Source organism: Canis aureus, chromosome 20, assembly GCF_053574225.1.
Source record: "Canis aureus isolate CA01 chromosome 20, VMU_Caureus_v.1.0, whole genome shotgun sequence".
NCBI classification, from domain to species: Eukaryota; Metazoa; Chordata; class Mammalia; order Carnivora; family Canidae; genus Canis; species Canis aureus.
In genome coordinates, this window is record NC_135630.1 from 37,521,569 (window position 1) to 37,593,657 (window position 72,089).

Below are 72,089 nucleotides of genomic sequence, written 5' to 3' on the forward strand. Positions count from 1 at the left end.
TGTCAGTTGTCCAAGATCACACATCTAGAGGGGGACTGCCAGGACTCCGACTAGGCTCTGCAGCTCTTGGAATCTGCCCTCTTTCCCCTACTCCTCAGAGCCTCTCAAGTGCTTACTGCATGCCTCTGGGTCTACAGGGGGTGGGGGGTAGGGGGGAAATGAAGCAGGACCCCCACTGAGAAGATAAGGGCAAGACGGGGTGTAGAGGGGGAGATGGCCCAGGCATGCTAGGCGGGAGCCCTTTCACAGGTTGGGGAAGGCTAGCAGGTTTCCCATGCGTGCAGCCAGGTGAGCTCAAGGGCAGATGCCACTCCAGGTGCTTGCTTCCCAAAGTCAGGACCCGTGCTGCACTGCGTTTAAACAGGGGGATCCCCGGAGATGCCGCCGAGAAGGAGGCTCATGGTGAGTTCCAGGCATGGTGGCAGACTCTGCTGCTCCTGGAGCTTCCTCTGTGGGGTCGTCTGACTTACACCTCCCCCCACTGGCTGACATGAAAGACCAGCCTGCGGGTGCCTGAGGGAGGCCTCGCCGCCTCTCTGTTATAGGAACTGCCTGCCCCTGCATTTTAGTCAAACCGCCTGTAGGGCCACCTGCTTTCTAGTTCAATGAGGCCCCCCGGGGAAGAAACTTTAAAAAGATTTCAAATCATAACAATGCTCTCCTCTGCTCAAATCGACAAATGTTTTCCTCCCCTCCATCACAGCAAGGGCACACACAGAGAAGGATAACATTGAGAAAATGCTTTTTCTGGCGGTTGGACCAAGCAGGGACAATTAACCCTTACTTAGTCCATTTCTTCCTGTCGCAGGAGGGGTCCCCTGATAAGTGTGCAGGGGATGATTTCCAATTCCTCTTCCCCAGAAATACCATGTTCACCATCACAGGGGCCTATTTATTTTCTGTCCATCACGTCGATGACCTTGGCTGCTCCTCATCCTCCCTGCTGGATTTCTGCAGTGGCCTGGAAATGGGATTTCCCTTCCTACCCTATGCTTCCATCCTGTGCCACTCTGCCTCAGAGTGATCTTCCTGAAGCTCAGGGTCATGCAGGGTGTAGTTTGCCTTAACTGGGCACCCTTTCCCACCCACCAAGTAGGGCTGTTCATCACGGAGCCCTCCCTCAGGGCAGGCACTAGGGCTCATGCAATCACAGCACCTCCTTGGGGCCCTGGTGCCAGGCCCAAGGAGCAGGTTGGCCACAGCCTTCCCTTGGAATCGAAGCTGTGTGCAGGGGGATGGGATCTTCTAAGGAGGAAGGTGCTACTGGCATCTGTTTTTCTAGGGGGCTGTGGCAGTGCTCTGGCCTCTGGGCCCAGTACCACGTGAGCTGAGTGACAGGCAAACAGACATTAAGAGTGTGTCCCCAGAACAGTCTTGTGGAACGGCCGGGTGTTTGTCCTGACCCCTCTTTTCTTGCCTGAATAGCCTCCCAGTTCCATTCTGAGACTGTTGAAGATGCTGAGAGCTACCTGATGTATTTTTTTTGAAGATTTTATTTATTTATTTATTTATTTGAGAGAGCATGAGCCGGGAGGAGGGGGGGCACAGAGAGCGGGGTGGGGGGGGGGGAGAAGCAGACTCCCCGCTGAGCAGGGAGCCCAGTGTGGGGCTTGATTCCAGGACCCTATGATCATGACCTGAGCCAAAGGCAGATGCTTAACCGACTGAGTCACCCAAGTGCTCCTACATTTTGCGAACTCCTTTCTACTAAACCAGCTGGAGGGGATTCTGTGGATTACCACTTAGAATCCCGACCAGCACAGAAGGTGACAAAGACAAACCCCCTGGTAGCGCGGGAGCTTCTGGATGCAGCTGGGTTTGACACCAGATGGCCCCCAATCCTTCCCAGCTATGTGAGCCAGTCACTTCCTCCACTTTCTTATGTGACAGACTGAGGTGTGTTTCTGAAACTCATAACCAAATGAGTTAATACTCATTAATACTGTCGCATCCCTGCTTGAGGATGGGACTCCCACAGCGCCAAGGTCAATGGCCACTAACTGTCCACTCTGAGTCCTCGCCAGCTCCCATGATACTCTCTTCTCCGGGGTGCTCTCCTCACCTATCCCCAAACCCCCCTTTTATTCCCTCCTCTTGCCCCTGCTTGTGGGGCGCCCTCTGCTGGAAGGCATTCACTCCTGGCTTTTGCCCCAAAGCAGGCCCCTGTGTTCTGACCCCCTGCAGGAAGATCTCTGCTTTCTGTAACTCTAAAGTCTGTGCAACATGAGCTTGCTCATTCATTCCCTTGCAAGGGTTCAGGGTGGTATCCTGGATGTGGGGGCATGACAGGGTGTCAGCAAGCAGGTGAAAGGTCTTTGGGTCCTTACATGGCAGCTGAGTGCTTTGTGCATGCCTTCTTGCTCAATTCTTACAACTCACAAGGAAGAAGTTAATACCTCTTCTTGTTATTTGTGACTGTGGACGTGAGGTTCTGGGAAGTTAGGAAACTTCCCCAAGGTCACTGAGCTCTTGGGGCTTCCTCCCTGGATGGCTCTGTCCCCCAAGCTGTGGCCCTTGTTCTTAAAGGGACAGTGTTCATGGCTGAGACCCAGAGTACTTTCTTAAAGGGGAAAAGGGCTGCTGTACCTAACTTAGCAAACATCACTGACTGGGTGTCTGCCAAGTGCACCTGTTATGCTGTTTCTGCAGGGGCAAGAGAACTGAAATAAGGTTTAATCCTGACCAATAACATGAAGACTTAGGGTGGTGACATGACTTTCTGGGCTCCTTGGCTTCTCATATGCAGGCCTGAGCGCCCCACACTCTCTCTCCAGATCAGGCTCTCTGGCCTCAGCAGTCAGGCTTTGTCTGAGCCAAGAAGATTCTGTTGAGGTCAGTGGCCTGGTGACAGGGAACATGCCTTGCTGACCCTTTCCCAGAGAAGGTCCTCAGCCCGGTGGCCTGGCAGCCTTGATGTGGGCTGGCTGTGACTTTGCTGGTGTCATCCCTCCAGAAACTCAAGCCTTGAGTCAGATGTCTGAGGCCAGTGTTCCTGGGGTACAGATATGTGTGGCAGGAGGCCTGGTGTGGGCGATGGGGAAGGCCAAGGGGACAGTAGTCCTTTGTCCCTCCCCTGGATGTGTGTCTGAGTCCTGCAAACAGAATGGCATGGTTGGGGATGGGGGCAGTATCTCCACACTAGGGTCATACGGAGGTGGGGGCGATGTGAACAGCATTCTTCTCAAATCAGAAGGGTCATTTCACCCTGGGGTACACACCCTGGTGTCCAGCGTAAGGGGCAGGAAGCAAGAGCAACAGTTAAAGAGACATCACTTTCATTTGGACCCCTGTCCAAAGGAAGCCAGACGGGAAAGGAGACAAATGATGGGCAGCACAGGGAAGCTAAGAGAACTTGATGTGGGAACACTCTTGGGGACCCTCTGGTGACTTCCATCAGAAATCCTTAGGGAGACTGGAGGGGTAGATCGGAGGTCTTGGAGTAGTGGCTACTATCCATTCGGGAAAACCTAATCACAAAGTCTGCATGGCATGATGCTGGGCACATGGTAAGTCCCTAACAGAATTTTCTGGTTAATGTGTTAAGTGAGGCTCTCTCATTAGCTGGGATGCACGTGCTGACTGTTCTCTGCATCCCCGTCAGATGGAAACCTGCGCGGAATGGCAATCCAGGCTTCTGAGGAGGTGATGTTGGTGGCTGTGCCTCTGAGCCTCTTGGAGGAGCTGCCGTGCCTACTTCCTGGGCTACCTGGGGTGGAAGCTGCCCTCTCCACTCAAAGCACACTTGCCCCTGGTTTTCTGTGCATCGGGGCGGCTCAGCTCCAGTGAGGCACCCTCGGACCCCCAGCAAGAGCACTTGGTGCCCAGAGGAGAGACCAAGGCTAGGCAGTGTCTGGGGGCTCTTTTCGATGAATCTCTTATTTCCTCTCCCTGAACAAAAACTTAGAGCAAATCCTAGCCTGGCCTCTCCTCACAGATGGGGGGCAGAGGCGCACGGGAGAGGACACAGGGACAGAGAGGAGCCGTGGGTGGTGACGGGTAAGCAGGTCCTATCCCCTTGGCTCGGCAGGACTGCCTTTTCCATCCACTCATTTCCAGTGCATTTGATTCAGAGCCACAAGTGGCTTGTTCCTCTCCAAAGAAGCATTTGAATTTTAAAAGAGAACCCCAGAGAGGAAACACTTAACCCAAAGGAATGAATATTTAATGCTGGCATTTCAGGTTTTGTCGAGGAGAGGTCTTAGAGGGGCTGTTCCCAGCGTTCCTCCCCAAAGCCTCCAGCTGCCTGCCTGTCCTGCGCAGGTAGAAGGCCCACCTGCCAGGAGACCCTCCGGAGAGGCTGGGGAGAGAAGAAGGCACTGGGCTGGTCTCAGCTCCCGGCTAAGTCTGTGTGTCTCTGAGCTGGCTGTGGCCGTGATCACAGGGGGGGCTCTCAAAAGGTTGGCCCTTGGGTAACATCAGGCCTGTGGTTTTTTTTTTTTTTTAATGGGGCCTCGGGGGTGCTTTTAGTGGGGCCTGTGCTCTCCATCTCAGCACAGTCCCCACCACTTCTCTGGTCATGTACCCAAACCCGCCTGACTCATTTACTTTGCTTCCTGGCCTCTGGGTGTATTAGAGTTTGAGATCCCTGCATTCATAAGTTTGTCATGGGGACCTGGGGCAAGAGGTCAGGTGCTTCAAAAACTGCACGAGGCATGGGTGAGAGAGATGCACGGGATAGCAACTTTGTTTTATTTTCCGTCTCCTGATAGGATCTCTTAGGAGACCTTAGGTCTCCTCTTAGGAGACCGGGCCAGCCACCTGACATAGACCATCTCACTTCATTTATCCACAGCTAAGAGGATCCACAGTCCTCATATGAGGTTGGAACCAGGGCCCAAACGTCACCCCCAAGCCCACACACTTCCTCTTCACATGCAGCTGAGGCACCTTCCCTAAGACAATGACTCGGGCCTCCTGGTGAGTTGTCTGACATGGGGGCTGGGGGGTGGTGTTCCTGGGTGATGCTGCTGTGTGGGGAACGCCATCGGATGTGCAGCATAGCTGGACATGCTCTTCCCATGGAATGGAGAAGGGCAAGAGGGGGCCTCGATTTTTTTTAGTCTTCAATATGGAATTCCAAGTTCAGGGAAGGAATGCTCCAAGGGCTTCCGGAGAGTGGGGCTACCATTCATTGTGCTCCTGGGGTCCTTCCTGATGGGGGGTTGGGAGGAGAATTTGGGGTCATTTATGACTTACTGTAAAGGACCCCTTTACAAGTGGCCAGCTTGCCCCAATGTCACAGCAATGGCTGCAATCCCCTCAGGGTCCCTTGGTTTGCAGGACTGCCTCTTTGGGTAGAAGTCCCTGACCCCACCCCCTCGACTCCGAGGAAGTGGCAACTGTAAGAGCAGTGGGCTATGACTCAATGCAATCTCTTCCTTCTCGCTGTCTGGCCTTGGTCCCCATTTTCCCCCTGGTAGGGGGGGGGTTCTGGCTCTGCCCCTCAAGCCCCATCCCCTCATCCCCCACCCCCAGACCCTGATGCCCACAACTCCATCTACTCTACAGATGGCCTAATCAGATGGAGCTCACAGCCAGCCTGGACTTTGTAGTCAGACACAGGTAGGTTGAATTCTGGTTCTCTGCTTTGCATTGTGAAATCAAGCAAATGACTTCATCTCTCTGAGATGTCATTTTCTTTTCTTCTTCTAAAAAAAGGATTTTATTTATTTATTTCAGAGAGAGAATGAGAGCAGGGACAGGGACAGAGAGAGAGGGAAACAGAGAACCTCAAGCAGACTCCCCACTGGGCACGGAGCAGAATGAGGGGCTCGATCTCCTCACCCTGAGATGACCTGAGCCGAAATGAAGAGTCAGACACTCAGTCAACTGAGCCACCCAGGTGCCCTGAGATGTTGTTTTCTTATCTGCAAAATGGGATAAATGTCTCATGATGTGTTTAGGTAGAATGATATTTTAATATATCATATGTATCTATATATAAATATATTTTAATATATTACACATATAAAAATCATAAGATATGTAATATACATGTAGAGTCACTCTACAACCAGTGATTGTTCTATACCTTGGACCATTCCATATTAGTCCATAAAAAGCCTCATTAATATTTTTATGTTTGCCTGGTATTCCTTTGTAAGGATAGACCATAATTTATTTAACAGTTCTCTTCTGATGGACATTTAGGTTGTTTGCAATATTTTTCTATTATAAATAAGGTTGGGATAACAGTTTGTATATTCATCATTTTGCACGTATGCCTCTGTGGTTATGAATAGGCTGTTCCTTTTCTTAAGCATTTTCTCTCCTTGTCCTATCTCCCTGGTCAGGGCATTGCACTTGTCCTTCTGGGGCCAGCACCAATGCTGCCTCCCCAGGAAGCCCTCCCCGACTTTCACCAGTGCCTGGCTGTCCTCTTTCACATCTCTGTGACAGATTCCTGTTCCCTACATTTTAATCATTTATTTGGATGTCTGTTTCCCCAAACTGTGAACCTGTCGATGACAAGGACTGTTTCCCTTTGAGAGCAGAGGCTGCAGATGTACCCTAGTGCCCAGCCCAGTGTTTTGCACACAGTAGGAGCCTGATGATTTTGTGCTGCATAAATGAATAAATGAACCACTGTCTCTGCCCTCAGGGAACTTACGGTCCAATAAAGGAGATAAAGTCATGCACAAAGATAATTACAATTACAATGCAAGGCAGAAAGCATTAAACGCCACCAGAGGTACAGATTAGCTATTCTATTCAGTGGTCTTCAGCAATGACTACAAATGAGAATCATCTGGAGCTTTTTAAAAATACTATGCCTGGGCCCTATCCTCAGAGAGTCTGGTTTATTTAGTCTCATGTCAAGCCCTGCAACTGGCAATTTAGAGAACTCACCAAGTGATTCTACTGGTAGCCAGCGTGAGGACTACCGCGATACTGCTATAGTCAGTGAATCTCCTGGGAATCCTGCTAACATGCAAATTATGATTCAGTAGATTTGGGTGGGGCCTGAGGCTCTACATTTTTAACAAGAGCCCAGATGATGCTCAGGCTTCTGGTCCTAGAACCATACTTTGAGTAACAGTGGGCATTGGCATGCCTATTCCCCGGCTGGTCTCCAGACCACTTAAGTCAGTGTCTCAGTGAACTCAGGTTCTGTAACAGAATCCTAAGACTGAGGGGCTTAGCTTAAACAACAGACACTTATTTGTCACAGCTCTGGAGGCTGGAAGTTCAAGCTCAGGGTGCCAACATGGTTGAGTTCTTGGTGAGGGAACTCATCCTGGTTATATTCTAACATGGCTTTTCTTGATGCATATTTGTAGAAAGAACTGAGACAAAGAGAGAGACAGAGACAGAAAGGGAGGGAAAGAGAGTTCTAGTGTCCCTTCTTTCCAGGGCACCAATCCCCCCATCAGGGCTCCATCCTTATGACCTCATCTAAACTTAATTATCTGTCAAAGGCCCCACTTCTAAATACCATCATATTGGGGATTAAGGCTTCAATATATGAATTTGGGAGGATAATAACATTCAGTCCACAGTAGTCAGAATATCTGGGATTTGGAACCTAGGCATTAGTATTTTTTTAAAGCTTCCAGGTGGTTCCAATGTGGCTAACACAATTCTTTCTAGCTATATGGAAAGACACATTTCCTGGAAGAGATGTCACTTGTGGGAGTAGAGAAGAAGGCATTTCAGGGGAGGGAACCTGCTGAAATGACCTCTAATTGTTCTTCTAGTTTGAATAGCCTATGAAAATCATGGTTAGAGTGGAGGACAGGAGTCCTGGGATCCACTTCCGGTTCTGACAGGAATCGTGTACTTGGCCTCAGGCAATTCATTTATTCCTTCATGCACTCACACAAATATTTGTTGAATGCCAAATAGTGTACTAGGTTCTGGGGAAATAGCAATGAACTGGGCAGGACCACTCCCTACTCTCACGGAGCTCAATGGATAGCAGTGAATTCAAATAATTAAACTAGTAATCATCAAAGAGCATGATTAACGTTATGATAGGGAAAGTACAGGACAATGCTCCAGGCTCCTAGCTGGTCAGAAATTTGGAGATAATGAGGCCTTCCATTTCTACTGCATGGGGTGTAATGAGTGTCAAATGGGACAATGGTTTGGGAAAGTTGTGCAAAATTGTATAAGGTTTGGAGGAATATGACACATGGGAGCTCAGAGTGTGTGTCAATGGGACAGGACTGATCCACTTGACAGGCAAACATACCAACAAGGCCTCAGCCACCAGCATATGTTTTTCTGGATTGCTTTGGGTTTTTGTCAGGCAACCTGGCTTTAACCCCAGTACTTTCCACGGCCACCAACACCCACACAGGCACTTAGTGGAGTGTGGTTTTCAATGGGGTTGATGTTATATAGAATCTACATTTATCACAGCCCTTGAGATGACACAGCTCTTCTGGAAAGGGTGTGCAGAGTGACCCTGGAAAAGCAGCAGAGAGAGATATGGGCCACCCACCAACTGCTGGGATCCTTTACCCATCTTCAGCACTGTCTCTGAGTCAGCTGTAGCTGTAGTCAGCTGGTGCTACAGCTGAAATCCCAGGTGGTCCTAGGCCCAAGATGCTATGTGAAATGGCATGCAGATGACAGCCTTAATGTGCAGGTGAAAGGGTGAGCTCTTTCATTTCTCTTTATCTTTCAAAGCATCTGACATCCCTCACAGCTAGAATGCTCCACTGGAGATCATGAAGTGCTGTGTGAAATTGAATGAGAAAAATGTAGCCTTCCTTGGGGGGACTTTTGGCTGCTGTTCTTTGTTATTCTCAATTTGAACAACTTAACTAGATTATGGCATTGGTCTGCCCACTGTTGATGTACCTCATCTCTTTTCCACTGCCACCTTCTGAACCTAGAACCTCATCCTCTCAGCTCTGACCCCTACAAAGAGCCTTCTGACTTGTATACCTGCCTCAAGGATCAGCCCTCCCCTTGACCTTACATGCTACTGATGGAATATTTCTAAAGCACATACTCTAATTCCATGCATCATGGTAGTTCCCTATTTCCTACCATGTCAAGCCCAAACTTCCCTGCCTGCTTCTGAAACACTCATCATCTCTTCTCCCTTAAATCTTAGCTCTGAATGACAAAATACATCCCTGTTTTAGACCATCAGTACCTTCATTTTTCCCTTTCACTCTCTCTACCTTCAGCAACCCATACCCACATGTCCTTGCACACGCAGAAACACAAACAAAATTTTGCACACAATCACACTTGCCAACCCTATACCTGGATGTGGAGAATGCTATTTCCTTACTCAAAATGTTTTACTTTCTCATCTCCTTTTTTTTTTTTAAGATTTTATTTATTCATGAGAGAGACACACACACACACAGAAGGGGGCGGGCAGAGACACAGGCAGAGGGAGGAGCAGGCTCCATGCAGGGAGCCCAACGTGGAACTCGATCCCGGATCTCCAGGATCACGCTCCAGGCTGAAGGCAGCGCCAAACCGCTGAGCCACCCGGGCTGCCCACTTTCCCATCTCCTTATCTAAATTATATTCATTCTTCAAGGATCACATTCCTTTCACCATACACACATTTACTGTGCTCATATTGCCTACATAAAGTATGATATCACTTGTTTGTAATCTGTGTCACATGGCACCTAATTAGTTCTTCCCACCAGACTGTGCATGCTTTGAGTGCAGGAAGCATGCTAGTTGTATTTGGGTCTGCTTCCATTTAGCATAGCGCTGGGCATATAGGAAGCTCAATGAATTGACTGATTAGTAAATCCCTATTAACAGATCAATGAAATCAGCCAAAGGGGCCAGTAAATGACAAGCAGCAATGATAAAAACCAAGATGGGAAAAGAGGACACCTATAGGAGTCAAGCAATAGCAGGACGAGACAAGTTTCTATCATGTTATTAAAGTGAAAAGAAGAATTAGTCCACTTAGCAGGTGTTTAATGGGCACCTACTACATAGCCAGCATAAATTAGAGCTAACCCCTGCTCCAAGAGAGCTCAAGGCTTAGCTAGAGAGGAAACTCACATGCAGCCAAGTGTAACACACTGTGATACCCTCATAATATGACCTAGGGCTTAGGAGGATCAAATGGGAACCACAATAAACAATCCTCACATGGCTGGCCTTGGTTGTTGATTAGGCCAAACATCTCACTAGCAGGAGCAGGGGGCTTATTTCAGAAATTAGGGAATTGAAAGTAGGATGAGGACACAAGGGACAACATGACATTATAAGAGATGACACAGTGTCACAGAAAGAGCATGGAAATCAGCAAGACTTGGGTTTAACTCCAGCTCCAACTCAGCAAGCATCATTTTCTCATATATACAAGGGAGATAGCATCTACTTTACAGGTAGTAAAGAAAGGTGAGATGATGTAGGCAATGCACTTAGCACAGTCCTTGATGTAGGCAATGCACTTAGCACAGTCCTTGATATATAGAGAAAGCTCTTGGATTTGAGATGCCATTTCCAAAGACAAAGTCTAAAGACTGGGGCTGGAAGGCTTGAGTCCATGTTTTCAGCACCGGGGACAGCACCAGGGAAGCAGTCACCTATTGGTTAAATTTGGCTCTGGTTCAGAAAAATAGTAGTAGCTAAAAATTATGTGGCATTTTTGTGCAGAAAACATACACATATTGATTTAATTAATATTCACAATGAATATAGATAAAAATGTTTCTTTTGTCCTCATTGTAACACATGAAGAACCCAAGGCACAGTAGTTAGTCAATTGTCCAAAGTCACACAGGTAGCAAATGGTGGAGGCAAGACTTGACTTCAGACAGATTGGCTCCATAGCTCATACTCTCTGCTACTAGGCTGTGCTGTGTTAGGCCTTCAAGATGATGTGCTCTGAGATGGGCTGGGTGAGAGTGGAGGGCTTTCATCACCTCACAGCTTATTCTCCAGAGCTGCTCTTTGTTTGGTTTGATCCTAGAGGCAGAAGCTCAGCCCAATAGTATTCTGTTTCTGTCACTACCAACTCAGACTATCTGCACATAGTTCTCCCCCTACGGTTAGAAGAGGTAGGAAAGAGGGATGGGGGAGAGGGAGAGAAGAAAGAGAGGCAGAGAAATAGAAAGAGAGACATAGAGACTGAGGAAAAGTGAGTAAGACGGTGAGGGTTCTAGTGATAGGAAAACAGTATGCTAGGGGAAAGAGTAGGGGAGAGAATGGGTGGGAATGACAAGGGAGAGATGAATTGGAAGGAAGCAAACATAGAAGGTGGAAGGAAAAAGGAGGTGAGAGATCAGTGGAAAGAAATAAATGGAGAGAATATAAAAACTCTGAAGGAGACACACGGTGACATAGAGAAAGGGTGTATGAGGAAGAGAAACTGGGAATCCAGGCAGGAAAACAAGGTCCAAGTTTCTTGAAGCATCAAGCTGACAACATTTTTCTCCCCAGATGAAGCTGAAATATTGCCCTTATCTTGCTCTGTCCTTTCCTCAGGTCTTGAGGTCCAGCAAGGTCGGGGGGAAGAGTGGGAAACAGCCTACTACAAGTTACGAATTCCTTCAAGTTCAAAGAAGCCCCCAGTCCTCCTTTCTGTGGTTAGGTACATTCTTCTCTGCTCAGCCATACCCACTCCTTTTCACCCTTCATTTGGTCAGCTGATGACTCACTCCACAGGACTGCCTTGTGGAGGAGGGAAATGTAAAACATTGATGCCACTTTATCTGAAGTTTGTCTTCATGGTTCATGAGGTGAGAGGAGCATGCATGGCATCATCCAAGTCCCCATTTCTTTTCAACTAGCTGCAACAAATTCTGTCACTATCAAGGATCAGGGAGCATTTATGGAACATTATATGTGCTTGACATTGTGCCAAGTGCTTTTACATGCAGTGTCTTGTGTAATCCTTATAAAGACCCTGAGAAGTAGGCATTATTAATCCCAACTTTGCAGATAAGAAGCTGTGGCTGGGAGAGGTTAAATAACTTATGCAAGACCATGCAGCTAGTAAGTGATAGAACAGGGAACCTATTTATTCAGTCTCCAAGGCCTGTATCCTTTCTATAATGAGGTAAAATCATGTTATAATATTGTTTTCAAAAGGGAGGATACCTTTTGCCATGAAATTGGAAGCTCAAATGTAAAGTGGCTGAGATTAGAAAGGCCTTGCCTATAAGAAATGCCTCATTGCTTTAATGGAGACAGAAATATCCCTGAGCCTGGTTTCTTGTGTGACACTCTAGGGCCCTGGACAAGTGCCTCTGTTTTGTGCCTTTGTCCTTCCCTTCCCCCACCTCACTCCAATAAACAATGTTCGACAGGTTTATAGAACATAGGGCTCAGTGAGGGTTCAAGTTTCCCAGACTAAATATTCAGATTTGCCCCTACCTTCATGTTCTCTTTCCATAATTCACTCTTTGGGGACCCTCTCTAAGTACCCTAGAATAATAATTTAAGTTTGGCAATGTACATGCACCATACATTCATAACTTAAAAATGACAATGATCTGTCACCAAGAGAAAAAGTCAAAGTGAAGTGCACTTTGATAGACCCCCGCCTTGGGCAAAGCATAACAGTCAAGAATGGTCGCTCTTTGAGGGCTACTAATTACTCTTATGCAGGTTATAAACTACATGAAATTATCAGATCCAAAAGGGCTGAGTGGGTTTTGAGACCCAGCCTGGGCTCTCTTCTCCAGTCCATGTATACTGGCATGGGGTGTCAGCCCTGAGGGAGAGGAATCTATTGTTAATTGCTCTGCCCAGAGGAGGATCCCTTTTGTATTCCACCATGCAGGAGAGAAAATTTTTCTATTTTTCACAAAGGCCCCCAACAATGTTTTAACTCTAGTCCTGTCTTTCTCTCTTCCTCTTCATTTTCAAAGTTCATTTCACAGACTTTAATTTCCAGAAATAGTTCTAGCCATGACAAAGCAACTGGCTCTGGATTTACCTTACCACAAAAAGCAACTATAGAACAGGACAAAATGTACAAGGCAACTCTTCAGACGTTGGACAAATCAAAGAGGATTATGAGTTTTGAGAAAAGGAAAACACATAAAGTATGTCCCATGGTTTGCCTTGATTTTCTGCCTAGCATTACTTTTCTGACTTTGGTACAGGGAGGTGGAGCCCATGAGAAGAGTCAAAGTGTTGGTCTCACTGAGTTGAGAAGGCAGAGACTGGAGTTTGGGGTCGTTGAAATATCTGAAATTCGCAATGAAAGTTATCAGGCAGGAGGAAGCTGCATGGAAATATGTGTGGGCAGAAGTCTATTGGGGGTTTCCCTCAGGTTTTTGACTGAGGTCTATGTCGTATATATGCAAGATAAGATGCTACAGCATAGGCTTACTGAGGAGTTGGTGCTAAAGAAAGTTGAATAGAGGTACCTGGGTTTATGGCGAGGTGCTGGGGAGATATTGAAAGTGCCTTTAAACCAAAGTGGAGACAGCTCGCTGAGAACATTGCGTCATGCTTTAGGAGGAAGGAACATGCTCTTTAGTAAGGTCCATACCCTAAGACTAAGGTCAAAATAGAAATAGATCTATTTGAAAAGCATAACAGACCTGACAATACCAAGAGGATTCACCATTTTAACTGACTGTAGGAACCCTTAAAAGATGACAACATAATCCAAAAGGCCCTATAATATAGTATCATAATGTCCAGCATATAATAAAAATCATTAAACATTCAAAGAAGCAGGAAAATGTTACCCATAATTAAAAGAAAAAGCAGTCAATAAAAACATACCTTCAAGAGACGCAGATTTTGTAATAGCAGACAACCCTTTAAAAGTAGCTATAATTTAAAAAAAAGCTATAATTAATTTAGTCAATGATTTAAAAGAAAATATGGATATAATAAGAAAACAAATTGGGGCTATCAATAGGGCAAAAAATTCTTTTTAAAGAACAAATGGAAAGTTTATAACTATAAAGCACATCTGGAATAAAATATTCACAGAAGATTAGATACTTCAATAATAAAAATTTCAGTGAAATTGAAGATGAGTGAATAGCAATTAGCCTAATTGGTAAAGGATAAGAAAAAGAAACCTCAGTGGACTATGGGATAATATTAAAGAATCTAAAATAAATGTAATTGGAATTCCAGAAGGACAAAAGAGAGAATGAAGAAGAAAGCAAATATAAGTAAGTGCTAATTGAAAATCCCCCAGTTTAGTAAAAACATCCATCTACAAGAAGCTCAAAGACCCATAAATGACAAAGATTTGAAAATCCCACCCATACTTAAGCCCATTATAATCAAACTGCTGAAAAATCAAAGATAAAGAAAAAACATTGAAAGCAGCCATAGTGGGGAAAAAGGACATATTAACTATAAGACAACAATGGTAACAATTAGAGCTGTCTTCTAAACAGAAAGACAATAGAAGCCAGAAGATAATGGAATATCTCTAAAGAATTTGAAGAAAAGAAATTGAACAGACACTGGACAATAGGCCATATGTAAATTTTTTAACTTAACTTTTTTTTTATTGTAGTAAAATACATATAACATAAAATTTACCATTTACATAAAATTTAGCCATTTTACATTTAAGTGTGTAGTTTAGCAGCTTTAAGTACATACACATTGTTGTGCAACCAACACTATTCATCTCTAGAACTTTTTCATTATTCCACACTGAAACTGTACCCATTAAGAGGTAGCTCTCTATCCGTTCCCCCCATATTTGCAAATATTTGCAAATATTTTTTCTCATTCCATGGATTGCCTTTTTACTCAGTTGATAGTGTCCTTTGATGCACAAAAGTTTTTAATTTTGATGAAGTCTATTTTTTGTTGTCTGTTTTTGTGAATTTTGATGAAGTCTATTTTTGTTTGTTGTTGTTGTCTGTACATTTGGTGTTGTATCCAAGGAATCATTGCCAAATCCAATTTCATGAAGTTTCTTCTATGTTTTCTTTTAAGAGTTTTGTAGTTTTAGTCTTGCATTAGGTCTTTGATTCATTTTGAGTTAATTTGCATATATGGTAACAGGTAAGTGTCTTTATTGTTTTGCATGTGAACATCTAGTTTTCGAGCACCATTTGTTAAAAAGATTGTCCTTTCCCCTACTAAGAGGTCTTGACATACCTGTCAAAAATTTTTTGAACAATATGAGGGTTTATTTCTGGGCTCTCTGTTCCATTCTTTATGTCAACATCACACTGTTTTCATTCCTATAACTTTGTGTAAAATTTAAATCAGGGAGTGTGAGTTTTCAAATTTTGTTCTTCTTTTTCAAGATTGTTTCAGCTATTTGTATGATGTTGGCTGTGGACTTTTTGTATAAGGTCTTTATTAAGTTGAGATACTTTCCTTCCATTCATTTGTTCAGCGTTCTTTTTTTTTTTAATCATAAAAGGGTATTGACTTTTGTCAAATGCTTTTTCTGCATCAACTAAGATAATCATGGGTTTTCTTTCCCTTTATTCTGTTAATGTAACATGCTACATTGATTAATGTTCATATGTCAAACCATACTTGCATTCCAGGAAAAAACTCCAATTGGTCATAGTGTGTACTCCTTTGAATACACTGCTGAATTCAATTTCTTAGCATTTTATTGAGAATTTTTGCATCAATATTTATAAGAATATTGGTCTGTAGTTTTCTTATAGTATCTTTGGACAAGGATCTTTACAGTCAAGGAAAATACTCCTTAAAAATAAAAATGAGATAAACAAATGCTAAGATGATCCAATTGCAAAATACTTGCACCACATCAAATTTTAAAGTAAATTCTTTAGATTAAAGGGAAGTAATGACAGATGAAAACTGAAATCTATAGAAAGAAATGAAGGTATTGGAAATGGTAAAAATGTAAATAAATAAAAAAACCTATCATCTTCTTTTTCTTAATTTCTTTAAGCAAGCTGAAAGCAAGCATAATTGCTGTATTGTGGGATTTTTACCATAGGTAGTAATAAATATATGACAACAAAAGCCTAAAAATAGGGTATAAATGGAAATACATGTCTGTAAGAATTACATATTTTGCTTGAAACTGTACTTAGTAGACCGTTATAAGTTAAAGATATACACTACAATCAGAGAAATCACTGAAAACAATGTAAAAAGGTATAGCTTAAAAATCAATATAGGAAATAAGATGAAATACTAAAAAACATTGGATTAGCATAAAAGAAAACAAGAAAGGAGTGGCAGAGGAACAAAAACAGGAAAATAGGAAGACAGCAGACTTAAACTCAACTATATTACTAATTACTAATTAGTAATTAGTAATATAAATAGTTTTAATTCCAATGGCAATGCAGATATTTTTAGAACATATTTTTAAAAGACCCAATTATATGATATATACAAAAGCTTCTGTATCTTAAATGTAAAGACAGGTATGTTGAAAGCAGAAGATTATAAAATTATATCATGGAAATGTAAGCAAAGGAAAGCTGGTATGTGGCTATTTTAATATCAGGCAAAATAAATTATAAGAAAATTTACCTACAGATGAAGACAGACTTTCATAATGATTTTAAAAAGAGCCTAACGCAGCAAACATCATATAGGTACTTAATAACAGAATTTTAATATATATGAAGCAAAAGTCGATGGAAATAAAAGAAATATTCAAACCAACAATCATATTAGGAGATTTTAACACCCTTCCCTCAGTAATTGATAGAACAGATAGGCAAACAAGAAAATAAGATTTGAATACTAGTAACGAACTTGACCAAATTTCTTTTAATTTTTACTTATTTATGATAGTCACAGAGAGAGAGAGAGAGAGAGAGAGAGAGGCAGAGACACAGGCAGAGGGAGAAGCAGGCTCCATGCACCGGGAGCCCGACGTGGGATTCAATCCCGGGTCTCCAGGATCGCGCCCTGGGCCAAAGGCAGGCGCCAAACCGCTGCGCCACCCAGGGATCCCCCAACTTGACCAAATTGACATTGGTAGAGAGCTCATCCCAACAACTATAAAATACTCATTCTTTTCCTGTGCATGGAGAACACTGATCAAGGTAAATCTTACCCTGACCATAAAATAAGTAGCAATAAATTTCAGAATATCGAAGTTTTACATATATATTCTCATATTGAAAAGGAATTATATCTGAAATCACTAGAAATAAGATCTCTAGCAAGTTCCATGCACCTGGAAATCAAGCCACATATTTCTAATAACCCACGGATGAAAGAAGAAATCACAAAAAAATTAGAAGACATTTTATATGGAAAAATAGCAATGATCACAGCATTTCAAAATGTATAGGATATAGCTAAAGAGGTTCCTCGAGGAAAATTTACACTTTTAAATACTTAAGACTAGAAAAGAAAGAAAAATCAAGGATAAATATTCCACCTTAAGGGCAAAATGATGACATAAAAGAAAGTGAATAAATATAAGAATAGAAAACAATGAAATACAAAACAAACAATAGAGAAAAGTAATATACCCCAAAGCTGGTTCTTTGAAAAGATTAATAAAATTGGGAAACCCTTGGGAAGCCCAGGTGGCTCAGCGGTTTAGGGCTGCCTTCAGCCCAGGGCATGATCCTAGAGACCCGGGATCAAGTCCCAGGTTGGGCTCCCTGCATGAAGCCTGCTTCTCCCTCTGCCTGTGTCTCTGCCTCTCTCTCTGTGCCTCTCATGAATAAATAAATAAAATCTTTAAAAAAAAATGGTAAGCCCTCAGAAAAGTTTATCAAGAGAAAAGAGAGAACATAAAGTACCAATATCAGGAATGAAAAAGGAGATATTACCACAGATCTGACAAGTATTAAAAAAATAATGAGAAATGTTATTGGCAAGTTTATGCCAATAAATTAAACAACTTAGATGGAAAAGATGAGTTCTTTGAAAAGGCACCTTAAACAAAATGACACAAGATGGAATAGCATGTCTGAGTAGCCCTGTATCTATCAAGTAAATGGAATTTGTTTTCAAAATCCTTTCCAAAGAAAAAAACTTCCGGACTCAGGTAAATTCACAGGTCACTTGAAGCAAACACTTAGGAAATAGTGTCAATCTTACACAAACTCTTTCAGAAAGTAGAGAGATAGGCTTCACTTTCCAATTTATTTTCTGAGGCCAGTATTACTCTGCATTACCAAAAACTAGACAGAGATCTTGGAAGAAAAGAAAACTGGAGATCAGCGTCCCTTATGAGCATACATACAGAAATCCTTAACAATAGTTTAGCAAGTTGGATCTGGCTATACGTATAAGGTAGTATACCAATACCAAGTGGAATTGAAATTGAAGAATATAAAAATCATTTAACATTTAAAAATCCCACAATGGGGATACCTGGGTTGGGCGTCTGCCTTCAGCTCAGGGAGTAATCCTGGGATCGAGTTCCACATCAGGCTCCCTGCATGGGGCCTGCTTCTCCCTCTGCCTATGTCTCTGCCTCTCTCTCTGTGTCTCTCATGAATAAATAAATAAAATCTTTTTAAAAAATTAAAAATAAAAATCCCACAATGTAATTTATTACTTTAACAGAAGTAAAAAGGAAAAAAATGGATTACCTCAATTGCAGGAAAAAATGGATAATAATCAACATCCATTCGAGTTAAAACCTCTCAATGAACTAGGAATAAAAGGGAACTTGCCCATGTGATGAGTTTTTTAAAAAAAATCTGACAGCCAACATCATCCTTACTGAGGAAAACCTGAAGACATTCCCCCCAAAACTGGGGGAAAAAACAAGCATATCTGCTCTCAGTATACATATTCAATATTTTGTGGGAGCTCATAACCAGTACAAAGGCAAGATAATGATATGAAAAGATATAATGATTGAAAAGGAAGAAGTAAATTTGTCTTTACTAGCAGACAACGTGACAGTCTATGTTCTGTGTTTATGGGTCAAGAGAATCAATATTGTTAAGGTATCAGTTCTCTTCACATTAATATGTGGATTCAAAGATATCTCGTCAAATTCCCAACAAGTTCTCCTGTAGAAATTGACAAACGGATTAAAAAACTTATAAGGACAAAAACAACAACAACAACAACAAAAAACTTATAAGGAAATGCAAAGAACCTAGTATAGCCAAAAGAATCTTGCAAATGAAGCTAAGGAATATAGTTGGAGGGCGTATATTAATCCATTTCAAGACTTACCATAAAAGTACAATATCAAGACAATGTAGTACTAGAGTTAGAATATACTAAAAAAGATAAAAATCAATGAAACAGAAAGGAGTATCCAGAACCAAACCCACCTACATAAAATCAATTGATTTTCAGTGAAGACACTAAGCAATTTAATGAATGGAAAGAAACATTTTTTTAACAAATAATGTTGAGGGAAGAAACTAAGATAAAATATATTTTTAAAAAATCTCACCTTTTCCTTTTCACATCATATTTTAAAATAATGTTAATGAGGTTGATCATAGACTGAAACATCAAAACTAACATTTAAAAGTTTCTAGGAAAAAACTACAACCGCCAACAATAGCAAAATTTTGACACCTGGAGATAGACTGAGAGTCTTTAGAGAAGACAAAAGAAGCACTATCCATAAAAGAAAAAAGTTGATAAAATAAGATTTCATCAAAATTAGTAACTTCTGTTGGTCAAGAGATACTGTTAAGAAAATGTAGAGCAAATTGTGGATTGAGAGAACAATGTCATGGTACATTATATAACACCTGTCTTGTATCCAGAATATATACATAACTCCTATCTATTGAGATTAAAAACAAGTATTTCTACAAAAAAATGGAAAATACTTGGATTGACACCTTATGAAAGTGTAGGATGTACAGGGTTCAAATCTAGATTTTTTTTTCCCCCAAAGCCCATGTCCTTAAACACTTATATTCTGTGTTTGGAACCGAGCAGAGCTTCGAACAAAGTCTAGGGCCCATCGTTTCATCCATCCATTCACCTACTCATCCATTCATACTCGATCAACGTTCAAACATCATTGGACCTCGCGGTCCATAGCCTGCCCTCAAGTAGCTCACAGATGGAAGCAGGAGTGGGGGGGTCAGCAATGGGACTTGGAGGGCACAGAGGAGGGCCACCTAGTTGATCTCTTCGGAAGCTTTCAGAGGAGGTGTTCCCCTTGAGATTGGGCTCCCCCGACTGTCTTAGGTTCCTATCATTTCAGTGCTAGGCACAGGGAACTCCCCAGAGAACGGAACTGTTACACAATTTTTGAATGGGAATGTGGACCAGAAAGGATAAACCTGGGCTTCTATCCTCCTTCTCCCTCTCCCTCCTATTCTCTCATCCTGGACCAGCCAATGTGTATTCACCAGAGGACATCGCCCTTCCTTTCCACTGAAGTAGGAGGGCAAGAACCAAGAAAATAATCCCAGATAAATACCTCAGGAACAATCCATCAGTCTCTCCACCTCTCCTGCCTGCTCCATGCTTAGCTGAGCTGTGTGAGAGGTACACAAAGAAGAACAGGGGTTCATCTCAGAGATCCTCTGCCCTAGCACAGCAACTAAGACATATGCTTCTGAATGCTATTTAGGAGGAACAGAGTTGAATGAGAATCGATAAAAGCGAAGAAGGAGGAAGTGGTGTTTGAGGGAGGCAGATGGACTTTAGAGCCTGTCCTTGAGGAGGTGAAGCTTGAAAAGAAGAATGGGAGGATTTGAGTGGGAGGAGGGGCATGGGGGCATTCGGATAATAATAATGTCACAGATTGTTGCAAATAATTACTAATAACAAATCATTACTAACATTCGCAGAGCACTTCTGATTTTTTCCCCAGCCGTTGATGGAGGTAGGTGCTTTACATGATGACCATATCATCATGCCAAGAGTCCAAGGCCAAGGCCAAGTTTCCCACAGTTCCTTAGTGCTGATCTTCTTTGTCAACAGAAATTGGTAAGTATGCTGGCCTGTTGGGCAGCATCCATTTATTTGAACTTACAAAAGGAAGAGCGTAAGCTGGGCAAGCTGGTGGAGAGGGACTGCTGAGGGACCTCTCTGGCATCTGATGGCACCATGCTTGCAAAGTGCCTGGAAGGGCTGACCCACTGCCCTATAACCTCACTGGGAGGCAAAGCTCATATGGATGAACCACTTGGATAGCGGGCACGGGTTCCCAGAGCATGCTGCTGTGATACAATGCTAAACACGTGGTGTGGGCCTTGTGTTCCTCCGGCTGTGTGCGGGAGCCCTGGACTGCTGTGGAGAAGCTGTGGGGCCACCTGGGGGTGTGGCGGGAGAGCGAACAGGTGGGGTTCCAGTCCTCTGCCCTACTTCAACCAGATCTGTTTCACATATAATGGACTTCAGGTAAGATTTCATTCAAACTTACTCTACTGTTTCAGAAAATTTTGCTGGTGGAATCCATCTCCTAACTGTGGGGCTCCAGCAGGCACTAAAAGAATTGGGAAACTGAGCACATGGTACCATGGAGAGCTGTCATTCAAGGTGGCGCCCCAGAGGACAGGGACCGGTTAGGTGAGCCATCAGCTCCCCTCATGTCCAGCTCAAGGAGTTCCATTTCCCTTTAGGAACACTGCACACTCAACTCCCGAATAAAAATCCTGACTGAATTGTCAGCACTTTCCATTATGACTGTCCTGGGGGCCAGCAGTGGAGGCTTTGGGAAAGCCTGGGGATGTTCACAGAATCTTGTCTCATGACATTTTCTCAAAAAGAAAGCCAGGATGAGAGGGCCTGGACAGAGGGCCAGTCTTGATCCTGACAGAAATCCCCTTGCTCTGTGAGGCAAGGGCTCCTTAGTCAGGAACCCCCCTGCCCAAACAGAGCCCTGGTCCCTGCTTCCCCCAAGGGGGCTGTCGGAAGCACCTGCCACTTCACTCCCTGTCACTTGTCAACTTCAGAGCAATCAGTCTGCTACTTAACACTTAACAGGCAAAGCACTCCAGCGGCTGCCTCCGATTTGTCTTTGTTAGCGCTAACAGGAGGTGGGTGTGGAGGTCTCATTGTGCGGGGCTCCCCCACCACTGCCGCACCTGGGGCCGCAGTGCAATCACTCAGGCCCTCTGCAATCACCCAGCAGATTCTCACCTGGCAACGACAGTCAGCTCCAAGGAGCTAGCATATTCCAGGCAACCTCAGGGGAGAAACCCCCCAGCTCCTGGCTCCCCATGAGTAGGTCAGGGGCACATGTAGAGATTAGTGATTTTGCTTAATAAACACTGGCTGTGCTCAGAGCTAGGGATGTGGTGGGCAACAGAACGTGACCCTGGTCTCACCACCTAGTACACAAGAGGCAGACCCATCCACAGATTATTTCCAGCAATGTTGGAGGTGCCATGAATAGAGGTGGGCACTCAGCCTTACTACAGAGGAGGTCCCATCTCACCCTGTCTGGGGTGGTGAGAAAAGGCCTCTAGGAATGGGACCTGTGGGGGTAACCAGGCCATCAAAGGGCAGGCAGGAGGTGGGGCATGAAGGGTTCAGAAGGGATGCTAGCTAAGGAAGTAGACTATGCAAAGACCCAGGGGTGAGGAAGAGTAGGCTGAGCTGTGGGTGGATTGGCCTGGCTGGAATATCACTGAATGATCATGTAGCCATTATTTAGCTCATTACCTACTTCCCTTGTCCTCTCTTATGGGTCACCTACACTTTTTTTGCCATCCATCCAATGATCTATTATTTATCTATCATCCATCCATCCATCCATCCCTCCATCCATCCATCCATCTCTAGGAGTCTTCATGTCGTGTTGCCAAGCAGAGCTGCCTCTATAGAACTCTCAGCTCACGCAGTGCCTGACACTTCACTATTAGGGATGTGCTCCCACCTCGGGAACTAATGTCTCAGCTTTTTTTTTTTTTTAAAGAGAAAGCACAAAAGCAGGGAAGGGCAGAGGGAGGAGAGAGAGAATCCCAAGCAGGCTCTACACTCAGCACAGAGCCAGATATGGGGCTTTATCTTATGACCCTGAGATTATGACCTGAGTTGAAATTAAGAATTGGATGTTTAACCACCTGAGCCACCCAGGTGCCTCACTCTCAGCTTTATTAATAAGCACACAGCACAAGGAGATGCAACAGAAATCACAAACACTGCGGCTTATGTCATTTTTATTAAATCTCAGATCTCCTTCACAGTCAGGTCCTGGGACTGGGCATAGAAAGGGCAAAGGAGGCACTGGGGCCAACCTCAGAGGGCCAGGCTCATTACTGAGGATTTGGTATTGATAGGACCATGACCTTGGGACTAGTCTTCTCTTAACTGTCAGTTCTATGGAAGTAGGAGGAGATCTGTCTGTCCATCTATTACAGTTATGGTCCATAATGCAAGCTCAATAAATGCTTTAGGATGAATGAATGTATGGGGAGCCTTGGGTGAGCTACTGAGATCTTTGTGCCAGGCCTGCCCCCTGTCTAGAACACTGGTGCTGCCCTTAGAAGCCGTGCAGACCCTGGGCCTCACTGACAGGTTGCGTGGATTCATGCAGGTCTAGCCTTGAAGAAGAGGTTAGGCACTTACAGACTACATGATAGGAGCAGGATCTGTAGTCTCTCTGAGGCTCAGTTTTTTCAAGTGTAAAATGGGTCTAATGGTACATATCTGTGGGGCCAAATGATATTGTGGCACTTTGGGAGCTACAAAGAACCACCTTAACAATAATGATTATTAGTATATTTTCTTCTGTGGATACAAGGGGAGACAAACGGGAAGATCTTTGGCTTTTCTCAAGGAGGAGGAAAAATTTCAGAAAATTCAGACACTTTTAGGTTTATGACCTAGCTCCTTTCAGAGTTGCCCCCTTAGAATACTGAGAAAAAAAATCTATGTTTTCTATTTAAAGAGCATTTCCTTTATAGCCCTCAATGCAAAATATTTCTAGGATAGTGCCTGGAATCTCACCATTAAAGATAAACTTTTTAGGCAAAACCCTTAAGAAAGGTGTTTCAGTCCGATACAAGTATCCTTCTTGGACGGCTGTATGTCAAGTTTTAGAAGCTGACAACCAGGTGTGTGTATGTGTGTGTTATAAGAGGTGGGAGAAGGTGCAAGGGAATTACGGCCGAAAGTCAGCTAAAAGAACAGTGTCCTATGAGAATGGGTTCATTCCACCGCTAAAATCTGCTGTCTTGATAAGCAAAGCAGATCAGGTCATTTAAGCCCCTTTAGTGAATTATTTATCACCCCTTCCCCACGTCCCACTTTGAGATATAAAGAATTCCCGTAAGAAAACTCAAGCAGGCAGAGGCCTTCAAATGTGCTGGTATGAGCGATTCTAGGTCTGGGACACTCGGATTAAATCAGGTGGGACGTGGGTGTGGTCACTGTTTTTTGTAGTTTGGAGAAGAAACCTGCATTAACTCCCTGGAGAAGCAGCCAGAAGTCAAATGAGCAGAGCTGGTCCTCAGCTCTGGTGTGGGAGGACCCCATGAAAATTGCAGGATCCCCAGTGAGGGCCAACCTGTGTGCCAGAGGCCATCTGAACTCCCTCACCCATGGGGTCTTCCCACACACTCTGGCACCTCCAAGAACAAAGCAAAGCAAAAGTATCCTCTGTGCAAAATCTCAGAAGTTATCTTTCCACCTCTGGTTCCTCTTTGATGCCCTGGCTTCTTCATCTCAGTGGTATGGGGAATGACATTGTTGGTTACTGTCATCGGCGGCGCCACGCCCATCCCCAACATAATGGCCATTGTCTCAATAAAACCCAGTGAAACCAACCATTTTAAACAAATGAGACAAACCATGTTCTGTTTTTACTCTTTATTCAATTAATCTGATGGTCTGAAGATCAATCTGCTTACTAGAATCCTGGTGAAGGGGCATCAGAATTAGGATCCCTGGAACGCCCCAGAGATTCTGACTTAATGTCCCAAGAGTGGCCAGAAGCTTCAAAAAGCTTCCCAGATAATTCTTTTTTTAAAAAATTTAAATTCAATTAATTAACATATAATGTATTATTAGCTTCAGAGGTAGAGATCAGTGATTCATCAGCCTTATATAACACCAGTGCTCATTCCTTTTTTTTTTTTTTTTAGATTTTTTAAAATTTATTTATTCATGAGAGACACAGAGAGAGGCAGAGACATAGGCAGAGGGAGAAGCAGGCTCCCTATGTGGAGCCTGATGTGGGACTCAATCCCAGGACCTGGGGGTCCTGAGCTGAAGGCGGACACTCAACCACTGAGCCACCCAGGTGCCCACGCAGTGCTCATTCCATCAAGTGTCCTCCTGGATGCCCGTCACTCAGTCACCCCACCCCCACCCCCCGAGCTTCTTAGCTTGGACTTCTTAGTCCAAGCTAAGAACCACTGAGTTAGCCCAACACCTAATTTGGTTGTCTTATTTTCCAGCCTCCTCGTCAACACACACACACACACACACACACACACACACACTTCTGCTGCTTACAAAGCTTCTGACACACTTACTGTTTGCCTGGAATGACTGTTCCCCTCTCTTTATTTCTTTCTTCTTTCTTGACTTCCTAAATCTGAAAAGTGTTTGATTTTTTTTTACATCTGTTATCTTGTATGACCCCTACAAGTGAGCTAGGATGTCGATACATTTTAGCAGCAGAATGGACCCATCCTTCTAGGACTTTGGTCTTTGAGGATCGTCTTTGAGAGTGATCCCCTTGGCCTCGCTCAGGGGAAAAGTGGGGTAAGTCCAGGAGCCTGGTACCCCGTACTGCCCCCCGCCCCACGACCAACAGTTCAAATTGGGCGATGCATACCACTGTCAAACTTCAAGATATCTTTGTACCAAGCTCATCAAAAAGCAAACACTCAGGCACTTGAATAAGATAAGCAATTTGTGGCTTTGTAAAAAGTCAATGCAATTCAATTTAGACCTCTTTAGGAGTGCTACTGCCTCTCACATTTATTGTTTCCTTGTATAACCTGCTGCAGCAAAGGGACTGCAGATTCGTCTTCTGTTTGCGAAGTGGGATGAAGTCCCTGGAATGAGTGACCTTCAGGAGCCACACGAAACTTACAAATGAAGCTGTCGCGGAGAAACCTCATTCTTGCCTCAGCTCACAGCTTTCTTTCTTTATATAGATTTGATTTTCCAAATGGCAGATTATAAAACTAGCTATTTTTTCCCTCCTCAACAGAAATGCTTTAATTTCTTGTCTTTTTTTTTTTTCTTTTTAACCGAGAGTGATGTTTTTAAAATGCAATCCCCACTCTAATCGTTACCACTCCTGAAAGGGTCTATTTTTTTTTAACCCACGAAAGCATCTTTGGTGCCAAAGGTAGAGACCCTGGAATGTGCTTCTGTCTTCTTGGGCCGGAGGTAGATTTCTTTTTCTGGTTTTGTTTTTTTTTCACTTTGTCACAGAACAAATTGCTCTTAGCTTCTCTTTATTTGCTTCTTTGTTGATTTATTTGGAAAACAGCACCAATTGAGTCCCACCTTGTCAGATAAATCCAAGGCAATAATAATAATAATAATAATAATAATAATAATAATAATATAGTGTTAATGATGGGAGTATCTACTCTGTGGCAGGCACTGTACTGGGCGTTCTGCATATACTTTTTGATTTAGCCCTTGCAACAACCTTATAAGGTAGGTATTTCCAGCCTCATTTTATTTATGAGGCTCAGAGAGATTATGTAACTTTCCCAAAGTTGCACAGCTAGTAAATGCCAAAGCTAGAGGTCAAACCTATGCTTGGCTGAATCCTAAACAAGACCTCATGGCTTCCAGGCCCCCAGTGCTTCACATTGCTTCCTGCTTCAGTTCCTCATACCTCAATTGGCAGTTTCTCAGGCAAGACTTTCTCATACTAGAGTCTCTTTCTGGCTCATATTTCTGGGTCCTCAAGAAAGCCTCTCTGTCTTGAAGGACTCATGGGAGCAGAAGGTCACAATTTTGAAGCTTTCCCTTTGATTACATTGTCATTTCTATCTTAATTATAGGCTTGTGCAGGATTCTTTGCATCAGAACTTAACTGACATGTTTTCATCCATGTTAGAAGCTTTCTTTCTTTTATCACCTTGATGGAAACCCATCAGCTGCCCTCTAGCCCCCAGACACCCTGGCTCACTTTTGGCCCTAAGGAAACCATGGGGCTTGCCACCACACTCAAATGCAGCCCCTGGGGACCGGATGAGGTTGTGGCCATATATTTCTTCCTCTGCTTTTTGACTTAAGCATCCTATAATTGGCCCCAAAGTGAAAAAGGACAGGACCTTCATCCTGCCAGAGTCAAAAACGTCCCCCTATCTTCCCAGAATACGAGGATATTCAAAGACGGAGGCAACAAACATCATGAGGAACCCAGTGGATTAGAATAGAATGCCAATGAGGAGAAGCACAGAAAATGCTGGATTGTGACTTTTTGTCTGATCCTTCTTCTAGTATCTTCTTCTAGTATCAGAGACAGAGGCACTTGTACTTGAACTGCACAGCTGAGCCTTACTCTTTCTCCACACCCTCACTCATTGATGCCCCTGTTCACCACCCGTCAAGGGTCTGATGCCTCCTTCCATTTTCCTGGTAGCCTTTCCCCTGCCCTGCCCCCCCAAATCCTGTTTATCATGCAGCATCAGGTTGCCATTGTTTTGTTTGCATTACATTTATTTTCAAGGTTATTCTCTATTTAGGGAAGATAATGTTTGTTTTCTATAAAGCATAGTGATCTAAAGTTTTAGTTTTTAAAAATTTTATTTAAGCAAGAATAGGCAGTCCTATTAAAACTCTCATGATATTATTATGCAGGTACAAGGAGGAAGTGAGAAAAGTAGTGCAGATGGTACAGAAATGACTGAAGGTGGGGGATATTCACTTGTAGTCCTGACACATGAAATTGAGATTTAGCAGAAACAGTTCGAATCAAAATGGTAAGTGTGCTCGGGTCAGATAAGCAGGGAGTTATAGGGAGAAATCTTGGGGATAAATTCTTTTCCTGGGAGCCTGGCTGGCTCTCAGGTGACCCCAGACCAAACCTGGGCACAGATGTGGGAAACTTTAATGTATGAGACATATCTGAATTCTGGAACCAGAATGGCTCCTGGCCATTTGGACAGCTCCTCCTCCTGACAGTCATCATACTGGGTGCTTTCCCTGGTGTTTACACTGACTGGAGCCCTGGGGCGCCTGGGTGGCTCAATCAGGTAAGTGTCTGACTTTGGCTCAGGTCACGGTCTCTGGGATCATGGGATCAAGCTCCTTGTTGGGCTTCTCGCTCAGCAGGGGTTCTACTTGTCTCTCTCCCTCTGCCCCTCTCCCTGCTCGTGTTCTCCCTCTCTCTCAAATAAATAAAATAAAACAAAAACAATGACTGGAGCCCTGATGAGGAGTTGTATGGAGCTCTAGGAAGCCTGAGGAATCTCTGTCCTGTTTCCTTTCCCAGCCCATGATTGAACTGCTAGGGGACCCATTGATGTGAGGTCTGTAATGACTGACACAGGGGAATAGGCCGTGGGAAGAAGGAAGGCAAGGCTGGATTGTCTTCCTGTACCTCACCCTTGAAAGGTTCACATGTCCAGCTGGTGAACTAGAAAGAGAAATTTCAAGAAGGAAAAGTGAATAGATCTCAGAAGAGCATTCAAAGTAGAGCCAGGATATAAACAGAGGGGCACACAGAGGCTGTATTTATCACATGTGTCTCTATAACAACTTGTCAGTTTTTGAACAATCAAAACACTAGTCACACTGGGAAAATCAGTTTGCCTAATGTTGATAAAGTAGTTGTTTTCTGCATGGACCAAGTGGGAAAGAAAGAGGCATTGACAGCAAGTGGGTGAGAGGACAACTGAGCAGAGGAGCTGGAGGAGATGGGAGGAGGAGTGCAGGAGATGAGAGCTTGTAGACTGTGGGCATCAGCAGGGGCTTTGTCCCGCTCCCTGCGTCAAACACCAACAATTGTCTTCCTAATGTCTGTTGTTCCCCCTTCCTGGTTAATAGAATTCTAATCCAATTTTGATCAGCAATTTGCTCAGGCAATGGAGCATGATTGGTCTAAGCGAGTCATGATGATTCTGTGTGCCACTTTCTTAGATGCTTCTCTAGCTGGGTGAGGGATATGCGATCTAGTTGTGGGAAACATAAAATGTATGTCCTGGAAGACCCTGAAGAAGCCTTACTCTCCTGGTAAAAAGTACAGGTGGGGCTGGTGTTCTTCTAACCTTCTGCCTGTTTTCTGCCTTGAGCACAGATGTGGTTCCTAGAGCCGTAGCAGACATAGTGTGGGCTCGGAGGTGGCAAGACAACACATCAGTGATGGCAGAGCAGAATGGTAGAAAGAGATTGGAACTTCTCTTTCTCAGCTGCCCAGAAAGAGATGTCACTGGGCAGCTGTGCCCAACCCAGAGCAGCCTACCCCTGGATTTCTCCTTATGTAAGGTAATTAATATCTTAACTGCTGGAGCCACTGCTTAGTAAATATTTTATTACTTGCAGAAGAGGATGAAAGAGCCCCAAGGAGAGGCCAGAACCTGCCCAAGTTCACAAAGTTGACTTCTCACAACAGATTTCAGGTTGTTTCTTGAAATCTCCCACCCCTCACTGCAACCACTCTAGTCTAGGCCCATCCCACCAGCCCCCTTCTCAATGTCATTGCTCTCCCCTCAATTGGTTCCATCTTGGTATCTTTCTCAAATCCAATTTTCTGCATGTCAGCTCCCCACCGTCATCCTATCATGGATGACAGTGGAGCTAGATTTAAATGTAAGGTCCTCTGCTTGACACCACTGTCCCCTCACTGACTGGGTGTAACCAGTTTGTCTTCTCACTACACCAGAGCCCATAGTGACTGTGCTTTTATCAGGTTTGGGCACCTCTGTCCTTTTACCTTGATTCTTCCCTGCCTCTTCTGTTCCCACTGCTACTCATTCTACAAGGCCCGCCTCCTCCTTGAGGCCCACTCTAATGGCCTGTGGTACTAACTGTCAGGATTATACATCTGGGCACGAATTCTTTCTGTCTTAACACCTCATCTTATATTGTCTTCTAAATGTCTTATTAGCATTTCCTTGGGAAGAAGGACTGGTCTTCTGCATTTTTTGACTCCTTCACAATTTCTAAGTCATAGCCTGTAGTTGGTGCTCAAAAATACTTGGAAAGTATACAGTTTTATAGCATGTTTTTAAAGTAACATGTTAACATTAAAGCAATGCATTAGTTAATTTGTAAAATTTGGAAAAGTAAAAAAAAACAAAATCCCCAAAAGGAGTATCAATACTCATGGAAATCTCTATTGGCATTTAGCCTTATTTTATCTTGGTTGTTAATCTTCCAAAAATTGAAATAATAGAAACACATTGATTTGTTGATAAATCTCTACTGTGTTAAGAAGTAAAATTATTTGTAGATGACACAATCTTGTACATAGAAAATACTAAGGAATCTACAAAGTGACTGTGAAAGCTGATGAACAAGTCCAGCAAAGTTGCAGGATATGAGAATGTTATACAAAAATCAATTGTAATTCTATACACCAGCAATAAATAATCTGCAAATGAAATTAAGAAACAATTCCTTGTATGAAAGCATCAAGAATAAAATACTCAGGAATAAATTTAACAGAGTGCAAGACTTCTATCTGAAAATTAAACTACAAAATACTTTGTAAAGAAATGAAATAAATGAAAAGACATCCCATGCTTATGGATAGGAAGACTTCATATTTCTTAGATGACTATATTCTCCAAGCTGCTCTGTAGATTGAATGTAACCCTGATCAGAATCCTGGCTGGCTCTTTATTGCAGGAATTATAATGTTGATTCTAAAATTCATATATGAGTTTAAGAAACCCAGACTAGCTAAAACCATCTTGAAAAAGAACAGATTTAGAGGACTCAACACTTTCTGATTTCAAAACCTACAACAAAGCTACATAATCAAGAGAATGTGGTATTGGCATAAACACAGACATATAGAGCAGTGGAATACCAATACAAACCTTCACACTTACGGTCACTTGCTTTCCAACAAGGGTACCAAGATAATTCAATGGGAAAAGAATTTTCGACAAATGGTGCTGGAACAAATAGAAAGCTATATGCAAAAGAAAGAATGAGGTCAGATTTCTTTCTTATACCCAAAAGTCAAATAGATCGGATATCTCAATTTAAGACCTAAAGTTATAAAACTCTTTGAAGAAAAGGCATAGGAGTAAGTCTTCATTACCTAGAATTAGAGAAAATCTTCTTAGATACAACATGAAAAGCACAAGTAAGAAAAAGAAAAAAATAGATAATTTGACTTAAAGTTAAGGACTTTAGTGCTGCAAATAATATATAAAAAAAAAAAAGAAAGGGCAACACACAGAATTGAAGATTTGCATGTCACGTATCTGATAAGTGGCTTGTAATCAGAATATATATATATTTTAATTTTTTATTTATTTATGATAGTCACACAGAGAGAGAGATAGAGAGAGGCAGACACACAGGCAGAGGGAGAAGCAGACTCCATGCACCGGGAGCCTGACGTGGGATTCGGTCCCGGGTCTCCAGGATCACGCCATAGGCCAAAGGCAGGTGCCAAACCGCTGCACCACCCAGGAATCCGTAATCAGAATATATAAAGAACTCTTATAACTCAATAATATAAAGATAAACCAATATAAAAGTGAGTAAAGGATCTGAATAGACAATCCTTCAAAGAAAATATACAAATGGCCAACAAGCACATGAAAACATGATTAATATCATTAACCATCAGGAAAATGCAAATCAAAACCACAAGGTACTACTTCATACCCACTAGGATGGCTATAATCAAAAACACAAATAGTAACACGTGTTGATAAGGGTGTGGGGAAATTGGAGCCCTCCAGTACTGCTGATGGAAATGTCAAATGATGCCTCTGAGTTAGAAAACATTGTGGCAGTTTCTCAAACAGCTTAGCATAGAGTTACCATAGGGTCTAACAATTCTACTTTTATGCACAAGAGAAATTAGCACAGCCATACAAAAATGTTAATATTAACATTATTCGCAATAGCCCAAAAGTGAAAACAACTCAACTGTCCAGTGACAGATGAATGAACGACTGAATAAAATGTGGTATATTCTTATAATAGAATATTATTTGTCAGTTAAAAGTTCTAATACACACTGTAACATGGATGAGCCTTGAAAACACCATGCGAAGTGTAAGACACCAGTTAAGAGACTGCATATTGTATGATTCCACTGATAGGTTATGTTTAGAATAGGCAAACCTGTAGGAACAGAAGATATGTCAGCGGTGGCCCAGAGCTGGGGGTTGGGAGGGGGAATGAGAATTGACTCCTAATGAGTTCAGAGTTTCTCTTTGAGGTGATGAAAATGTTCTAAAATTGATGGTTGCATAACTCTGTGGACATGTTTTAAAAAACCTTTGAATTGTAGGTTTCAAACGAGTGAATTAGATCATATGTGAATTATATCTCAGTACATCGCTAAAAGTGTATTGTGGGTAAGTCTCTGGTCAGTAAACGTTTGTTCAAACTGCGCTCATGATGGCCACATAGTTCATTAAGCAATAAACCATACTTTGTTTAGTCAGAACTTTATTGGCAGGCATTTAAATTGTCTTACTCCAGTGGTCAATACAGAGGTGAACATTCTTACATATAAACACCGTGTGCGCTGATGATTTCCTTAGGAGAGATTCCTGACAGAGTTAAAGCTCTTCTTCCAAATTGCCAAATTATTCCAGAAACGCTTTACACTCCAGAGTGCCTAGTTCATCAGACCTCCTTCAACATTGAGTATTACCGGACAGACACACCTGTGCTGTTTCCATGCAGGGAAATGATAACTTAGTAACGTTGATGTTTTGCTGTGTTTGCTCACTTACTCCTGAGTAAGGTTAACCATTTTCTCAAATATATACTGGTTCCACTTTTCTATTTTTCTTTTTTTCCTTTTGTGAATTGATCATGTCCTCCGCTCATTTACTTCTTGTGAATTTGTAAGAACATTTTATGGTTTTGGGTATTAAAACTTTGTCAGCATCATGGAAGTATTCTTCTCAATTTGTCCATTGCCCTCTTAATTCTGTTTTGGCATTTCTTTTGGTGCAGGTGTTCTTCATTTTATGTAGTCAAATGTACTAATTTCATTTTGAGGTTTCTTACTTTTTTTTATTCTGAGGAAGTCCTCACATCCTCCACATGTCCTATTTTTGTGGGGTTGTGCTTATAAATGACCTTTTATTCACCTGGAATTTGTATTGATTTATGATGTTCAGTTAAGATCCATCTTCTTTCTCTGATTGTCAGTAAATTATCCCAACTTTTTTAAAAAAAATTAAATTCTCTTGGGGTGCCTGTGTGGCTCCATTGGCTAAGTGACTGACTTCTTGTTTCGGCTTAGGTCATGATCTCAGGGTCCTGGGATCGAGCCCTATGTCAGGCTCTACACTCAGCATGGAGTCTGCTTGCCCCTTTCCCTCTGCTCCTCCTTTCTCTCTCTCTCTCTCAAATAAATAGATACATCTTTTAAAAAATTAAATTCTCCTTTCTTCACCTTTATGAATTTGCAAAAATATTTATATAACAAATATATATGTATGTTTCTGGTCTTTGCAGATATTTGGGAATTTTATAAATATAGCCCCTAACTGGAGTGCTTTCCTAGTCTCTTGCTATATTAGTATTAATCTGTTACACTTTTTATAGCTTTACAATGGTGAGGCAGATTCATCCACAGGTACTTTTTTTTTTTCTTATCAAATTTGTTTGGCTATCCTTACCCTTTTAATGTTCTCAATGAGATTTAGACGGACTTTCAAGTTCCCTGATCCCTACCCCTTTACCTACCAACTTTCTAAAGCACTGAAGTAACTAAGTGAAATATTCTGCATGTGATCTACATAATATGAAAAAATGTGAGATTTTTCATCATGTCTTGAGTAGACACATTTTGGGATGTCTTAGCAGTCTATACATTTCTTCCCTGATAAGTCCACCCCCCACAGAATGAGTCTCTACAATCATGTCATAATATGTGACCCCAACTGTCCCTCCTCACAGCCAATCGAGTAGGGCAAATAACAGTCATCTTTTCTGGGAACCTACATTTGGAGCCCTGGAACAGGGGGATTGGGGGGAGGGTGGCTGTTTTCTGCCAGGCCCTGGAGCAAGCAAAAGCTGGTCTGCAGGAAGAGAGAATGTTGCAGTAGCACTAGGGGCAGCCCTCTAGACAGACAGATTTACCACCTTTGTTATGAAGGTGCTCAATTCCTGCAACCACAGCCCCCCAGATTTTTTGAAATATGTCTGCTTCTTTCTGATAAACTTACCTTCTTTGCTGAACGCCAATTTGAACTGTGGAGTTGTAGTTAGGAAACTACAGATCCCAGATCAACACACTAGCTGATGGTCCCGTTGGGATCAGGACAGAATCAATTATTTGCAGGAGCCATGCTCTATGCTAAGCACACAATGTGTGTTGATGTATTTAATCCTCAAAGTCCTACAAGATGGTTACTATCTTGTCTCAGGACCAGCTGCCTAAAGAGACTTCTAGAACCTTCCTGGGCCATATAGGTACAGAGTCCTCTCATCACCAAGATAAAGCAAAGCTCTGAATTTACTCCTAAGGAGGCTATAGAACACCTCTCACAGTCTTCCACTTCTTGACCAAGGATATTGTTTTTGTCTATCTCCCTAGAAATCTTGCAAGGTCTGATGCAGCCAACAACTCCTGTCATCCTCCAGTGGTTCATGAACAACTAGAATCAAAGTTTTTATCCCTGCAGGCTAGCAGGGGTTTTTGAATAACACATCCTGGCACAACCAACTGATCCTGTTCTGTTTTGGAGATTACAACCTGCATGCAGTTCAGAGGGAATGCTATTCACCACTGGCTCTCAAAATTGTTTGGGTCAATCCTTTTGAGAACCTGAAGAAATCTGAAGAAATTTGAGAATCTGGAAAAAAAAGCAATGAATGAATATTCACATATATGTACACACACACATACTTGCATTCAATTTTGGGAGGGAAGTTCATAAACTTCATAATGTCCAGATATGTGGACACAAAATTAAGGACCCCTTCCCAGGTAAAGTTGAATTTTTTTAAAAAAGATTTTATTTATTTATTCATGACAGAGACAGAGAGAGATTGGCAAAGACACAGTCAGGGAGAGAAGCAGGCTCCATGCAGGGAGCCTGATGTGGGACACGATCCTGGGTCTCCAGGATTATACCCCGGGCAGAAGGTGGCGCCAAACTGCTGGGCCATCAGGGATGCCTGGTAAAGTTGGATTTTATCCGGCCATGCAATAAATCTCTAATTTCATTTTTTAAATTTTTTATTTATTTATGATAGTCACAGAGAGAGAGAGAGAGAGGCAGAGACATAGGCAGAGGGAGAAGCAGGCTCCATGCAACGGGAGCCCGACGTGGGATTCGATCCCAGGTCTCCAGGATCGCGCCCTGGGCCAAAGGCAGGTACTAAACCGCTGCACCACCCAGGGATCCCTAATTTCATTTTCTTAAAGCAGGACCTGGATGGGTTCAGAGCTGGTGGAAAAACCATTTTCAAAGAAATTGAATTAACAAGTGGTTGTTATGGAAGGAAGTCTAAGTGGGGAATACAAGGTTCTGCTCTTGGCCCTGTCCTATGCAACATATTTTTTAAATCAGTGATTTAATATGAGGCAGATTTAGCCAACCTGAAATGGACACAAAAATTATGGGGACGGCTGATATTCTGTAGATAAGATTGAGATTCAAAATCTCTCAGCAGATTGAATGACAGGAGATTAAAGCAAAGTGAAAATTAGAGTAAATATATTACAGAACATAGGTTTGAAGTCAATTGCCCAAGTATGAATTGGGGGAATCTTGTTTTTCTGGAAAAGGTGGAGGGAGTTGTGTGGACTGTGATCTCAGTGTGAATTGTCAAAGACAGAAGCCCACAACTGCAGGGGCCTCAGGATGTGTAGGTGGTAGGAATGTGGTCTTCATTATCCCCTGGTGGAGCTCAGAGTCCTGCACATTGGGCAACCATCACAAGTATTATCTTGGGGTTTGGAGTTGCATGTGTCAGTGAGGACTGAGGAATGGGATTGCAGGCATACCTTGTTTTACTGTGCTTCGCAGATACTGCCTTTTTTTTTTTTTTTCATGTTTAGACCTGAATTAAACAAGTCTATAGGCACCATTTTTCCAACAGCAGTTTATCACTTCATGTCCCTGTGTCACATTTTGGTGATTCTAATGATATTTAAATGCCTTCATCATTATATTATTTGGTATGGCAGTCTGCAATCAGTGATCTTTGATGTTTTGGGGGTGTTACAAACTATGCCTGAATAAGATGGCAAACTTGCTGGATAATGTGTGTTCTGATGGCTCTACCAACCAGTTGTTCTCCATCTCTCCTTCTCCCCAGGCCTCTCTGTTCCCTGAGACACGATACTAGAATTGAGCCAACTGATAACCTACCATAGTCTCTAAGTGTTCAAGTGAAAGGAAGAGTTGCAAGTCTCTCACTTTAAATCAAAAGCTAGAAATGATTAAGTTTAGTGAAGAAGACATGTCAAAAGCCAAGATGGGCTGAAAGCTAGTCCTTTTACACTTTTGCCAAGTTGTGAATGCAGAGAAAGTACTATTTTTATGTGTTTGTTTTTATTGAAGTATAGTTGATGCACAATGTTATATTAATTTCAGGTGTGTGACACAGTGATTCAGTAAGTGTATATGTTATGCTGTGCTCACCAGAGGGTAGTTGCCATCTGTCACCATACAACCCTATTACAATACCATTGACTGTATTCCCTATGTTGTATCTTTTATTCCCATGACTTTTTCATTCTATACCTAGAATCCTGTACATCCCACTCTCTGGGAAAAGTTCTCAAAGGAAATTAAGGGTGCTACTCCAGTGAATACACAGATGATAAGAAAGTAAAATAGCCTTATTGTTAATATGGAGACTGTTTGAGTGATTTGGACAGATCAAACCAGCCACAATATTTCCTTAATCAAAGTCTAATTCAGAGCAAAGTCCTAACCTTCCTCAATTCTGTGAAGGCTGAGAGAGGTGACCAAGCTACATAAGAATAGTTTAAAGCTGGCAGAGGTGAATTCATGAGTTTTAAGAAAAGAAGCCATCTCCATAACGTGAGAGTGCAAAGTGAAGAAGCCAGTGCTGATGTAGAAGGTGCTGCAAGTTCTCCAGAAGATCTAGCAAGATAATTAATGCCCTTGGCTCCACTAAACTTCAGATTTTCAGTGTAGATGAAAAAGCCTTCTATTGGAAGAAGATGCCATCTAGGACTTTCATAACTAGAGTGGAGAAGTCAGTGCCTGTCTTCAAAACTTCAAAGGACTGGCTGACTCTTGTTAGGGGTGAAGGCAGCTGATTTCTTTAAGTTGAAGCCAATGCTCACTTACCATTCTGAAAATCCTAGGGCCCTTAAGAATTATGCTCAATGTACTCTGTCTGTATTCTATAAATAAAACAACGAAGTGTGAATGAGAGCACATGGTTTACTGAATATTTTAAGCCCACTGTTGATAAAAGGGGGGGGCAGCACACAGAGCAAATAGTCATTTTGACTTTCAAATCTTATTATTAAGAAATATGTTTTGTGGGGATCCGTGGGTGGCTCAGCGGTTTAGTGCCTGTCTTTGGCCCAGGGTATGATCCTGGAGTCTCGGGATGGAGTCCCACATTGGGCATCCTGCATGGAGCCTGCTTCTCCCTCTGCCTGTGTCTCTGCCTCTCTCTCTCTCTCTCTCTCTCTGTGTCTCTCATGAATACATAAATAAAATCTTAAAAAAAGAGAAAAGAAATATGTTTTGTAAGGTAATAGTTGCCATAGGTAGTGATTCCTCTGATGGATCTGGGCAAAGGAAATGGAAAATGTTCTGGAAAAGATTTACCATTTTAGATGCGATTAAGAACATTTGCGATTCATGCAAAGAGGTCAAAATATCAACAGTCACAGGAGTTTGAAAGAAGTTAATTCCAACTTCAGTGGATGATTTTGAGGGCTCCAGACTTCAGTGGAAGAAGTAAGTGTAGCTGTGGTGGAAATAGAATTAGAAGTGCAGCCTGAAGATGTCACTGAATTGCTGCAATCTCATGATAAAACATGATAAATGAGATGAGGAGTTGTTTCTCATGGATGAACAAAGAAAGTGGTTTCTTGAGACAGAATCTAGTCCTGGTAAAGATTCTGTGAAGACTGTTGAAATGACAACAAGGATTGAAAATATCACATAAACTTAGTTGATAAAGCAGAGGCACGGTTTGAGAGGATGAGCTCCAATCTTGAAAGGAGTTCTACTGTGGGTAAAATGCTATCAAATAGCATCATAAGCTACAGAGAATTGGTTTGTAAAAAGAAGAGTCAATTGATGTGGGAAACTTCACTGTCATCTTATTTTAAGGAATTGCCACAGCCACCCTAGCCTTCAGCAACCACCACTCTGATCCGTGAGGAGCCATCAGTATCAGGGCAAGACCCTCCACCAGCAAAAGGATTAAAATTCACCGAAAGCTCAGATAATGGTTAGCACTTTTTTTTTTAGCAAAGCTGTGTGTGTGTGTATGTGTGTGTGTGTGTGTTTAAGTAGGCTCCATGCCCAGAGTGGAGCCCAACCCAAGGCTCAAGCTCATGACCATGAGATCAAGACCTGAGCTGAGATCAAGAGTCAGACTCGTAATTGACTGAGCCACCCAGGTTCCTTGCCATATATTTTTAAATTAAGGTATGTACGTTGTTTCTTTTTAGACATAGTACTCTTGTACACTTAAGAGACTACAGTATGCTGTAAATATAACTTTTATATGTACTGAGAAACCAAAAAAAATTTCATTTGACTTCTTTTATTGTGATATTCACTTATTGTGGTGGTCTGGAACCAAACCAGCAATAACTCTCTAGGGTATGCCTGTGTATCTAGGGAAGGGAAACTAGGAGGTCGAAGGGCCATAGATCTGAATGGTATGAGGAAGGTTGGAAAGAACTAGGATTCTTCACCCTGGAGAAGAGTGCATGGAGAGAAGGGTAGGGGCTGATAATCACTATCGATTATCTACTAAGCTTCATGTGGAAGAATGACTGGATCATTTATTGGCTCTAAGAACTTTCTGGTAGTGAGAATTGCTCACTAATAGCATGGGTTGTCATATGGAGAGGTGAGACCCTAATTACTGGAAATATTTGAGGAAAGGCTTCCTATTCCCTTTTTGGGGGGTATAACTCAGGAAACTTGGGTCTCTGCCCCAAATCAGGGTTGAATTTGATCTAGGAAGACAACCCTATTAGACTGGAAGTGGCTGTCTAGACATGGTGATGAGTAAGTTTAGGAGGCCACCTGTGGGTTCAGCAAGTCAGTAGTGATATCTGTGGGTGCAGGGGTGGAAAGCCATGGGACTCATACCATTTTTTGGTCAACCCTTGCTCTAAGATTCTGTAATTCTCCTTTTTGTACCTCAGCAAACTCCTTTTGGCACACCTGTCTGTGCATCCACACACAGTTTGTGTGCATTTCATATAGATGTGCGTGCGTCTTCCTCATGGTGACTTGGTCAGCTGTTAATATGGGAGTAGAGCCCATAGCAAGCCCTCCATGGTCAGTTTTCATTCCTCTGTCTGAACTTACCCTACACTCTGGAGGACTCTAGCCCCTACTGCAGCCTACAGACTCCTCCTGGTCCTATGCACAGGCAACACTCATTCCTACCTCTGCAAAATCACTTAGGGTTCTCTCCCCTGAAATGTCCTCCTCTTTCTCGCTTAGGCCTCCACACAAGCCCAGGCCCAGGCAAATACGTGTCCCTTTATGAAGGTGCCCTGACAGTCCCAGACCCGGCTGGCCCATCTGCCATGGGAGCCGCAACACTCAGAGGCTGTGTTCAGCACTGCGTCACTTAGCTATGAGCAGCGCCTCTAAGGAAATGAAGACATGCTCCCTGAATGGTTTATGGGAATTAGCTTCTTTAGGTATCGAGACTAGTTGTCCCCAAATTATGGTCAAAGACAAGACTCGGATGCAGAAGTTTATTTGGGAGGTGATCCCAAAGGAAAGAGGAGTAAGAGAGTTGGGGCATGGGGATGGAGGAAAAGCCAATGGAAAGGTAGATCACTGAGGCACCAGGGGCTTGGTTCACTGGGGTTTCTGTGAACTGTATAAAGGACCTCCTAGATCTTTCCATTGAGGATAAGGATTGAGGCGTTTGTCTATTTGTTCCCCACCCTACTGGTTGTGAGGCTGCCATGGGAGCTTTAACTCCCTGAATTTCTGGGCTGCACTTGCTTGCAGGCTGAGTAGACTCCCCTGTAGAGCAGTCCCTGAAGCAGAAAAAGGGAGAGCAGAGATACTTGGCAAGAGCCTTGTCAACCTGAGCCCAGGCTCCCCTTCGACCAGCCCCCCAGCTGCAGCAGGAATCAAAGGTGAGCTGAGGGGAAATGACACAGGACACTGAAACCATGTGCTGCTGTGGTAGGTTCAGCTGGTCCTGGGCCACCTCGTATTTCCACTATTGTTCCACTGTATGAGCATTTGTGAGCATTTACGTAGCTCATTTATTGAGCACCACTGTATACTCAGTTTCAGGCACTAAGATACAAAAAGTTCCAAGTCTATTTCTTGTCTTCTCCCATTTAGATTGAAAGCTGCCTCACGCAGGGAATGTGGTACCCTAGACATACAGTCAGCGGGTATCCAAACAGGCTTGTTGATGGAGTGATTAATTAGTTGATTGAACAATTTACTAAACTAAATCTTCCCAGTTTCTATATTAAAAGTCATTCCTTATCGTAGGAGAAATCAAAAGTTTACTTGCAGGCCTCTGGGGCATTGTAACCTGCGGTGTATGCAGTACACATTCCAATGATAAAGTCCTTAATAACTACAGGATGAGTCGGCGGAATGATTTAGATCTAAAGTCCAGAGCCAGGCAATTACATCTGGCTCCTAGCTTTAAAAAATTGAAATAATCTTTGTCTGAATTTTTTTAAAGTATGTTGAAATTATAACATCAGATGTCAAATGTGGCGATGACTTACCCTGCCCATGTGAGAGGTGGCACAGGGGAAGCAGAACCTTAATATGCATGTTGCCATCACCGAAAGGTTAAAAACATCTGATGCGATCTGGTGCACTAATTGTACTTTTATCGATCACATTGGGAATCTGAATAGCATAAGGGAAATGAAATTCTTGAGGCCGGCCTTTCTGCCATAGACTTTCCTCATCTCCTCTGGACAAATGAGATGTTTGGAGAAGGAATTTGTCTCCAGGGGCTTGCTGTCCTGCTAGATTATTTTCTATTTCTCATTAATTCTTGTCTTCCTCTTGTGCATGCCACCCACCCCCTCCTGCCCTCACTTGCCTGTCCGAGGCACATCAAGCTGTCAGGCTCACCTGCTTGGGGCTCTCCCTCACTGCTCCACTGGGCTCCCTTCCCTCAGAACCAGAGGCAATCAGGGCTGAACGATGTCCTTTCCATGTTACTTGATAGTTGCCTCATCTAGGACTCTCTTCGCTCTGTGGAAGATGCTCTCTTTTGGTATAAAGGGCATGTTTTAAGTAATACTAAGAAATTATAAGGGGATGCCTGCTAGCACTGCTTTGAAATTGCCAAAGGAAGGTTAAGAAGGTCACTTCAAAACCAGAAGCCCAGGTGAAAAATCTTGGGCTCTGGGCAGCCCGGGTGGCTCAGCAGTTTAGGGGCGCCTTCAGCTCAGGGCCTGATCCTGGAGACCCGGGATCGAGTCCCACTTCGGGCTCCCTGTATGGAGTCTGCTTCTCCCTCTGCCTGTATCTCTACCTCTTTCTCTCTCTGTGTGTCTCATGAGTAAATAAAATCTATTAAAAAAACAAAAAGAATTTTAGGCTCCTTGTTCTGAGGGCAGGCAGGCCAGACACTAATGTGGGTATGCCAGATGGAGGCCATGGTGCAGCAGAGCAGGGCAGGAATGTCACAGAAACACATCACAACCTACAAAGTCACACAGGTGAGTCTCACAGACCTCATGTGAGCAAAAGAAACCAGACACAGGGGAGCACACGCTGCATGTGAAGTTCGAGAAGAGGCCAAGTTAATCTCAGTGCTGGAGAACAGGACAGGAGCTACCCCTCGGTGTGTGAGTAGGAGGGACAGTCTATCCCTTGATGTAGGTGGTGCACACACAGGTAAGAATCCACCAAATGGTACACCTTACCAATTATACAATACATTAATAAAAAGAACAACAACAATAAAAGTAATCGTACGTCAGTGGACGTTTTTGAAGCTTCTCCTACGGCCCCTGGGCCCAGCACTGTGCTCACTACTTCACTCGAATGCTTTCTCACTCCTCACAAACACCCCTCAAGGCAGGCATCTCCAGCTTAATTTTCCAGGTGAGGAAGCAAAGGTTTAGAGAGGTTTAACATGTCCAAGGGCACCTAACTTACAAACTGTTCCACTCGTGAAGCCAGCCAAAGTGACAGAATTCTGGAAAACCAAAGCCTCTATCTGCAGTCAATCCCAGGACTAGATAAGAGTTGGCCATCTCCAAGCTGCAAACACACCCCCTCCCATACCTGCTGTTTTTTCATCTGAAGGTCTGGGAAACGTCTATGGAGGACTGGAACAGGACAGGCTCCAGGGTCAGAGCACAGAGGCACTCTGGGGGCTGGCAGTGAGCAGGGGAGAAACCACTGTCCAGGGAAGAAGACTGGGTACCCAGAGCTCAGACACCTTAGACTCTGAACATCTTACACCTCTCCAGCTGAACAGTGAGGAGGACCACGCCTGATTCCCTTTGGGTGCCCCCCACACTAATAATGCTTATTGATTATTCATTGAGGGTAAGGCGGTTGCCCTCACATTTGGTGTGGAAGGAGCTTTTTTCTTTTTCCTTCTCTCCCTCCCTTCCTCTTTCCTTTCTTTCAACCCATATTCATGGGGCATTAACCATGTGCGAGGCACTAGGGATCCTGCAGTGAGTACAACAGGAAGTGCCTGTCATCAAGGAGTTTGCAGTCTGTAGGAGAGACCAACAATGACAAACCAAATAAGCACACAAAGAGTATATGGTACGTCACAAGATGTCAAGTTCAAGGGGGAACAATACAGCAGCTAAAAGCAGTAGATGCAGGAGAAGGGGTGGGATGTGGAATGACCTCTCTGGGGGCCTAAAGTGGGCATGCTGTTCATGCACCAGGGGGACAGTGTGCCAGGAGATCCAGCAAGTGCAAAAGCCCTGAGGTGGGAAGGAAGCACTGTGTTTGGGGAGCAACAGAAGGTCAGGTTGGTTGGGTAAGGGAAAGAGAGTTGTAGGCAAAATCAGGGGAACAGGCAGGGACCTTTGGTAGCAAATTTCATTTCTATTTTGGAAAACTTTTGAAAGTTTTTGAATAGGGGCATGGCTCAATTTAACTTTTCTTGGAAGAATCTCTCTGGCTGCGAGTAGAGAACTGATTTGTCCAGGCCAGAGAGGGAGGCAAGGAGACCAAGAGGAGGCTCCTGTGAAATGAAGGCAGGAGACTGACCATGGAAGCCCGGACCACAGGGGAGCGTGTGCTGAGCCTGTCAGTGAAGCAGCTACACAGTGGGGTTTCACACACATAGCACATGAGGTGCTCCCAGAAATGCTGTTCCAAATACAAAATTTTTGTATTTGAATCAAATACAATTTTTTTCCTTTTCAGTTTTCTTTTCCTCTTCTCCTGCAGGGAACCAGATTTCCCAAAACATATAAAAGGCGTTCCCAATGTGGGGTGCATTAGTCCCAAGAATGTGCAAGTGATGAAAGTATTGAAACTTGTATTTGTAGCTACTCGTTACCTCCTTGATTTCTAGATTATTGCATCTGTGCTTATAATGTGCATAGTACATGGGTAAGATTATACATATACTCAGTTTATAAATATGTATGTTGGGAAATGTTGATAAAATATTTTGGGATGGGGAGGGCAACAAGAAAATATTTGGCTTTCAGGGTAAATCCCAAACTCCACAACAGGGCTAATGACTGCTCCATCATGGCTTCCTGTTCTCCTCTCTTCCCTCATCCCCACATCCACGTGTCACAGAACTGTCTCCCCATCACCTGTCATTCATTGGTGGAGATTCATGAGAAATTGTTCATTGCCTTTCAAAACTCAGCCTTTCTTGAACCATCTCCCTGACACCACATGCTACCATCAGGCCCTGAACATATTTTTAGCACGGCACCTGAAATGCTTTATTGCTCCTATTTATTTCCAGCCTGTATGTCTTTTTTTGACTGTGAACATCTTGGGAAAGGGGTGGTGATTTATTGGTCTTTGGATCTCAGGGTTGTCAGAATTAGCAAATAAAAATACAAGGTGCTTGGGATCCCTGGGTGGCGCAGCGGTTTGGTGCCTGCCTTTGGCCCAGGGCGCGATCCTGGTAGACCCGGGATCGAATCCCACATCAGGCTTCCGGTGCAGGGAGCCTACTTCTCCCTCTGCCTGTGTCTCTGCGCCTCTCTCTCTCTCTGTGACTATCATAAATAAATAAAAATTAAAAAAAAATTTAAAAAAATACAAGGTGCTTAATTAACATATTTTTAGCTTAAATATGTCCCCCTAGGACATACTAATTATGACATAGTTACACGATGAAATTATTTGTTGTATATGTGAAATTCAAATTTAACTGTGATTCTGTATTTTTAACCAGCAACCCTATTGTATCCCCAGGGTGCTCAGGTACTGTCATGGTGGAGATGTTTAATAATTATCTTTTTGAATAAATGTCTGAATAAATCGTTTAGGCAACAGCTATAAAGATCCCACCACCACCAATACAGAGATATATAAGGACTGATCTTTTATCTTTTTAATAAATATGTTGTTATTAAGGGGAAATTTGACACCATTGTGTGTGTGTGTGTGTGTGTTTCCAGCTCTGTCTACTGACTGGGCTTAGGAGCAATCAGCAATGACTCTCTAGTAGCCATGAACACCCTAGCGCCCATATCTTGGTTTCTAAATACCGGTCCTCTAAAAGTTATATGGAGAAATAGCTGGAAAGCACAAATGCAGCCTGGAACATCTGGCTTTGTCAGAAAAACAAAGGATAGCTTAAAGATTAATTAGGTCATGTATAAAGGGCATAGGACTCACCCAGAAGGGGCTTCAATGCACCAATGTGACAATTTGAACATCAGAAAGGATAATTTCAGTAATGAATATTAACACATTGAAAAAAAATGCATGTATAGGGATGTGTGTGTGTTGTGAGACAGAGAGAGATAGAGTCAGTCAGTCACTGGCATTCTTTCTTTCTAGGAGACTGGGAACTAATAAATATGGAAGGAACAGTAAAATGAGAAAATCATCATTTTGTAAGCAGCAATCTAGTAACTGATTCAGGTGAATATAATCCAGGATGATAAAAGAATATGATTAAAATCATCAGACAACAAGATATTCACATAAACCTGAATGATCACCCCGCAGATTGTTTATAATTCCAAGGGGAGCGTGAATGGTTACAATGGCAGGGTCTGGCAGCCATCCTCTAACCAAGCAATCAAACATCCCCCCAGAGGATCCTGAAATTATAGATCTTCTGATGTGAAACAATTAGAAGTACTAGTAACACTTAGTGTTATATTTTTGGCAAAAATGCCTAACCAGAACCTAATCATGAGAAAGCAATCAGCCAAATCCAGATGTGGAAAATTTTATAGAACAACTGGCTTGAAATCTTTACAAATATCAGTACCATAAAAGGCAAAGACCAGTGGGAGAGTTTTTCCAGCGTAAATGATGCTAAAGGGGCAGAGCAACGAAATGATGTGGTGCAGGGTGGATGGTGGGGGGGGCGGGGCGGGGAAGCTACAAAGACATTTCGGGAATGCTAGGAAAAACTAAAACGATATTATTGAATTAATGTTCATTTTCTTATGTGTGAGTGCCGTGTGATGCTTGTGTAGAATATTCTTACTCCTGGAGATTCATGCCTAAGGATTAAGGCTGCATGTGGTGATGTCTGCGACTTAATTTCAAATGGTTCAGAGAGAGAGAGGATGAATCTTGGTCGAGGGTTTTAAAGCATTAAACATCAGCAAGGCCCACAAAAAGGTGGGGCATGGGGATATTTGGAGAGGAAAGGATCCAGAAACTGAAGAAAGGCTGGGATAGATAAAGGGAGGGCAGAACATTTGTGAATTGGCAAACAGTCCGTGGGGAGGGAATGGTTGTATACTCTCTCTCCCTCCTTCTCCAGAACATTCTCCCACTCTCATTCCAACAAAGCCCTCACTTCTGGCTTTGGGGTATGCTATGACATATCCCCGGCTAGAGTAGAGCTAAACAATTGATTGGTGAAGATAAAGCTCCTCTGGTGAATTTGGCCCTTCCAATCAGACCTCGGTATCTTCAAGCATCACATTGCCCTTCGATATCTTTATTAAAACATGTATACCACACACAAACATGCAAGCATAATCCAACATCCCCCTGCACCCCCACACCCCTCCTAGTGACTGCTGATGATGACAGAATGCACCATCTGAGCAATGATTTCTTTCATGACAATAATTACAAAACACTTAGTGGTATTTCCAAATGATTATACATTTTATTTAAATATTTATCTTTTTGAAATTTGACTTATAATCTATAAGTAATTAGTTATCAGCCCAGCTACCAGGGTGACAGGCAGGTTCCTTAATTTTCTATGCAGTCGACAGATTTTAACTCTGAAATTATTCTAGTCACAGCACACTTCAAAGGTCTAAATGAAAAAAAAAGTTAAATGCCTTAATATCTTTGAGATTTGCAAAGATATTTGAGGATTTGCTGAGGGATTCGGTGTAGGATGAAGAAAGTGTTTTGTTAGCAGGGAGACTAACTTGCATCTCCAATTTGAAAGAAAATGTGAAATCCAAATGCACAAAGATTATTTAGATGAGAGCGCGCTGAACAATCATTGTTCTCCCTCTGCATTCTGAGCGGCTGAGTCCAACGTTACACTGGTTCAGAGGAAAGGGGGTGGGCGTGCTTTCCCACTTTTGCAAGGGTAACCACGTTTCCAAAAGTATAATAAAATGCAAACTGGCAAATCTGAATTCTAAGGTGTATAAACTATAACTGAAGCTCAAACTCTTGCCCCGCGTGGACAAACACACCCTCAAGGTACATTCACAAGCCTGCTGGTGTGCTGGACTAGGTCACCCTCCAACCTTCTTGTTCACCCTGGCACTGCCTGGCCCACGTGAGGCTTCCAGGCCTATCCCCAATAGGGGATATCCTACTGGAGCTATCCCCAATCCCGCCCCACCGGTGCTTTCCCCTGCCACACCTGGCGCATCTTCTGTGCTCCTCTGTCTCACAGTTTAGCTCTTCTTGGCACCAAAGCTCCCATTTATCCCTCATTCCCCATGACTCTGTCCCAGAAAGCCTGGCCCAATGCTGAAGGTACAGGAAGTCCTGAATGCAGATTTAACTCGTTGACTGCATTCAACTTGGCTGATAGGCTTTGGAAATTACCTTTTGGCCAATATCCAATTGTTCGCTGCCATTGGTCACCATCTCTTAAGAGCCAAATAGAGCTGACCTTTGAATAACACTAGTTTCAACTGCACAGGTCCACTTATAAGTGCATTTTTTCGATAAATCCAGTACAGTACTGTCCATGTATTTTCTCTTATGATTTTCTTAATAATATTTTATTTTCTCTAGCTTACTATATTGTAAGAATACAGTATATAATACACATAACATACAAAATATGTGTTATTGACTAATTATTGGTAAGGCTTCCAGTCAATGGTAGGCTATTAGTGGTAAAGTTTTGGACATCCAAAGTTATATGGGGTTTTTTTTGACTGCATAGAGGGTCATCTTCCCTAACCCCTGTATTTAAGGGTCAACTGTACTAAAAAGTGGCTCTGAGTAACTTGGAATGATGGTAAGCCAACCCTGTCATCCTCCCAAGCACCTGACCTAGCACCTGGCTGCAGGGACTCTGTTCTCCCCTACGGACAAGCAGTGCCTGGAGGGAGCTGTGACCTCATGTGTGTTGACTCTCTGGTCAATCCTGGCTGTACTGTTCTGTTCCACAGTGAGGATATGGGAATAGGATTTTCTGGCTGTTATTTCACAGCCAGCCCCCAGCACACACATTACTGTTCTGACAGGCTCTTTAGGAGAAAGCTTCCATGGGGCTTCCTATGAATCCAACCATCACAAGATGATTCTTTTAAAGTCCTAGTTCAGGTGGGAGCAGGAAATGGCTTCATGGGTGCAAGATTCCGTGCCTCTCATCACCATGCCTGCTCTCCAATACCCATCCCCACTGTTTCTTTCATCTTCTCCCAGAAGGACAAGTTGAAATGCCTCTGAGAAATGCACTTGGTTTTCTCTTGTTTCAGCCAGGAACCCAGGTCCTTGATGTCCTTGTGTTCCTGGTCCCTATTCCCCAGGACCTATTTTCACATCTATGTTTTCCAAATTTGGTAGGATAAGCACTCGATTCCTCAGACTAGTCCAGGCCTCAGCAAAGCTGTGACCTCAGCAGTGTGCATCTTTCTTCAATCAGATAGATCTTCCTTTTCTGCCCAGAGTTCTTCCCCTGCCCTACTCTCCCTGCTTTTCCCACTTAACTCAAACTCTCCATCTTATCTCCCTATCAGAACAGCTCTCTGGAGAGATTCAGATATTCCTCATCAATACTCTGATGTGAGCTAGTTTTACTTGTCCTGGGGATTTACTCTAAATCTGGTCTCTAGTTGCAGAATAGAACTGTAAGTCCAAAGGAAGGCTGGCTGTGCTATGGTCGATCACCTTCTGGTTGGGTTTGCCTCAGGCAGTCAAAGCCGGAGTGAAATAAAAAGCCTTTAACAGCTAAGCAAATGCGTGGCCCTCCTGAGAATCAGCAGGCAGATTAGAGGCAGGACTCCCTAGTGTCTGCCATTAGCTGTCTGATTTGCAAGGTTGACTGAGCTATGATGTTTGTTAATTCATTTAACAAATATCTGTTGAGAACCAACTACATGCCATATAGGGTCTAGGCTAAGGGAATGCAGCAGTGAACAAGCACACAAAGTCCCTGCTCTCATACACCTTGTATTATAGTGAGGTACACAATCTATAAACAAGGAAAACAATTAAAAATATGATTCATGACAAAGAGAGCAAGGGGAAAGAGCAGTTAGGAGGCTATTGCTATGATCCAGGGGGAAGGTGATGATATCTTGGACCAAGATGGGCAGTGGCAAAGGTGACAAGTGCTTATATTCTGGACATATGGTAAAGGTAGCATGTGGATTTGCTGGTGGACCAGATACAGGGTCTGAGAGAAAGAAAAGAATCAAGAATGTCTCCAAGAGCTCTGGCCTGAGGACGAGAACAATGGAAGGCTGCAGGAGGAGCAGATTTGGGGGTGTCTGTCGATGAGCAAGAGGTAGCATTCAATTATTTATCCATGCATGTATCTACTATTTATTGGGCTTGGCAGTGTGCCAGGGCTGGTGGTAGAAGGTGAGTGATGAATGACATGGTCCTTCAACTCATGACCCTAACAGCCCAGTTGGTATGAGGAGTCTTGATTCAATGAGCACACAACAAATGCATAAATATCAGCTATTGTGAGGTCTACACCAGAAAAGAATATAGATTTTGGAAGACTATAGATTTTGGATGATATGTTGCAGGAAATCTAACTTAGTCAGGAGGGGAATGCTGGTTAGGGGAGGTGAAGATCAAGGGGTGGTATGATGGATGAGTAAGAGTTAACCTGGTGATAAGGCTGATGTGGGAAGAATATTCCAGTGAGAACAGTGTGTATGAAGACCCTGTGATTAAAGGAAGTGGGGGACACAGGACATTTGTGGAAGAGTAGAATGTTCATAGTGTCTGGAATATAGTAGGTAAGAGAGAACATGGTGGGAGAAGGTGCTTGAGGGGTTCATGGGGCCAGGTCATGCCGAGGTTTGCAGTTCACATGCAGGTAATTTGTCATTCTTTTAAAAGTAATGAGAGGTCATTAAAATGTTTAAACAGAAGAAGCAGCTCATCTAATTGGCATTTTGGAAGATCACTCTGACTGGAGAGTGGAGAATAGATCAAGGAGGACCCTGGCAATGGAGAACCAGGAGGAGGGGACCATATAAACCCAGGAGAGAAGTGGTAGAAGAGTGGAGTGAAAAGGGGCCGAATGACAGGATATTTAGGAGATACGAAAATCTGCAGTACTTTTCAATAGCCTCATATGGCGAATGAGGATAGAAAATAGCAGGGTTGGGTTTAAAAAAATTTTTTTTTATATTTTGTTTATTCATGAGAGACAGAGAGAGAGAGAGAGAGAGAGAGAAAGGCAGAGACATAGGTAGAGGAAGAAGCAGGCTCCTCACAGGGAGCCCGATGTAGAACTCAATCCCAGGACGGGATCATGCCCTTAGCCGAAAGCTGATGTTCAATGGCTTATCTACCCAGGCATCTCTCAGGGTTTATTTATTTTTATTTTTATTTATTTATTTTTAAAGATTTTATTTATTTATTCATCACACACACACACACACACACACACACACACACACAGAGGCAGAGACCCAGGCAGAGGGATAAGCAGGCTCCGTGCAACACCCTGACGTGGGACTCGATCCCGTGTCTCCAGGATCACACCCTAAGCTGCAGGCTGCACCTAAACTGCTGCGCCACCAGGGACTGCCCTGGGGCTTATTTTTTAAATGTGAATATAAAAAGAATGCAGGAGATGACATTTAGGGTCCTTTACTATTATTAAACAAATAGTTGCACATTTTCAGTGAAAAATGGAGCACATTTCCTTATCTGTGTTGCCTGATACTGTCTCCTGGAATAAGATCCCTGGGGCCTAAAATTCTGTCTATCATGCTTGGGATATCTTGGGTTGAATCATCTAAATCTAATGTCAGAGACAGGAAAGGGGTGGGATGGAGGGAAGAGGTTTGCAAAGTACAATGTGTAGAGGCAGATATGCCCGGGGCTGCATCTCAGTACCACCACCTACTGATTGTATGATACTGGCAATAGTTAACCAGTCTGAGCATCAGTGCCCTTACCTATAAAAGAAGAATAGCAGAGCACTAACCTTATAAGGCTGTTGGTGATAATTACATGAACTAGCACATGCAAAGTGAGTTCCCAGGACTTGGCATATAATAAATAAATAAAGGGTAAATGTTACCATTATTCATAAATATACTACTATCTATGAGAGCACTTTAGCACCTTGGTTTATAATCTACTTGTATCAGTTAGCTAATGCTGTGTAACAAATTCCTCCAAAATTTAGTGACTTAAAACAACAATCATTGGCTCTCACTCTTGCTTCTGTGGATTAGCCGGGATTCTGCTCGTCCAAGTTGGGCTCAACAGGGTGACTATAAGATCTGCTCCACAGGGCCTGAGCCTATGATCCTCATTGCAGCTGCAGAAGCTCAGGAGGACAAGCCCAAATGTGCAAGCATACTTTAAGCCTCTGCACACATAATGCTTACTAATTAATTCTTTTTGGAGAAGCAAGTCAAATGACCAAACCCAAATTCCAGGAGTAGAGAACTCTACTTTACCTCTAAAGGGAGCAAATAACAAACCGCATGACAAAAGGTGTGGATATAGGGAAGATGAAAAATTTAACACTCCAATTTCTCAGTGTGTCATGTCACTCTTCAGTGCCTCCTGCCTTTCCATGAAGAATCATTTGGGATCATCAAGGCATAGAAAAATGGCTGCTGAGACCCAACTCCCTTTTCCATTCTAGTTTCTTCCATTTCTTTCTTGCTCCTATTTAATCTTTTTCAGGGTTGTGACTTCATATTCCTTTGAAGAAGTATCAGTCAAGCTTCTTTGATTGCAAACCACAAAAATAAAGTCTGGCCAGTTGTATCAAGAAGGAAATTAAATGAAGGGTTATCATGCAGCTCACAAAAACTGGTAGGCAGTTGGAAAATCAGGTTGGAAACAGAACAGATCACATGACAGCTCTGGGGATCCAGGCAGTAGAACCTGATCAATTCTCTTTTCTAGGCACTGGAGAGGGGGGGCTTTCCATCACTGTGTCTTTGTGCTCAGAATTCAAAGTCCTGGCAGAGAGAGGCCCACCTCTTGGTTGGGGCAGGGAGGGCATCACAGTTTATAGCTTGCCAAGGCTGTCCAGGATGAGGAAAAAAGGGGGTTGGGATAATGGAATGGGATGACCCAAAACAATCAATGTTCCTCTTTGTCAGGCTTTGTAGCCAGTGGGTGTAGCAGAAAGAGCCCTGGAGTACAAGCAGCAGGCCAGATTCTATCCCCTGCTCTGCCCCCAACTTGCTTAGAATACTGAAACCAAGGTGGATTTTTTTTTCTTTTGCAAACACTTACATGGGGCTTACAGTGTCCCAGATGCTGTTATAAGTACTTGGTAAGTATTAACTCAGCAGTCCTTGACTTTAAGGAGTTGTTAGGGAGGGTGATGGCATCCCTGACCTCATAGCTTTAGTTGTAGGGAGTAAATAAACAACATGTGTAAAACATCTAGCATAACGCTGACATGAAGAAAATGCTCAGTATATGTGAGTTCCCTTCCCTGAGCCACCTCCCACTTCCATCCTTCCAGAGAGCTCTGTGAGGTTTAGGTATCACTCTAAGCTTCTGATCTTGACCTCAGGAACAGCATTCCCTCCAACAGCCTAACTGCCCACCAGAGCCCAAGAGGAGGTATGGGATGTTGTAAGATGCTGGGGCATCTTCAGAGTGGACCAGTATGTGACCTCAGGATGTCTTGTTACCACTGACTTTGGTATTTCTGATGCCAGGAAAATGTTGGCCTCATTTTCTATGCTCTTCGGAGTATTGTATATATTCCATAGTGATGGTAGAAATGTTCTCTCTGCTGTCCAATATGGTAGCCAGTAGCCACCTGTGGCTACTGAATACCTGAAAATGTGGTTAGTTTTAATGGATAACTGAATCTATTTTAACTTGAATCATTTAAATTGTGGCTAGTGGCTACCAAATGGAGAGTGCCACTAGAGTTTTGATGCTATGGAGTTCCCTAGGAGACACTGACACCTGGAGTGGGGTGGCAGGATGGTGTTTTAGAGAGGGACTCAGTGTCTCACTTTCCATCCCTAGGATGATGCTCCAGAAAGGTCCCTGCCCTGACAATCACTGAGCCCTGGCTTCTGCTCTACCTCTCCACCCAGCTTTTCTTACTCCCTAGCGACAACCCCAGGCATCTGACTGATGCCTTGGGCAGGAATCATCCTGCTTCAATCCTGCTCAGGCTTCTTACAATAAACAGACCCAAAGGTTAATGGAGGTGAGATAAATGGGAGACACTTGGAGAAGAATTAATTAATCTGGGGTTTCAGTTGCCCCAGAGTGATTCATCCCTTCAGAACCACCTGTGTCCTGGCTGATTTCACAGGTTGCATTCTACAAAAGAAGAACAACAAAGATTCCATATACACCAACAGTAACATTTAGAATCACAGAATGTCAAAGCTGGAGGGAACCTTCAAGAGCATCTGGCTCAACATCCTTATTTTATGAAGGGGGAAACTGAGGTATAGGGTAGGGAGCCTGTGAGGCTGGCTCTGGTCGTTCAGGATGGGGTGTGGCAAAGGAGGCTGTTTCCCTCCTGCATCCCAACTAATGAAGCCAGAGGCTGGGTCCCACAAGATCCCAAAGGAGTAAGCCAGGAGTATAAACCAGAGAAGTATGTTGAAGGTGGGTTATCTGTGCAGGGTGTGGGGAGCAGAGATGGAAGGCCCAGGGAGACAGAACTGGGAAGGAAGAGGTAAACCACAGAAGTGTGGACCCACATTCTGGACAATTAGCAGAGCCATCTCTGGGGCTGTCATAGTCTATTCAGGCTGCTATAACAAAAATACCACATGCTGAGTGGTGTACCTAACAGACATGTGTTTCTCACAGTTCTGGAAGCTGGGAAGTCCAAGACGAAGACATCAGCAGACTGGGTGTCTGGTGAAGACTCATTTCTTGGCTCTCAGAAGGCAATCTTTTCTCTATGTCTCCACATGGTGGAAGGAGGTAAGGGAGCAGTCTGGGTCCCTTTTATAAGGACAGTATCCCATTTATTTTTTTTAAAGATTTTATCTATTTATTCATGAGGGACACAGAGAGAGAGGCAAAACATAGAGGTAGAAGCAGGCTTCATGCAGGAAGCCCTATGTGGGACTCAGTCCCAGGACCTCGGGATCACACCCCAAGCCAAAGGCAGACACTCAACTGCTGAGCCACCCAGGCATCCTGGACAGTATCCCATTAATGAGGCTCTACCCTCATGACCCAATTCCCTCCCACGGGTCCCCCCTTCCAGCAGCATCCCCTTGGGGGTGGTTTTCTTCATATGAGTATTGGAGGGCACACACATTCAATCTATAAGAAGGACCCACAGTGAGACTTTTCTGGGTGGCTAAGGGTCCATTTCCTGGGCAACCTGGACCCAATTTGGGAACCCAAGATGGGACACAGGATAGAACATAGTAGGACTTTGCCCTCATTTCTAGTGGCACTGCTCCAAGGCTCATTCCCAACTTTTCTGCCTGTCTCTGCAGTGCTTCCAAGATGTGACCCTAGCAAAATAGGCCACATATTTTGAAACCACTTCTCCATCTAGAGCTGCGTTTGACAGTATATATAATGATAATAATGGGTGTTATTTATTGAGCACTTCTTACTAAGGGCCAGACTTACTAATGGCTTCACAAGCCATTATGCCACTTGATTCCCATGACAACTCTGTCAAGTAGGCTTTCTTCTACCCATGTTACAGATGAGCAAACAGGCTCAGAAAGGACTGGACAACTTATCCCAGGTTCCTCAGCTAGTAGGTGGCAGAGGTAAAATTTGAGCTCAGGTCTGTCTGACTTCAAAAGTCTGTTCTCTGGTAAGCCTGTGAGTAGAGCAGGACAGGCTCACTGGCTCCGTTTGACAGACTTGAAAATGGAGACTTGTGTGACAGCCTAGGGACACAGTGCTGAGTACCAGCATAGAGAGACTCTTAATGCTGAGTTCTCTGTGCTTCCTTCCAAGACCATGTTTTTTTCCCCAGTTAGGGGTCATTTTTCTCTTGTGACCAGGTAACTTCACAATTTATTTCATTTGGCAGGCAGGGAGGGGATCTCCCCCACAGTGCTCTCAAGTGCCATCTGAACAGTGACTATTGATTGGGGGAGTCAGGAGCATGGTCTCATTTCTGAGTCATTTCTGAAGGCACACCACTTCCTGAGTGGCATCCCCAGTTAAATTACAGTGCCTTGTCCTTTTGGTCAGCTCCTTGTGTGTGAAGGGAGGTGGGGCTCCCAGCAGACTGCAGGGAAAGGTTAGAAGCTCCACACAGCATCCCCGATGAATGTTGGGGGCCTATTCCACCAAATGTGTGTCTGAGCAAAGAGCACTCCTGCCTGATTAATAGGCACATGCTTTGCCTTGATGAGGGCTCAGCCCACAGAAGGGTCGTTAATCATCTCTCTTCAGTGTCCTAACATGGGAGCATAAGCTCCCAGGGGTTGGGGCTGCTCTGTCTTAGACACTCAGGGGTGCCATGCCACAGCTGTCTGTCCACAATGTTCCCCAATGCACCTGTGAGGACTAGGAGAACCTTAACTGGTACCTTGTCCCCCAACCCTGTCATTGTGTGGCTCTGTCTGGTCCCTTCAGAGATAGGAGCTCAGCTGTCACCCTTGGGTGGTGTCTTCTGTTCTTGGGGTGTCGGGGAAGGAAGTGTCAAGAGGCTGAATTTGCCTTGGGGGCTGGAGTCCAACTGAGGCCAGAGGACTTCACTCCCTTTTCTAAAGGAATAAAAAGAGATAATACTGTCTTTGGTTTGTTTTCATTTTGTTTTGCTTTATTGTGGTAAAGTACATATAACATAAGATTTACCACTAGTGACATTTTGTACATTCACAGTGCTAGGCAGCCATGACTCTAGATGCAAGACATTCTCATCACCCCCAAAAGAAAGACATTAACAGTCACTTCTCATTCCTTCCCATGAGCCCCAGGTCCCGGTGACGACTAATCTGCCTTCTGTGTCTATGGATTTGTCTAGTCTAGAAATTTCCTATAAATGGAATCATACAATATATAGCCTTTTTTGGTTTGGCCTCTTTTTTTAAAAAAATAGGAGAGACACACAGAGAGAGGCAGAGACATGGGCAGAGGGAGAAGCAGACTCCCTGCAGGGAGCCTGATGGGGGACTCAATCCCAGGACCCAGGGATCACGCCCTGAGCCAAAGGCAGACAGACACTCAACCACTGAGCCACCCAGGTGCTCCTTATCTAGCCTCCTTTACTTAGTGTAATATTTTCGAGGTTCATCCATGTAAGTAGTTTATTCCTTTTCAATGGTTGAATACTATTCCATATTATTTATCCACTCAACTGTTAGTGAAGGTTGGGTTGTTTCTACCTTGTGGCTTTTATAAATAATGCTGCAAATGAACATTTGCATAAAGAAATAATACCATTTTATCTGTTTGAAACCAATCCACTTTGTTCCTTCCGTGCTGTAGCTGCTAGCCACCTGTGGATATTTAAATTTAAATTAACTAAAATAAAATAAAATAAAACCTTAGCTCCTCAGTTGGACTGATCACATTTCAACCACTCAAAGCTACACATAGGTAGCAGTTACCGTATTGAAGGGCACAGATGCAGGACATTTTCACCATCATAGAAACAGAAAGTCCTATTGGTAAATGTCTATCTAAAATGGACCATCTAGGGGCACCTGGGTGGCTCAGTGATTGAGCGTCTGCCTTTGGCTCAGGGTGTGATCCCAGGGTCCCGGGATCAAGACCCACATCAGGCTCCTCACAGGAAACCCGCTTCTCCCTCTGCCTATGTCTCTGCCTCTCTCTCTCTGTCTCTTATGAATAAGTAAAATCTTTTTTAAAAAATGGGCAGGGGTTGAGACAGAGCTGGTGATGTTTCTCGGTGGCTTGAAGGGAGAGGGCCCCCCCAGGGTCAGCAGGCCAGCCCCCTGTCAGGAGAGAAAGCAGGAGAACGGCACTGAACCAGCATCACTTAGTCACGAAGGCATGGGCAAGGAAGCAAGCAAGAAGCAAGTCACCCGCTCCCTGGTGTGGGGCAGTCTCAGGCAACCCACAGGGGGTCCCAAATGGGCTTTCAAGCATCTGGGGGTAGCACAGCCTCCTGGAAAAGTGGATGCACTCAGGGCCAGATTGACAGACCCCTTATGGCAAGTCCCTGGCCCTCCCCAGAGGACAGACAGGAAAAACAGCCACATGGGTCACAGGAGTGGGGATTGGGCAAGCTTGGGCTGAGCAGCGGAGAGACAGTGGACCTGTGTGCATCTCCACCTGAAAACAGCCCCCGCCCTCATCTCCCACCCAGGGTGGCCACAGGCCCCCGGAGAAACCCAGGCTGCCGGTGGTTGGGGGCCAGCCCTGGTTGGGCCCCAAAGATTCAAACAATTCACTCTCTTCTTGAAATTCAATTTTTCTCATATATGTAATAAAGATCGACCCAGGGATGCATGAGATCATTGGTTTTAAGCTTTTTTTTTTTTTTTCAGTCAGTGAATTCTCTATTCAGATGCAGTCTTCCAAAGAATAGGACAACAATTCTCATGAAGTATAAAGCAAAGCTGCTCTGGTTAAAGGTGGTGGTGGTGGCGGCTGTAGTGGTGGTGGAGGAGGTAGCAGCTAAGTGATGCCCAGAGCTCCAGCACCACACCCCAGCCACACCCTGACTTCTTGCCCCTGTGATTTCCCAGCTCTAAATGCCCATGATTTAAAAGTGATATTTGCTCTCCCACCAGTTTGGGGGGGGGGGGGGGAGATTTTGGAGTCAGGCAAGCCCTGGGTTCAAATCCCCATTCTTCCTTTTTAGTCCTTTGTAATTCGAGATAAGTAACATACCCAGTTTACTCTTATTTTCTTAATCTGTAAAGTGTATCAATACTACTCACTCTCCAGGGATCTTAGGAGGTTAAAGAGCGCCAGCATGGAATCTGAATCTGACATACAGCAGGTGCCCCTCTTATGTGTGTCCTGCCTTCACCCTGTGTGGGCTGACCTCATATCTCATCTCCCCTGTCCCCCCAGATCCTACTCAGGCTCTGTCATATGCAATCATGGGCCAGGCACTATGCTGGGGAGTCAGTAGTGGGGATTTAAAGATAAATAAGAGAGTCAATGACTTCATGGAACTCACAGATCAGAAACTGATAATTACCACACAGGAATTGTTTAAGGAAGTGGATATGTTCAAACCTAGCTGCAGGACTTCATATTTATCATGATGAATGTTCATTTTATAGCACTGGGCTAAATCTTCTGGCTTGTTTTGAATATTATTTCTGTCATCAAACCTAATAGTTATCTCATCTTTCTTTCCTTTATCTGCAAGTGTAACCAACACAGTTTCCATATCTTTTTTTTTTCTAAAGATTTTATTTATTTGTTTGAGAGACAGAGACACAGAAAGCAAGAGAGCATGAACAGGAGGGGAGAGAGAGAAGCAGACACTCCTCTGAACAAGGAGCCCAATGTGGGGCTCGATCCCAGGACCCTGGGATCATGACCTGAGTCTAAGGCAGATGCTTAACTGACTAAGCCACCTAGGCACACCAGTTTCTCTGTATCTTTCCAATGTCATGACCAAGATAGTGACAAGAACTAGAACTAGGGCAAGAGGAGAGTTCTCTGTCCTCTTCCCAAATTAATTCTAATGAGTGCATCAGCCCTGTGGTTGTTCAGCCAGTTCAAAAGTCATCTTTCCATCCTGTGCACACTTCTACACCTTTTTATTTTATAATACTTCGTAATAAATTTATTTTTATATGCACATTCCTAAGTTTACATGCATGCATAAATATAATGGTTTCATAGACACATATATCACCATACATGGACATTATTGAGGGTTTTTTGGTCAATGTTCTCATTAGTCGTATACTCTTTACCTTATCTTTTTAATCAAAAATAGCTTATGAAAATCACTCCAACTTGGAGCACCAACTCGTAGGTAACCATCACAGCTCTAATGTACCCTGTTAAATGTTTGCATAACAGGTTGTCATATGAAAAGTGTGCCATAATTTATTCATCTCTTCCTAATTGGTAAGAATTTCCATTTTTTTTCTGTACAAGCAATATATATTCTTGTATATATGTCCTTATATGCAGGTGTTTTATTTCTATGAGATAAACCCTGAGAAATGAGACTGCTTTTAATTAAATATCTTAATTTTAATAGACGCTGCCAGACCAATTTCCAAAATGGAAAATTTGGAAATTATAAATTTTATTTTATAATTTATAAATTATATTTCCACATAGAAATCAGCAGAAGACTTTTTCAGTGTGTTAATTTTTGCATACCTGATAGGCTATAAAGTGGCTGCTCATTGTACCTTTTTTTATTGAAGTATAATTGACATGTAATATTGTATTAGTCTCACACGTACAATGCAATGATTCAGTATTTGTATATATTGCAAAATGATCACCACAATAAGTCTAGTTAACATGGGTTACCATATACAGTTAAACGAAATTTTGTGTGTTTGTGATGAGAACTTGTAAGATCTACTCTTTCAGCAACTTTCAAATATGCAGTATAATCTCATTAACTGGTCACCATGCTGTATATCACCATCGCTACTTTAATTTAAATTTCCCTGCTTCAGAATTTACATCTATTTAATATTTGTTGATCCTTTATTTTTTAAAAAAATATTTATTTATTCATGAGAGACACAGAGAGAGAGAGAGAGAGAGAGAGAAAGAGAGAGAGAGAGGCAAAGACACAGGCAGAGGGAGAAGCAGGCTCCTCGCAGTGAGCCCAGTGTAGAACTCAATCCCGGATTCCGGGATAGCGACCTGAGTCGAAGGCAGGCACCCAATTGCTGAGCCACCCAGGCGTCCCTATTTGTTGATCATTTAAATCTGCTCTCCTGCAGTTATTGTTTTCTTAGTTTCTTTACCTGTCTTTCTATCAGTCTTCTCAATTCTTGTCAATTTGTATGAACCTCTTTACATGTTATAGATTTAACCCTATGTACTGCATTGCAAATATTTCCCCAAATCTATCTTGTGTGTATTGACTATATTTTAGTATCTCTTGCTATACATAAGTTTTTAATTGCTCTACTCTGCTTCTAAAACTTGTGGTTTTCTTTTTTTTTTTTAAGATTTTATTTATTTATTCATGAGAATGCACAGAGAGGAGAGAGAGAGGCAGAGATGCAGGCAGAGGGAGAAGCAGGCTCCGTGCACCAGGAGCCCAACATGGGATTCAATCCCGGGTCTCCAGGATCGCACCCTGGGCCAAAGGCAGGCGCCAAACTGCTGCACCACCCAGGGATCCCCTAAAACTTGTGGTTTTCTAGGGGCCCATGGTGGCACAGTCGGTTTGGCGTTTGACTCTTAGTTTCAGGTCAGGTCACGATCTCAGGATCCTGAGATTAAGCCCCATGTCTGGCTCTGTGCACAGCATGGAGTCAGCTTGAGAGTCTCTCTCCCCCACCTTCCTCCCCGCCCCTCCCACTAATTCACTCTTTCTGTACCTCTAAAATAAATTATAAATCTTTTTAAAAAAATCTTCTGGTTTTATATCATCAACTTGGATGGTCTCCTTGTCTCTAGATTAAAGATGTAGGCTCTTAGATGTGAGTTTTATTTTTTTTACATTTTAAATCATTAAGTCATCTAAAATTTATTTTTGTTTTTATTTCTCACAATCTGAAATACCAGCTTTACTGTTTTATTTCTCACTTATTTTATAAGCTATCCCTGGTTTTCTATTCTGTTTCACAGACCTATTTATTTACAATTATGGAAGTAACACATTATTTTGTTTATAGGAACTTTCTAGCATGTTGTGATACTTGGTAAGACAAGTGCTCACTCTGCTTTTTTTTTTTTTAAAAACATTAATAAATATATGTTTTCTAGTCTCAGAGATTTTTTAAAAATATAAAGCATAAGATCATTTTATCCAGTTCAAATGATCCTATTGGGATTCAAATGGGAATTATACTGTATTTGTAGGTCCAACTCTGGAAAAATCAAGTTGGCATGCTATCTAGTCTCTCCATCTGAAAATACATTATCTGTTTCCATTTGTTAAGATCATACTTTATATTTATATTCTTTGATAAAATTTTTTAATTTTATTTTATTTATTCATGAGAGACAGAGAGAGAGAGAGAGAGAGAGGCAGAGACACAGGCAGAGTGAGAAGCAGGCTCCATGTAGGGATGGATTCCGGGTACTCGATTCCGGGTCTCCAGGATCACACTCTGGGCTGAAGGCAGACCTAAACTGCTGAGCCACTGGGGCTGCCCTTCTTTGATAAAATCTTATAATTTGTTTCACATGAGTCTTTTACCATTCTTATAAACCTCATTCCTTGGCATTTTCTAATTTGTTTACGGAACGCTTTTCTTTTCTTTTCTTTTTTTAAGATTTTACTTATTTATTCATGAAAGACACGGAGATAGAGAGGCAGAGACACAGGCAAAGGAAGAAGCATGCTTCCTGCGGGGAGCCCGAAGCGGGGCTCTATCTCAGGACCCCAGGATCACACTCTGTGCCAAAGGCAGACGCTCAACCATTGAGCCACACAGGCATCCCTTTGGAACACTTTTTTCATTTTCTTTTGTCATATATATTGCTGGAATAGAAGCCATTGATTTTTACATATTTACCTTGTATCCTGCTACCTTCCAAATTCTCTTATACAGGTTGGTAAGTTTTTCTAATTAGAGTGTATTGAATTTTCTAAGAATGCAATAATCCCCTCTGTATAAAAAGAGAAGCTTTGATCTATCTTTTCTAATGTTTGTAGCATTTTTTTGGCTTATTTCATTTACCAGAACGAAATACTTGAGTAATTATAAGAGAGTAAGCATTGCTGTCTAGTTACTTCTAATTTAAATATTTTTAGGCATTTTGCATTTAGAGTAATAATTGCTTTTATTTTTGTTACATTTATGTAACCTAATATCTAATTCTGTGTTACATTTATTAAAATTAAGTCCTTATTATATTCATATTTCAGTAATTTCTTTTACTATTTTACTTAGATTTTAATTAGAAATGGCTACAGACTTATGTCAAATGTTCTTTAAGCATTTATTGATGAGATCACATAATTTTCCTGATCATGTAATGATACACTGGCTAATGTTAATAAATTTCCAGATATGCAGCTAGTCTGTATTCCCTGAATAAACCCTACTTGAGTTTAACCTATTTGTCTTTTGAAGCATCATTAGAAGCTACTCACTAATAGTTTAGATGCTTGGTCTGTAGACTTTTGTGAGATTGGCCTATGCTTTTTAAAAAATAATCTCCTTTTCAGTTTTTGGTATTAAAGTTATGTTGTTTTCATGAAATAAGTCAAGAGAGCTCTCCGGCTTTTCACAGGGCTGAGAGTAGGTTATCTGACCCTGGAATCATCTGGTGTGTAAGTATCAGATACAAACCAGCTGTGACCCTATTAGGGCCTGATTATTTACGAAGTCATTGCTCTCACGTTCTTGATTCTTCTACCATAACTGCTATTCAAGTGTTCTCCTTTCTGGAGCCAATTTTGGTAATTTGTGTTTTCTAGGAAATCATCCATTTGCTCTAAATTTTTAAATTGTTGCCTCAAAGTTGCATATATTAATTTCTTGTATTTTAATTTCTCTTGCATTTTTGTTTTTGCTTGCTTTCACATTACTAATCTCTTTCTTCCTTAATCAAACCTGTGAAGACATATTTCACATCACTGTTGTTTTCCAAATACTTGATTTTAGATTTATTTCATTCTCTCTTATTGGAAATGTTTTTCTATATCTTTAATTTCAACTTTTGTCTTGGCAAGTTTCCTATTCTAGTTTTTAAAAATGTCTTGTTTATCTGTTTTAATTTCTTGAATTCTGAACTATCTTAATGTTGATTTTAAATAATTAAGGCATTTAAGGCTATTAATATTTACTAGTATGGCTTTTTCTGATCCATGGTTTATATATAAAGTATTCTTTTCATTGACTTCTTCAGAAGTTGTAAGATCCCTTTTAATTTCTCTCAATCTAAGGATTTTCTAAGATTATATATTTAATTTCTAAGTGGTTAAGATGTTGGCCATCTTTTTATTATGTGCTTCTAATTTTATTAGAATATGATTAGAGAATGTGGCCTCTATTTTATAGCTATATAATCTCTAGATTATATAGGTGCCCAAGATTATTAAGTTTTCAAAATTATGTATGTCTGGGGTGCCTGGGTGGCTCAGTCGGTTAAGCGTCTGCCTTTGCTCAGGTCATGATTTCAGGGTCCTGGGATCGAGCTCTACATGGGGCTCCATGCTCAGTGGGCCGTCAGTTTCTCCCTCTCCCTCCTCTTATTCTCTCTCTCTCAAATAAAATCTTTTCTAAAAATGTTAAAATTATATATGTCTGGATTTAATTTATTAGTGTGAAATTTTCTAATTGTATTGCAATCTTTGTGTATAATTTTTTAAAAAGATTTTATTTATTTATGTATTTGAGAGAAGGAGTGCATGGGGGCATGTGTGGTGGGGCAGGGGGTGGTAGTTGGCTGCAGTGGCAGGGGCAGACAGGGAGGGACAAGCAGATTCCAGGCTTGTGTGGGACCCCACATGGAACTCAATCTCACACTCAGGACCCTGAGATCACGAACTGAGCTAAAACCGAGAGTCTGCAGCTTAATCAACTAAGCTACCCAGGCGTCCCTATGCATAATTTTAAAAATCAAGTTCTTCTCACATTTCTAATAGCTTTAGCTCTATACGTTTAGCTGATACATTGTTTTGTATATCAATTTATGAAATATCTTCTCCATAAATTATAACACTTGTAATAATACAAGTCCCTTTTTTGTCCTGTTTGAAGTCTAACCTTAAATTCTACTTTATCTAATGTTAAATATTACCACTCTTGCTTTTTACTCATTTGCATTTGCCTGGCATTCTTCTTCCCATTCCTTTCATTGAATCTTTCATTGTCAATTTTCTTTGAAGTGTATTTATTTAAGCAGTATATAAATGTTGTTGGCTTCTAACCCTCTCTAATAAGCTCTATCTTTTAAAGACATAATTCAGTTTATTCCCGAATGATTTATTTTTTTAAAGATTTTATTTATTTATTCACGAGAGACACACAGAGAGAGGCAGAGACACAGGCAGAGGGAGAAGCAGGCTCCATGCGGGGAGCCTCATGTGGGAACCGATTCCAGGACTCTGGGATCATACGCTGGGCCAAAGTCAGGTGCTCAACCACTGAGCCACCCAGGCGTCCTCCAAATGATTTAAAAACTTATATTCCTGCTTTTTCTTCCTTCTCCTACTGCTTTATACTTGTGATTTGTCTTACATTATTTTTTCTTTTTTATGTTTTCAGTGGTTTGATCAGATTTTACTCATATTTTCCCCCCTTGTTAATTTGTACATTCTAACAAAACTGCTGCATTCTATTAACATTTTCTGTCACTTTCCTTGTACTCATAATCATTTGTTATTATTATTATTATTATATTATCATTATTAGCAAAAGATACTGTTTTACCAAGCAAGATGTTCTATTTTCACATTGCCTCCCATCACTGTTACCCTATGACAAAAATCATTACAACACCTTCATTTAGTCCTCCCTCATTTCTCCTTTCCCTTCATCTTCCTCTCTCCCAATCTTGGAAGAGTCACTTGGGATGTCTCTTACCTCTGTGCTCCTGCTGACCTAGTGTTGCTCACATTATTTAGTGTTCTTATTTCTAGGCTATTGTTAGAATTTCCCTTGAAGTGTCTCCCTTCAGTTTCCAGACTCTAAATTTAAGATTCATATATTTCACATTTCCAGGGAACCCATTATTCTCCAACCAGGAATTTTCTCCTGTTTTTTTATTTAATTATTCTCTTTTTGCTATGTGATCCCTTTTTGTTTTCCTCTAGAATCCAAATGCTTGTGTGTCAGGTTTTCTGGTTCCATCCTCCAACTCTCTAGTTTTTTCCTTCATGATTTTCATTTCTTTATATTTTGCTGTGTGCATTAGTGTATATTATTTTTGCTTGACTCTCTAGGCCACTAATTCACGTCTCAATGGTGCCATCTTTTCTTTTCTTTTGCTTGCGACATTGGAAAGTTGGAAAACCACATTTCAGCTTCAGAAAGTCTTTTTTTTCCCTAATTTTTAAAAATTTATTCATTCATGAGAGACAGAGAGAGAGAGAGAGGCAGAGACACAGGCAGAGGGAGAAGCAGGCTCCATGCAGGAAGCCTGATGCAGGACTCATTCCTGGGTCCCCAGGATCACACCCTGGGCTGAAGGCGGCGCTAAACCATTGAGCCACCTGGGCTGCCCAGAAAGTCTTTTTGGTGTGCATTTGCTACTTTTGATTGCCAAGAAGTCCTGTTTTTCTGTTCAGTCTCAGAGATAAGGAATTTGAAAGCTGACACAGCCAAAAGAATACAAGCAAATAATATGTGTAACTTTTGAGCAATGATTGTAAAATCTAGAAAAAATGGATCATTTTGTAGCAAATAAATTTTCAAAACTGACCACAGAAGAAATGGAACACTTGAAAAGAGCAATTATTATAGAAAAGAAAGTGATTAGATTTTACACCTGAAATTAATAGTACCCTATATGTTAACTAACTGGAATTTAAATAAAAACAAATTTTTTTCAGGCAACATCTTCTTTCCTTAAGACATCAGTCTTTTTTTTTTTTTAATTTATTTATTTATGATAGACATAGAGAGAGAGAGAGGCAGAGACAGGAGGAGGGAGAAGCAGGCTCCATGCCGGGAGCCTGACGTGGGACTGGATCCCGGGGCTCCAGGATCATGCCCTGGGTCAAAGGCAGGCGCCAAACCACTGAGCCACCCAGGGATCCCTGACATCAGTCTTTTCAACAAAGAAGAGAAGAGAAAAGAAAAGAAAAGAAAGAAAAGAAAAGAAAAGAAAAGAAAAGAAAAGAAAAGAAAAGAAAAGAAAAGAAAAAGAAAAGAAAAGGAAAGAAAAGAAAGGAAATGATTAGGGATTTCATAAATAATCAGGGTCCACTGAGACTACAGCTGAGTTTTTAGCTAGCATTTAGGGATCAAGAGAAGAGCTCTCCTTGGTGTCCTTTTTTATTTTTTTCTGATAAATCATCCTCTCAGAGTGCCCTTAATGGAGACATGGTGGGATTCCCCAGCCTGAGATGGAGAGCAGCCTGCAGGTCTATTAGGGAGTTCTCTTGGGCTCATCCCCAGAGGAGAGGGAAGTAAGCAGGATTGGGAAGAGGAGAAGTTGAACTGTGATGGGCAGTTTCCATAATGTTTGATTTAATGAAGATCTCTGAAGTATGGCCTTTCAGAGTTGTCCAGAACTGAGTGAGGGTGCTGAGATTTTATACTCCGGCACCCCATCAGGTATTATTCAGTGTCATCTGTCCTGGAAAGTGGATACGTTTGGATATGCCAAAGTAATTCCCAAAGAGGGCTGGGTGGCAGTTGAGTGCTATCTGTAGGCCTCTCAGAAGCTCAAGAAGGGAGAGAGAGAGGGAGAGCAGATCTTCATACCTATAGGGAAATCTAGGTGGCAATGACAGCTTCCACTACAGGTGGGCCATTATTTTTCTTTGTGACTCCCCTGAGTTTCTATCCTTTATTGGAATATCACAAGTTCTAAACTGGCAGTTGGTGAATAGTTCCCTCATTGTGGGCCACTGCTGCTGCAGCAAGCAGGGTGACCATCCTTTTGAGGTGTGTGGAGGACATCTCTGACCCCTCTTTACCTCTCAGCCACCAGAGAATGAAGGACTCGGGCTACTTATTCAGCTATCTCTTGACCAGGCAGATGGAAGAGGAGGAAGGGAAGGGTGACATATCCCCTGATCCCCTGGCGGCAGAGTTCTGCAGATAAGCTCCTCTCGGGGGTCTGCTGCTTTACAATGCCTGCCATCTTCATCATCATTTATCCTGGAAGAGAAAGTCCAATATCAGTTTCCTTGACCATGATCCCTATGGTGCCCAGGGCTTTCCACAGGCCACCACAGTACCAGCTGCTGTTTGACCTGGGTGAGTCAAACTGATGAGAGCTGACAGTGGAGAGGAAGGGGGTTGCAGATAGGCTAGCTTTTCCTTGAAATCCCTTTCTCATCTTGTCCATGAGAACCATGTGAAAGATTTTGTTAGTTGAGTAGCTGAAATCAACATGATAACTCAGCAGCCAGTGGACCCAGTGTATCCTGGGCTGGAGGCAAAAAAAAAAAAAAAAAAAAAGAATGCATTCCATTTGGAGGTGAAGGAAAAGTTTAATCAGTCACAGGACTGGTCCTTATTTGTGTGCCCATCCCTAGGCTAGGACCCCTGGGGATCTCTGAAAGGAAAAAATAGCAAGCTCCTGGAGACAGTGTTCTCTGTGTATAATTCCATCCAAAGAGATCAGTGTTTATGTATTTAAGTAAAGCCTTATGTCTTATACATGAGTGTGAGCAAGTGGAAATGTTTACTCAGCCTGAATCCCTGGTTGCAGATCTCTCTATGATCCAGGCCCTTTGAAATTCAAACATATTCATGAGGCTAAAATACAGATGCTCTTTATTAAGACCCAAAAAGCCGATTTAAAACAATAACTCACAAACCCATATGTATGCTTGGAAATAGACGTGTTAATTGAAGTAGCCCTATTGTGGGGAGCCAGGAATTGGTAACTCCCTAGAAGGGCATAAAGAGTTGGGGCAGGGGCCACACCCTGCCAGCAGTCCCGACTGTGCCATCTCCACGGAGCAGAAGGAAGAAGAATGCAAGAGGCATGGAAGGCAGAGCTGTGGGTGCACAGGCAGCTCTGTCTGAGTGTGGATGTTGGAAGGAGACATACAAAAGGCAGAGTCACAGTGAAGGACAAATGCTAAAGCACGCTCTGGGGTGGTAAGAGAGAGCAGTGTCAGGGAAGCTCCAGTATCAAATGAGCTGAAGTTTGGAGGAAAAAAGTCAAGGACAAGAGAAAATTAATTCCTTTTTTCATTTTGCTTTTTTCATTTCTTCCCCAGGGAAGAAATGAATTTGGGTGTTGTTTGGGGGCTTCTGGGGGTTCTCTGCCTCAGGTGTCGGGTTCCCCTAGCTTGTAGGGGAGGCAGGTGTGTGACAGGCTATACTGGTGGCAGGGTGCAGAGGAAATGCACAATCACACACCCCCCTTCATTGTTTTCCTGAAAGTTTTCACCTGAGTGAGTAAGAAGGATGAAGGATTTGATGCGGGAAGGGAAACCCAGGAAAAGTGGAGAGATGGAGAGGGTACACCCAGCTATGAGAGGGCCGAGAGGTGGGGAGGAGCCCACCTGCAGGCTAGCCCTGCAAGAGCCTTCCAGACGCTGAAATCATTCAAGTCCTGGGTTCACATAACTGTATTTCAAACAGGAGAAGAACTTGATAATATGACCTTAAAGAATCCACTGTCTGGAATCTCTCAAGACAGAAAGGATGAGAGAGAGAGAGAGAGAGAGAAAGAGAGAGAGATCCCACCAACAAGTGTAGTGCTGATATGCAAAACTCGAAAACAAAACAAAGTCACTTTCCAAATATGGAGCTAAAGTCCATTGACCTTAGTGTTAATGCTTGGAAAATCCCCCAAGTCCAGTTGCTGAACAGTCTGTTTGTAAGTGCTTAAGGAAGAAGCACTTAAGGAAGAGCCCAGTGAGCTCTCATGAAGGATACCAAATATAGATGTTTCTGTTTGCATATGGTGAGTCTGGCTGATGAGGGTGCCCGAACTTCAGGAAAGTATTTCTGTTTCTCAGGATAGCCCAGTCCATAACACAGAAGCATATGGGCTGCAAGGCAGTAGGAGGATTTGTGGGGGTGCTGAAGACATGCCCCAAAAGAGTGTTGATAAGTGGAAGGGTCTCCTGCGGTCTACCATAAGGATCTGTTTTTTGCCAGGCTCCAGTTTACTTAACAGGCAGAAAGGTAAGCACAGTGATTATTAGCAGTTTTTGACTTGAATGGATTTTCTACCTCAGGCTCAGTCACTTAGCAGGTGGGTGACCAAAAAAACTTACTTTATTTTTGTGAGCCTTGATTTCCCCATATGCCAAGTGGGAGATAATTCTCTCCCGACCCACAAAATTATACATACACACTTCTATGCATATAAATGCATATTGTGTGGATGTGGGTATATGCATAAATATGTTACATATGTGAACATTAATATGTCTATATATGTCTATAAATATATGTAACACATGTGCCTAGCATAGGTGTGGCATGTTGTGTGCACTGGACCTGTGGTTGTTGGGTGGTGGTTGTTTATCTGAATACACTAGCACCTCTTCCTCTAGGAGGCAGGGGCAGGAGTTTATGTCTTTGAAGGGCAGGTTTGGGGGCCCCAGGGCACGAATGTATGAGAACAATAAGGACTTTATGAAAGGGGAAAATTTAAGGTTGGAGTAAGCCTAAAAGAAATTAATAAATTCCGAGCAGATTTGCTAAATGAGAATGGATTGCGGCACTCTGGCCAGAGGGAAATTTAGGAGTTAGTGTAGCAATTACAGCCCTCCCAGAGTTATAGGGCGCACCGGAGAGTCTTTAACCAATGCCCTCTAGCTGGAAGAGTAATTCACCAGGCTGGGCTGTACATCTAGAGAGAACCCTTCCTGAGACCAAACTGTTTTTTCTTCCAAATTAAAAAGCAATTTACATCCCTAAATCACAAGCTGCTGAGCTCTCCCCAACACCACTATGCAAATCTTATTCTATAGGCAGATAGATTGAGATGGCAGTAAAAACAAAACAAAACAAAACAAAACAAAACAAAACAAAACAAAACAAAACAAAACACCAACCACCACTGCTCCATACACTTAAACCTTTTCTGCTTTTCTGTTCTCTCTCTCGGTCTGGGGCGGAGCAGAGTGCACGCCCCCATCTCCACTGCTTCCAGAGTCTGGCGGTAACTGCCCCATGCACTTAGTCCATTCACTGGCTGAGCATCTGCTGAGTGTGGGACAAAGTCCTGACCCTCATCTGAACTGTCAGCTTAGAATGGGAAGCAGAGAACTAATCAAGTCCCAGGTGTCCATCTGGATCCCAAGAAAGAATTAGATGATATTAAAATAAAATGAGGGAAATGAATAGCTATATAGTATTGATTATGCATGATGGGCTCTCAAGTGGCAATTCTTCAAGTGACAAAAGAAAGCCCGGTGAGTACCAGTATCCCCATGTTATCAGTGTGGATACTGAGTATCAGTGAGGTGAGAATTGCCACTTGAGATTTGGCGCTAATGTGTGCAAGGTGGATTATATGCCCACCCTCTGGACCTTTTGTGGTGCTACCGTGATTGGCAAGCTGGCGGTGAGCTGGAACTCCAAGGGAGTGTGTGCCTTTGTGTGCGTACACGGGGATATGGGGGACTTGGGGGTGGGTAATAGAAAAGAGGAAAGCTAGGCCAACAAAAGCCACCAAGGACACTGCATGTAACATTGTGAAAAGGAGGCAAAGGTGTCCATACAAACCACTGGGATTGGATTTGGGTTGTGCCAATCTGTTGTTTTCAAATGTGTGGTCTAATGACCGTCAGCATTGGAATCACCCAGGAAAGCTTGCTAAATAATGCAGCTTCATAGGCCTGATCTCAGCTCTAGAGAGTCAGACTCCTGGGGGTGGTCTCGGGGATCTGCCTGTTTGTGAGCCTCAGAAGGAGCAGATGGATATCTCAACAGTTCGGAGATAAAGGGGCTGAGACATGTCTCTCTCATCTTTCTTGTCACCAGGCCAGGCACTGTGCTAGGCACCTTGAGATACATGAAATATGATTCCTGACTTCCGGCAATCTACCGAGGACAGGAATTAAGTGTGTTGATTTTTGAACCTTCCCGGAGAGCCCAGGCATATGTTATTCACAGCTCTAACTCTCATTGATTGAGAATGAATGAATGGAGTTTGTAGGACCTTTCCTTAATGACCCACAAAACGCATGCTATAAAGAACTTCAGGGAAAACCTAGGAAATTGTGAAGACTGGCACAGTATTGAAGTATATTGAAATATGTGTGGGGTGACTTATCTGTTGGTTGAGGTCATTGTCTTCATGTGTGAGCATCTGGAGCTCACCTGAGGCCAGTCAGGGGCTCCTGACCCACACTGGCTTCACAGATCTTACCTTGCGGCTCTAGTCTCTATTACCACCAAAACCCATCGGCTAGGTGCCCATCTGCCTGTTAAACAGGAGATTTTATCCCCCTTTCTCTGTTCACTTACAGCCTGCAGCTCATCATGAAGTGGAAGAGAGAGGGCTTTGAAAACCAACATGTTTTAGGGGCACCTGGGTGGTTCAGTTGGTTAAGCGTCTACCTTCTGCTCAGGCCCAGGATCCTGGGATCGAGCCTCAAATGGGGTCTCCTGTTCAGCCGGGGGTCTGCTTCTCTCTCTGCATCAGCACCCCCTTACCTGTCCCGTTCAGGTTGTCTCTCGCTTTTTATTTATAAATAAATAAAAAAATCTTTAAAAAGCAACAACATATTTTATTACCCTCTTTGGTCAAGAGAAGCCAGGAAAGAGCAAGCTGGAGGGGAGGAGGGGAGGCAATTGCCTCACTGGAGCAGGGTGTGGGCCGCCTGGAGGTGGGACACAGCGATTTTATGTTCAGTTCTGCACACAGTGCCGAGAAATGGGCACCCCTAGAAATGCTGGCTGAATATGTGGCGGGCACTCCTGCCAGCTGAGCCCAGATGGGGCAGCCAAACTGCCCAGCCCCCTCCCCGGTCCTCCCTGCCTGGAAAGAGATACGCCCTCCCCCACAACCATGGGTACCCTGAAACACCTAACTCTGTGGCCTCCTTTTCTTTTTCTTTTGTCTTTCCAACCCCCAGACCCTCACTCTGCTCTGGGGATCTGCCCAGTTCTGATGAGAAGGTTAAAGATGCCACAGCCATGAGCTCTCCCTTGGGCGGGTCCTCTGGAGCACCCTGGCTTCCTGCTTTCTTCAGGGCTTTTGGCTTTGCATCCCAGTCTCTGCTGTTCTCCCCACTGGGAGCTGATCCCCAATGATTATCCTGGACCTGGTGTCCTACCACCCACCCCCACCAGTCCCCCCACGCATAAAGACGCTGCCCCTCAGCCAGCTTGGAAGGTGCTGCCTGGGGCCAGGCTGCATCTGGGATGTTGTGTGTTCTCTGTGGCCTGATGAGCACAAACTGAACATCACCACCACTGGCCAGATGTTTCCCACATGCCTGGACCCAGGCCTGGCCCAGGGGCTGCAGAGTTTCTGGAGAACAAAAAGACAAAAAGATGAGCTTTTGTCAGTGAGCTTGGAATCTCTTTGGGAGACCAAGTCTAGGCACCACCCAGCCACCAGAGCACGGCGCCC